The sequence below is a fragment of the Pinus tabuliformis genome, chromosome 5_2, assembly GCF_031772625.1.
Source record: "Pinus tabuliformis cultivar Carrire ecotype Pingquan chromosome 5_2, CPIR1, whole genome shotgun sequence".
NCBI lineage: Eukaryota > Viridiplantae > Streptophyta > Pinopsida > Pinales > Pinaceae > Pinus > Pinus tabuliformis.
Genome location: NC_142306.1, coordinates 242,130,474 through 242,202,562, shown reverse-complemented (window position 1 = coordinate 242,202,562; position 72,089 = coordinate 242,130,474). Strand labels below are relative to the sequence as shown.

General features: G+C 39.4%; 1 non-coding gene across 1 annotated transcript; it reads right to left on the bottom strand.

The window, feature by feature from the left end:
• Positions 1 to 59,098: 59,098 nt before the first annotated feature.
• On the bottom strand, positions 59,099 to 59,201 carry LOC149158439 (U6 spliceosomal RNA). Its single transcript, XR_016262052.1, has one exon. It is a non-coding gene; the product is annotated as a U6 spliceosomal RNA (small nuclear RNA).
• Positions 59,202 to 72,089: the final 12,888 nt, after the last annotated feature.

Sequence of the window (72,089 nt, the reverse complement as noted above, 5' to 3'; positions counted from 1 at the left end):
AACCGAGAATTCATCAACCTATTCTAACTGTTTTATTAAAAAAACCAAAGAACAACGATGGAAGTTAAGAGAGAAATCGTGCACGGTGCTGAAACAAGGAGTTATTACTCAAGATCTAAATGCATGGACACTTCTACCAATGGAAATATGACTTTAAATCTTGCATGAACATGTAAAACTGCGTTTTTTGGTGGTTGGCACGGTCTACACTCCCAATCTCTAAACAGAGGTGGAAGTGAGTGTACGATCAACCTTTTCTTGGAATTCTGATGAATTCTAATCCTCCTACTCTAATCTAAGCTGCTGAAAGCACTTTATCCATAAGACTAACCTACTCAATCACATCAAGAAATTTGAATCAGCAGTCTGTGTTTTCTGAATGCATGTCAAGGCAAAGAAATGAAATGTTGAAAGGAAAGACAAGTAACAATACAAAGAAAGGAGCCATATCGCTCTCAGGTTGGGCCCAAACTTGAGAGCTATAGCTCCTCTAAGAACTCAGGATTGAACTCAAATCTGCCTACCTTTTATTAAAAGATCATAATCATAAGTCTAACAACATGCCAAAAATGGCTTACAAAGAGCAAAACAGAGCTATAGCTCGTGATTCAAAATCTGCAACAAAGGTTCAAAAAGTTCCCATCGAAGGCTACAGCCTCAATATTTATACATTATGAGGGCCAAGCTGGCCTCCTAAATGAGTGGGGCTTGGCTGTCCAACTAAAAGTAAACTGTTGTTCCTGTAGAATCTGTTGGCTGCCTTCTAGCTCGGTGGTGATAGCTGTTGGAGCTCGGAGTTGGGGTGGAGATCACGAGGAAGGTCATTCAAGGCTGTGGACAACCTTCCTATAAACCCACAATGCCACCTTGGTTGTCTCCTTGCCTCCATCTGCGTGGATTTTGCTCCATTTAATGTCAAAAAAACCTGAAATAAACATGTATTAGCCACATAGGCATAATGACTGCCCTCCTTCCTACAAATAACATGAATATACTAAGAAATGATGCATAACTGATAAAAAATGAAGGGTTGAGCAAGGTAAGTAGGCCAAATGAGCCCAAAATGTTACCAAAATTTGGGGCTCATCATCACCCCCCTGCTAAAATATTTGCTCATCCTTGAGCAACTAGTCCATCTCTTCATCCTTCATTGCCTTTACTGCTACCCTTACATCCCAAGTCTCTATAGTAGTGTCCTCCTTGCTGATATGAAACCCAGCCCTTCTGTTTACCTCTTCCCATTGTTCATTATCATCTGTCTTTGTGTTGCCTTCCATCAATCCTAGTAGTAGTGGTGGGCTTAGCTTAAGGCCAATCCAGCTGGCCTGGAGGTTTTGCATGGTTTTCTTATAGAGGGCCACCCGTACCAGAGCTTCCTTCATCCGAGTTGGGGTATGGTACTCTCGGATTTTCAGACTGTGGGCCAATGTATTCCATCTGTGGGTGCATGCTTGGACAGCGTTGTCTCCTAACAGTCTCTCCATGACCTCAAAATGAGTTATGGCTTGGGCATGTATATCCATATATCTTAATGAAGCTTGAGGATCAGTGGACAAATGTTGGTGTGCCGAGATTAGTGCAACTGGATCCCCTGGTTCTGGTCTGATGAGCAATGGATCGTTCAGCTCTCGGTTCATGACCGCTTTGGCCTCTGCTGCTCTTTTGTCCTCATGGTTCAGCCATGAGGCAAATGCCATTAATTTCATATCTCCCAAGGCCGTATTGGGATCCCATGAAACTACATTAGGCAGGGCCAGATTATGGAGGTAGAACTCCGCTAATTTGGCCTTATCCTCTGATGAACTAGTACTGCATACTTCAGTGAATTGCTGCGGGTCTTGGAGCTGAGAGATACCTCTTTGCGCCAAGGTATTGATTTGAAATTGCAGCCATTGGTCTTTCAAGTACAGGCCATAGGATTTGGCTGGGTGTTTGCATTGGATAGCATCCATGGCCCAGCTGGCCATGCAGGCCAATTGTGCCTCTTTCTGCTGCAGCTGTTCTCTGAGAGCTTGCACCTCAATTTATGCTTGCTGTTCTGCTTCCTGTAGATGTGTAGTTGGCTCCTCAAGACCGGTGTTCAGTTCCTTTTTGCCTTGCTGTTCTGTTGCGGTGTCCTTGGAGGATGTACCTGTCCCTGCCCTCAGCTCCTATAGCTGCAATCTCAGCTTTTGGTTTTCTTCCTCTAGGAACACTCGTTGGAAATTTGCCACGTGTTTAGCCATGGACAATTCACTTCTGGCCTCCTTGAGCTGCTCCTACAAGGGACCTATGTCCGCCACACCCTTTGACTTGGCTATTTTCATCCACGTGTGTGTACGGACTCTTTCTTCCTCCAATGCAAAAAATAGTGGCACAGTAAATTTCTGAGGTATAATTTTGCCAGCCTCTAAAAAGTTGTAATATGAACTCAGACTTGGCTGAGGGCTGGGCTCTGGTATATGCTCTTTCTCCACTTCCTTTGGTGGTTCTACTTCGCCCTTCCTCGATGGTGATAAGGGTGCTTCTCCTTCCATTCTCTTAGTTTCTTTAAGCCTGGCTAAGGTTTCCTGTAGAGCATCTTCAGTATCCTGTAGCCGAGCTTTTGTAGTCAATTGGTCTAACCTTTCTTGCCACGTAGTTTTCTTCGGGCTCCCCCTCTCATAGGTGACTGATATCCTCGAGGGGGACCTTTCCTTGGGCGAAGTAGGGGCATCTTCAATAATGATTGGGCTGCTGGATGGAGGCTGTGGCTTGCCCGTCTTTATTCTCACACTTCTCCTAGCTTTAAAATATAGAGGGGTCTCCCTCTTTCTCTTCTCCTTTGGCTTAGGAGGTGTGCTGAGGGCAGCCAGCACAGCTGCTGCCTCCCTTACAAGGATGTCAGCTTTCTTCTCCTTGGGTTTCACTTTTTCAGGGCTTCCTGTAGAAGACCCTGTTTTAGTTAATTTCGGGCTTCCTGTAGAAGACCCTTTTTCAGTTAATTTCGGGCTTCCTGTAGAAGACCCTTTTTCAGTTAATTTCAGGCTTCCTGTAGAAGCCGGTTTCGGTTTTCCTGTAGAAACAGGTATCACCGCTTTGGTTTGTTTTGCTACATGAGTTTTACTTTTTGACTTGGTTGCGGTTGCTGTCGAGGCACTTTTGCTGATGTGGACCTTCTCAGCCTTGTCCACTCTGCTTTGCAATCTTTTCTCTCTTGCCGTCAAAATGGGTGTGTCATCTTTCTCTTTGGCACCCTTTTTCTCTTGTTTCTTCTCTTGCTTTTTCTTCTGCTCCGTGGTCGGGGTCTTCTGGCCTTTTTCTTTCTTCGCTGCGGGCACTGACTCTTTCTCCTCACTGCTAGATGAACCGAGCTCTTCGGTCAGCATCTTTATATCACCATCCTTGGTCAAATTTCTGAAGGCTTCCCATGAGAGAGGAACCTTGTATGTGTGGAGCGCATCCTCCATGAGGAGTTTGATGAGTCCATGGTGGGCTACCTGGTCTGTTGTGCCTTCTTTCAACTTCGTGGCACACTCAATCAGAGACTGTAGTAGAAAGTAGGGGAGACTGAGTTTGTTTTCTATAGGTAGATCCACCTGGTGCCTTAATTCGGTGAGTAACCGAAAATGATACCCATATACAATGCTAAAACGGCCTTCGCAGGTGATGTACTTCATAATCTGCAGGCTAACTTCATTCCACGGTGGCAGTAAACTGGTTCTACGAACCCCATTTTTATCTTCTAAGAATTCCTCCTCTGGTGGAAAGAATTCTTTCTTAGCTTGTTGGCCCAATTTCCTTTCTTCTTTATCCCATGGTAATCCCATTGGGAGCTCAGTAACTCGGCTGATGAATTGTGGGGTGAGTCGGAGACTCAAACCCCTGAAGTTAACGGTGGCCAATGTTTTGGATTTCGGCCTCAGAGCTTGCAAAAACTCTGCCACCTCGTCGTCATAGCCCTGCAATTTGTGACAGAAGGATATCCATTGCGCTCACGTGAAGAGCTCCACCACCTCAGGATTTTCTCTTAACTTTGTTGAATCGGTTGGTTCCTTCTGATGAACCCACCCGGCATGGTGAAACACTGTTGTGTTAGCTGGAGGTGGCGAATGCGGAAGAAATTTGGCCTACTGGGACAGAGCGTAGAATTACGCCTCTGTCATGCATATAATTCACAAAGCTTATCTCCCGAGGACCTTAACACAGCTTAATTACACTGACATCCTGTAGGACGACAATTCATGCAACGGCAGACAATATTTGCAAAAATTTTCTACGACCAGACTGTAGACGTCGATTCTGCCACCCTCAAAACCAATTGCATGGGGAGTTCAGGCTTACCTTTTTAATCCACCACCTTTTGACGTGAGGAACCCGATTTCCTGTAGAAACAGCTTTCGTGTAGGAGCAGCGCGCAAATTCTGGAGGATACTACAGTGGGTCTGTGCTCTTGGTGTTGCTTCACAGGTGTTCGAATGGCCAAAGACTTGGAGTGTCGAGCTGCAGAGGGATCCGGATGATCACTCGAGTCTCAAACGGTGAATGATAAATGCATGGGGTGGAAATCTAGCCAATTAGATTTGAATTCGGCAGAATCCGTGGCACGGGGTGAGTTGTCCCTGCTGGACCGTTGGACGACGTCACTCCATCATTCGTCTGCGAGTTCCCTTACTGCCGCATCATTCTCCGCAGATCCGCCGCCGTCACTTCTGTTAAAACTTGTTTTTCCCAACAGGATTGCTCTCACGTGTGCACTGCACGTTTCTTTTGCCACGACCACCACCCAAACGTCCGACTAGACCACCAACTGGTCGACGTGGCTAGTCGAATGGCCATACAACCGCTCAACCCATTCACTTCACACTTGCAAACATTTTCAAAGTAAAATTCATGCAATTCGACGGAAGAAAGGGTCGAGGCACTTTCCTGTGTGGCCGCAACACGATTTTTCAGTTCTTGGATGACGATGAGTGGATTTATTTGCTGCTGGTGGATTTGCACAGGCCCGGAGGTTCATATTCACAGGCCGCTGACGATGAATTTGATGCTTCGGCTGCATGCGCCCGCGTTTTCATTGCATGTGTCAAGCGCTGTGAATGGTGTACACTCTAGCAGGCTTAACTGTTACGGGACTCCTGCAGGATGTCCTGTAGCAGTTTTTCCTCCTCAGGTGCATGCTGCACGACAAAGGCAGTGGCCTCATGATCACGCTCACAGAGCTCATGGATGGCTGGGATGGATATGGTATGACATCTCAGCGTTTTTTCATCTTAAAAATTGCTTTCTCTTGATAACTCAATGATCTGCTTTGATGGTGCAGGTAACTTCATTGCATGTCGACAGGGGTGGTAGAAAGAGGTGACAACAGTGTGTAAGGGTGACAATAGTAGCTTGCATGCGTCCAAATCGATCCTTGGTTGTTGGATCTCCTCATGCAATGAATTCTGGGCCGTCCCGAACTTCTACAGGAAGTTTCCTGTAAAAATATAGAACTTCCTGTAGAAAGTCTGCACCTTCCTGTAGAAAGTCTGCATCTTCCTGTAGAAGACTTAAGCTGTGATGAAATCGTGCCCATACCTTGGAGAAGATGAGTATTCTTGGAGGAGGTGCTGGTGAGGTCTCCTGGCAGCACGATAAGGATCCTTGGCTTTGAGTTGATAGACCTCCTCTCCTTCATAGAACACCTGCAACCTGCATGCATTTCCATATTATAAACTTGTTGTCCCTGTCTTTTTTGCATATTGTTTTTTTTTTTTTTTTTTTTTTGAAAGATACCAGGGGCGCCTAAATGAGGCTTTCACCCTTGCCATCTGCCTTAAGTGCCTCAGAGAGGTTTTCACTCAAGGATCTTTTTTCCAAATCTCTTTTTTTTTTTTTTGAAAGACAATAGGGGCGCCTCAATGAGGTTTTCACCCCGACCACCTGCCTTGGGAGCCTCAGAAAGGTTTTCACCCAAGGATCTTTATTATTATTATTATTATTATTATTATTATTATTATTATTGTTATTTTTAGATCTTTCAGGGTATGCCCAAAGCAGAGGCAGAACCCTTCTCCATGACAAACTCTGATTTCTCCATAGTTTTGATGAACTCTTGTCTTGAGAGAGGTTTCCTGTAGATCTTCAATCGATGCGCATTGACAAGCATGGGGATGGCTTCCTCATCAATGGTCCGAATAAGAACAAATCCATTGTCATGAAATTTTTCCACTGCATATGGTCCTAGCCATCTGGTTCTCAGCTTCCCCTTGAAATCTTTGTGCCTGGAGTCATACAACAGTGCCCAATCTCCTGGCTGGAATTGCTTGTCATGGAGGTGTTGGTCATGCCACACCTTTCTCTGAAATTGAACCACTTCTGAGTGAAGGAGGGCCTGCATCCGGTGCTCGTCCAGTCCATTCAGCTGCAATAACCTTTCTTGTTGTGCATGGCTGAGATCTAGGTCTAGATAAGCTGCCATCCTCAAAGTGTTGTATTCAAATTCAATGGACAGCAAAGCTTTCTTCCCATAGACCAGCTCATAAGGTGTGAAGCCGGTGGTGGTCTTCCAGGTGGTGTTGTAAGCCCATGTGGCCTCAACCAGGCGATCTGCCCAATCTTTCCTACTGCTGCTCACCACCTTAGTCAAAATCCCTTCCAATGCTCTGTTGGTGACTTCCACTTGCCCATTTGCCTGTGGATGATAGGGGGTGGAAGTCCTATGCTTGATTTTGTGATGAGCTAGTAGGTCTTCAATTAAGTTGGATGTGAACTGGCTCCCTTGATCGGTGACTAGCTCTCTTGGGTAGCCAAATTTGTAGAATATGTTCTCCCTTAAGAACTCAGCCACCTTTTCTTCTGTTGCTGCCTTGATTGCTTTAGTCTCTGCCCACTATGTCAGGTAGTCAGTGCACACAATGATGTAAGACCTTTGCCTCGAAGGAGGGTTGATTGGACCCACAAAATCCATACCCCACTTCTCAAATGGCTCAAGAGTCAGTTGAGGTTGGAGAGGCATCTCATCCCTTTGAGTCGGTTTCCCCATTCTTTGGCATCAGTCACATTGGCTGATATACCTTCTGACATCTTGATGAAGTGTGGGCCGATAGTAGCCTGCCTGCAGGATTTTGAAGGCAGTCCTCTTTGCTGCAAAATGTCCTCCACAAGGCCCATCATGACAGGTGAGGAGGATATCAAAGACTTCCTCCTCCCTTACACAACGCCTTAAGATCTGATCAGGGCCAAGCTTGAACAGATTGCCCCCGATCAAAGTAAATGAGGCACTTTTTCTGATGATTCTGCTCTTCTCTTTTGAAGATAGGTGCAGAGGGAACTGTGCCGAAACAAGGTAGTTTGCTATATCAGCAAACCATGGAGAGAGTACTGAGATAGCAAACAGATGTTCATCAGGCATCTGGTCATCCACTGTTCCATCCTCATCTGCAGACAAATCCAATCTAGATAAAAGGTCAGCAACAACATTTTCTTTACCTGGTTTGTCAACAATGGTCAAATCAAACTGCTGCAGCAAAAGTAACCATCTAATAATACGGGCATTCACATCTGCTTTATTCATTAAATATCTAATTGCAGCATGATTCGTATGTACAAAGGTTTGATAGCCAGTAATATAATGTCGGAACTTGTTCAGTGCATGGACCACAGCCAAGAATTCTTTCTCGGTTACAGTGTAATTCAGTTCAGCTTTGGACAAGTTTTTGCTAACAAAGTAAATGGCATATGGAAGTTTTTGTTCAACTTGTCCTAAAGCTGCCCCTATGGCTTTCTTCGAGGCATCAATGTGGATGTGGAAAGGTAGGGCCCAGTTTGGACCTCTCAAGATTGGGGCTGACACCAACTTTTCCTTTAATTCATTCAAAGCCCTCTGACAATCATCAGTCCATTTAAACTCCACATCTTTTGCCAACAGGCCAAACAATGGCGAGGCTAGCTTGCTGAAGTCATTAATGAATCTCCTGTAATACCCTGCTAATCCTAAGAAACTCCGAACATCCCTTACCTTTTGGGGAGGTGGAACCTTCTTGATGAGAGCAATTTTGTTAGGATCCACTTGTAACCCTTGGCAAGAAATGGTATGGCCTAGCACGGTCCCTTCAGTCATCAGGAATTCACATTTTTAGGACTAAGGGACAGGCTCATCTCAATGCATTTGGTTAGGAATTTTCCCAGATTGGACAATGCTTCCTGGAAGTTGGACCCATAAGGAGTGAAGTCATCCATATAGATTTCCACCGCATCATGGACCAGCTCCGAGAAGATGCTCAAGACAACTCTTTGGAAGGTAGCAGGAGCATTGCATAGCCCAAAGGGAAGAACTCGGTAGGAAAAGGTACCCCAAGGACAAGTGAAGGTGGTCTTATCTTGGTCTTCCGGGCTGATTTGGATTTGGTTGTACCCACTAAACCCATCCAGGAAAGAGAAGAACTTCTTTCCTGCCATTCCATCCAACACTTGATCTATGAAAGGTAGAGGGAAATGGTCTTTCTTGGTAGCTTTGTTCAGTTTTCGGTAGTCCACACAGATTCTCCACTTTCCATTTTTCTTGGGAACCAACACCAGAGGAGACACCCATTCACTATCTGAGATGGGGTAAATGAATCCGGCATCCAACAATTTTTGCAATTCTTCCTTGAAAATTTCCTTAAGGGTTGGATTCATTCTCCTCTGAGGTTGCCTAACCGGTTTACAATCCTCTTTGATGTATATGTGATGGGTACAGACCGAAGGATGGACTCCTTTCATCTCCTTATAGCTCCAAGCAAAAGCATCTAGATGACTGGCCAACAGGCTACACAGCTCCTTTTCCTGGGAAGGAGATAGGGAGGAGCTGATCTTTAACGTTCTCTCAGGGCCAAACTCCACATTCTTGACTCTGGGAGTGACAGGGTTGGTGGCACAAAGGTCCACTAAGGTGCTGGCTTGGGCATCCTCCACCAATTTCTCTAAGGATAGTGCACTGGAAGGTGGATTCTGGATCAAGGTCTCAATCAAGTCATCCTCGGTTGGGGGGTCTCTTCTAGTGGTGTCTAGGGTGCACAAAGGTGCTGAGTACACCTCATCCTCTTCTCCTTCCTCCAACCACAGTGGTAAGTCATGCTCTAAGGAGGGTTGGGCAGGAGGGTATAGGACTAGCTGCTTGGACATAGGACCATTTTTGATGGTCATGTTTCCTGCACGGCAACTTATGTAAGCATCTGCAGTGGCTAACCAAGGCCTTCCCAAAATAAGAGGATATCCAGTAAGCTTTGCCTTGGGTTGCAGAACCAAGAAATCTGCAGGGTATTCCCAAGAGTCGACAGAGACCAAGACATCCTCCACAATCCCTTCGGGAGTCACGGTGGAGCGATCTGCTAGTTGCAGGACTGTCGAGGTCTTCCTCAAGGAACCCTGAAGATTGAGTTTGAGCATGGTATCCCTAGTCATCACATTAATGGCAGCTCCCAGATCAATCAAGGTGTGAGGTATGATGGTGTCATTGATGTGGACATCTACTACAGGACTTCCAGGATCTAGGTACTTTGGGCAGATGACTTGTCCTAACATAAGGTCAGACAGTTGTCCTAAGACATTGATAGTTGAAGCATCTCTCTTTCGCCTGTCTGGGTGTTTGAAACACTTTTCCTTAACCAGTTTTTTGTATATTGGCACATCCTTGATGGCTTGGAGAAGTGGTATTTTCACACACAATTGCTTGAGCTCTCCCAGAAGCTCATCCTCCTCTGGGTTGGGTTGTGTGGTGGCTATTTGTCTCTCAGGAAAGGGTGGAATAACCTTTGGTTCACTTTCCTGTTTGTCCTCCTCGTCCTCTGGGGGGGGAGGTTGGCGATCCGGAAGAGTCTTTCCAGATCGAAGATTGATCTCCTGGATCTCCACATCATAGGTAGGGCATGATGTTTCCCTAGTGTATACCTGCTAGGCCTGTCTATTGTTGGGGTTCGGGTTCGGTTGAGCAGGAATTTGAGGTTTCCTTGGAGGAGCAGGAGGTAATGGTTGAGGTTGAACTGGTGGTGGAGGCAAAATGGCGGGAGGAGTGTTGTACTGGGGCCTCCACCTCGACTGAGGTGCATTCCACGGAGGCTGTGGCTGGGCATGTGAGTGATATGAATGAGTAGTGGGCTGAGTAGGGTACTGAGGTGGATAAGACCATGGAGGAGGCATAGACCAGGAAGGATGAGCAGGGGGACCCCAGGAAGGCATAGGAGTCGATTGGTTGGGGCTGTAATAAGCTTGGGGTGCCCCTTGCATCCCCTGCTAGTAAGGTCTAGGTCCTTGTGGCCTCCTTTGGTTGAGGAAATAGAGAGGTTCAGTGGGGGTTTCTGTCCCTTGGTACATGGGTTTAAGCCCAGGTAAGGTTGGACATTGATTTGTGGGATGGTCCTCCTCACAAACGAAGCACACTTCAACTGAATGCAATGTGCATTCGTTCTTAGGGTGTCTCCTTGTACATTTAGGGCAGAAGATAGCCAAGGCCCTCTCAGCTTCTTCCTTTTTCTGCTGGATCCTGAATGTGTCAAGTTGCATGGCAATGATCTGTCTCACCTCACTCTTAAGATCTTCTAATTGATTTGCAAACTCATGCTTGGAGAAAGGAATACCAGCTGAGAGGAGGTTTCCTCTACCTCGTTTCCGGGCTGCCCTAGAGTGGTTTCTAAACACAGTCTTGATGTCCTCATAAGGCAGTTGGTAAATATCTCCCCCAACTAACATGTGAAGGGTATCTAAGAGGTCTTCAGGGACTCCTCGGAGCAGGACCAACTTGAGGGATTCAGGGTCAAGTGTGCACCTGGCCCGTTTATAGCTAAGTTGGAACCTCTCCTCATAATCCTCTAAGGACTCATCATTTCCCATGGTCATCCGAAAGATTTCTCCCTTGGTTTCCTTGGACCTACAGTAGTCCCGGTACTTGGTATTGAAAGCTTACTACATCTGAGCCCAAGTGGTGATACTATTCCCAGGTAAGCCCATGAACCAGTATAATGCTGCATCCTTAAGAGTTGAAGGGAAGAGTTTCAGCTTCTGCTCATCTTCAATATAGTCATAGGTTCGACAAAGGACATCAAACTCAAACAGGAAGGTATCAGGATCTTCAGTAGTCAGTCCATGGAAGTGAGGTAGAGCAGAAGGGGCTAATGTTCTTCATTTTCATGTCTCCATTGGTTTCTCGGATGGGGAAGGAACCTTCTATTCTCTCATCTTCTCCTCTATTGTCAGCCATAGCTTCAGATGGGATGGTCTCTAATTCTTCTTCTGCTATAGGATCTTTGTATATCTCAGGAGGTTCACCTATAGGTTCTTCTGGATCACTGTCACCGAAGAAGAGAGAAGGGTGACTCAGTGATGTGGTGGGGGTGTTGGGTAAGAATTTGCCTGTTTTATCTCGATTCCTACAAGGCATGAAATGGAAAGACTTTTTTTGATTTCTTTTGATTTTTCTTTGGTACCTGCAAAACTGAAACAGATTGATCTACAAATAACTATCTTGCTGAAATAAAAATGCAGAATTGAAATGAAAGCGGGAAAGAACTAATCTACTTTGCTCAAATGGAATTGCAGGAATGGAAATGCTAGTCTACGCTTGCAGAATTGAAATGCTAATCTATGCTTTCAAAATTGAAATTGCGGAATTGAAATGCTAATCTATGAAAGCAGGAAATGTCTATGCTACTTTTGCAGAATGGAAATGAAATAAACTACTTGGCAGAAGGCGAGAGTAGGAAAATAGAAGAAAAGCAACAATTACTAATACTCTGACGCTTCCCCGGAAACGGCGCCAAAAATATGGTGGGCTCCAGTATTGTAGCAATGATGCTATAACTCCTGGAGCCTCCTTCTCTAATTTTATCAACCCGGTAGTTCGTAACAAACTTGGAAGCGACGGTGCTGTATGCACAAGTACTAGCTCTTGTCGCAGTTGTCACTTGGTCAGCTGGCACAAGTCCGCTAGGGCTCAAGCCAACTTCTATATGTTCTCAGAAGAAGCTTTTTAAGTGATGAACGAAAGCTATCTCAAAGGAAATTAACCTACTTTGCAAGAATGAACTGAAAGCCAACCAAACATGGAAACCCTAGTAAACCCTAATCTGACCAGCTTAATCCTTACGATGCAATAGTGGGAATGCAACTTCTAAAAATGATGCCATTACTTCTAGTGAGATGAGATGCATGAGTTTAAACTACTTTCATCTGAAGAGAACATGTTTTTGTATTTTTGCTCAAGTGGTTGGAGTTATTATGACTGTGCTTCTTACTGGGTCTTGAGTGTGCAGGGGTAGTTCAAGGGGAGGAAGGCTTGGGAAAGGTCAGGAGGACTCTGAGAGGCTCCAGGGGATCCCTAACATCATTCCATAGAAGTTCACAACGTTCAGGTGCCTGGCAACCGTGTTTGCAAGCTTCTACAGGATGTCTGCGGGGGATCCTACAGGAAGCTCGGGATTTCTACAGGAAGTCTGCTAACTTCTACAAGATGTTCTGCAGTCGGAGTTTTGGGTGATGGAGGAGTGAATGAGCTGTATGGGTGGATAGGGAGGATGAGAGGGGAGCTTGTGATGGCTTATGGACAGAGAGATGAGATGGAGAGAGGGTGTGTAAAGCTGGTTGGTCAATAGAAGGGTAGAGGCAATGGAAGGCCGAAAAGATAAAACAACGTGGATAATAGAAGAGTTGGTGGGCAAAGGATCTATTTGGGAGGTAAAGAGATGGCTTAGGCACAGCTGAGAAGGATAAGGAAGTGATAAAGTGGTGTTTCGCAGTGTAAATGAAACAAATCACCTCTGTCTTGCACAAAACTGAGAATTCATCAACCTATTCTAACTGTTTTATTAAAAAAGCCAAAGAACAGCGATGGAAGTTAAGAGAGAAATCGTGCATGGTGCTGAAACAAGGAGTTATTGCTCAAGATCTAAATGCATGGACACTTATACCAACGAAAATATGACTTTAAAGCTTGCATGAACATGTAAAACTGCGTTTTTTGGTGGTTGGCACAGTCTACACTCCCAATCTCTAAACAGAGGTGGAAGTGAGTGTACGATCAACCTTTTCTTGGAATTCTGATGAATTATAATCCTCCTACTCTAATCTAAGCTGTTGAAAGCACTTTATCCATAAGGCTAACCTACTCAATCACATCAAGAAATTTGAATCAGCAGACTGTGTTTTCCGAATGCATGTCAAGGCAAAGAAATGAAATGCTGAAAGGAAAGACAAGTAACAATACAAAGAAAGGAGGCCTATCGCTCTCAGGTTGGGCCCAAACCTGAGAGCTATAGCTCCTCTAAGAACTCAGGATTGAACTCAAATCTGCTTGCCTTTTATTAAAAGATCATAATCATAAGTCTAACAACATGCCAAAAATGGCTTACAAAGAGCAAAACAGAGCTATAGCTCGTGATTCAAAATCTGCAACAAAGGTTAAAAAAGTTCCCACCGAAGGCTACAGCCTCAATATTTATACATTATGAGGGCCAATATGGCCTCCTAAATTAGTGGGGCTTGGTTGTCCAACTAAAAGTAAACTGTTGTTCCTGTAGAATCCGTTGGCTGCCTTCTAGCTCGGTGGTGATAGCTGTTGGAGCTCGGAGTTGGGGTGGAGATCATGAGGAAGGTCATTCAAGGCTGTGGACAACCTTCCTATAAACCCGCAATGCCACCTTGGCTGTCTCCTTGCCTCCATCTGCGTGGCTTTTGCTCCATTTAATGTCAAAAAAACCTGAAATAAACATGTATTAGCCACATAGGCATAATGACTGCCCTCCTTCCTACAAATAACATGAATATACTAAGAAATGATGCATAACTGATAAAAAATGAAGGGTTGAGCAAGGTAAGTAGGCCAAATGAGCCCAAAATGTTACCAAAATTTGGGGCTCATCAAAGAGTATAGAAAGATCTTCTCCTCCCCCACAGGGTTACCTCTTCACTGTCAGTTAAAGCATTCAATCGACCTGACCCTCAACACACCCCTACCCAATCATGAGGAAATCAAATGACAGATTCAAGAGCTACTCCAAAAAGGTCACATCTGACTAAGTTCCTCATGTTTTGGAATTCCAATTGTACTTGTGTAGAAGAAAGATGGGACTTGGTGACTTTGCATTGATTATCAGTCCTTGAAAAAAACCATAGTTAGGAATCAATACTCGATTCCTTGGATTGACGACCTTCTTGAACAACTCAAGGGGGCCAAGTATTTCAATAATATTGATTTGAAGTTTGGATATCACCAAGTCTCCACAAGGCCAACTTATGTGTGGAAGTTTTCTTTCAAGTCCATGGAGGGTCATTTTGAATGGTTAGTCATGCCTTTTGGTATGAAAAATTCCCCACCAACTTTCATGAGGATGATGGATGATATATTATGACATTTCACCCACTCTTTTGTGGTTGTATATCTAGATGATATCCTCATCTTCAATAAGTGTTGGAAAGAACACTTGTGCCATATTTAGTAGGTCCTCCACACTCTATGACAACAAAATCTATGTGCTAACTTGGAAAAACACACTTTTGGCATAGACAAGGTCCAATACCTTGGCTACATTATTGATGAGCAAGGAGTGCATGTGGATCTAGAGAAGATCCAAGTCATTCAAGATTGGCTCGCCCCGATAAATCTAATAGAGCTTCGCAACTTCTTGGGCCTTACTAACTTCTACTGAACGTTCATGTTAGGGTTTTTTATATTGCTTGGCCCTTAAGTCAATTAACCAAGGGTGGAGCAAAAGTAAAGTTGTTATGGTTTGAATCATAACAAAAGTCATTCGATGAGCTGAAACACCGCCTTTGCTTCGCTACAGTTGTCATCCTGGCAGACATGGACATACCATTTGAGATCAAGATAGATGTCTCTAACTATGCTATTGGTGTAGTACTCATTCAAAAAGGGCATTCAATGGCCTATCATAGTGAGTCACTCTCTGATATTGTCTAGAGATACCCAACCTCTGATAAGGAGATGTATTTTATCATGCAAACCTACCGGAAACGGAAACAATATATTCTAGGGAAGGAGACAATCATCCACACTAATCACATGCCTCTTCAATTTATGCAGAAACAGGGGAAGTTATAGAATGATTGCCATAAAAAATGGTCCACATACTGTAATGATTTTATTTGAATTTCAAATACAAGAAGGGTAGCACCAATCATGTTTAGCTTTTCCATTGGTTTAATTTTTCATTATTAAGTTTCACTATCAATAGTTTAACCTTCACCAGTTTTGAGGTTGATTCATTGTAATCTTATATTTCCTTCTCTTTTTTTTAATGCTTTTTTTCAATTTCATAGTTAAAAAAAATGTTTTTAATTACATTTTTTATATAATCAATATATATAAATTGTTTTAAATTAAATTTAAATATCAACTTTTTTATCATAATTTATTTTTAGGTGTAGCATAAGAAGTAATAATTCCTTTTGAAAAGACATCTTGAAAGATATTTTTCTTTTTCCAATTTAATATCAATTAATTGCTTCTTTTTTAAGCAAGTCATGAACTTCATATTAGAAAAAAATGATATACAAAATTTACAAAGCCATAGTAATGTCGATGAGAGCAAGTCTGGGACCAACTTCCCATCATGGAAAAAATGAAAGGTCCTTGAGTGAAAACATGATTCAAAGAGAACTCAATCTCTAGATAGAGCTAGAGAAAGAAACAAACATAACTCGTGACCAAAATAAAAAAAAAATTCCTCTGAGGATTTGCGTGAGAGTTGAGCATAGAAACCATTAAGAAAGACAGTTTAAACAAGTTTCTTGCCTCTGGAGGTTGAAAAACCATCCGACGCGTTTCTAGTTTTCACATGAGTTGTTTCCTCTTCCAACTTCTCCTCAACGATGATACAACCATATGGACTTGAAGCTTGTTTTGTCAATTCCTACTCTGCATCCCTACTCACTTGAATATGCAATTGCACATCATCTATATGGAAAGAAGGGGAGGGAGAGGCAGATGATGTTAGGTCCCTATACTACTAGTGTAGCCCCTTACTGTTATTAGTGAAAACCCCTTATGGTATTGTTGTGCCCATATAGTCCCCATGTTTTTATTATTGTGCCCCATAGAAGCCCACTATTTCTATTGTTGTGCCCCTATAATATTATTGTTATGTAGGCTCTGATTATATTGGGACCACTTAGACTCCTATATATAGAAAGGAGGTATTGTCATTTGTATCATCCAAGAATTGTTCATTTGTGTAATGTAAAGGAGGTTTCCCCCTTGAAGAGGCTGATTTTCAAGTTGTTGATCTATCTTTTGTATCTTTTTTTGAGTTGGTTTCATAACATTTCGTATCAGAGCTTTGGATTCTAGGGTTTCGTTGCTCCAAACCAATCATCGTGGAATGTTAGCTATAACTTTTTCTCTTCGATGTTTCAAAAGCTAAAAACAAAACGCATTTGAGTCAAGATCATTTTGATCCTTGGGTACAAATTTCAGATATTGTTTCGCTATATTTTTGGAGATACAATCGAAGACATTTGGGGTTTCTGCAGGCTCCCGAATTACATCCCAAATAGGTGACCTTGTGAAAATCATCATAACATTCTCTCTGAGCATCATATTGGAATACGTTACAAAAAGAGGACGAACTGTAATTTTCTTTGTATTGCTTTCAGGTCTGAAGGTCGAAATAGTGACACGTGGAACTTCATACAAGTTTGCTCTACTAGAAATATATATCTATATCTATCTATATATATATATATATATATATATATATATATATATATATATATATATATATATATATATAATTAGGTCAACTTGGGAGATTGGGCATAACTCTTTCTTGGAGAATCCAATTTCGATCAGACTGGTGGCATTGGAAAGAGGACACAAAGGGATACTTTAGGTCACAATTTCAAATCTTGAAGATCCAAAAATTCAGAGATACAATAGATTCAAGATCGAGCTGCTAAAAGAAAGAAAAAGAATGACTCGAATCAAGAAAATAGAGACACCTAGTAAGCAAAATTGGATGGATGATTTGAAGAATGCAATAGAAACTAAGATATAAATAGTTGTATATGTGCCATGGAAGCTAATGTCGATGGTAGGGAAGCATATTTGAAGAAAGGCATGGAATATTTGAAGAAAGACATGGAAGGTTTGAAGGAAGGTGGGACAAAGATACTATAAGAAAAGCCTCCTAATGATGAAAATGTAGTAGAGGAAACTCATGATGAGAAAAAAAATAAATTTTAATCATGATTTCATAGAATCTAACATTGAATTCAAGACCCACCATATTCCAAAGATCAATATGAGGAAGTTTGATGGAAATGATCCCATAACATGGATACTACACATGGAGAATTTTTTTTTATCTACATGATGTGAAACTGTTACAAAAGGGCGGATTTCATATTTATATTTAGAACCGAATCAGTTTTTATGGTATAAAGGGATTTTTTTCTCATAAACCACTTGTCACCTAGTCAAATTTCACAGAGGAAATGATATCACATTATGAGGATACAAAGAGCAACACCTTCTTTAGCCAATTGATAAATCTCAAACAAAAGGGTTCAATGGCAGAGCATATTAAGGACTTACCAAAATTGAATGTAAGGGTAAATGATATTCCAAAGAAGCATAGGATTGATGTCTTCATAGGGACTTTAAAGGATAACATTCAACATGAGGTTCGTCTTTGGGAACCTGATTCATTGGAGAAGGCATTCAGGTTGGCAATAAAAATTGAAAGAAAAATTATGGCAACAAGAAATCCTACCACTCACAATTATAAAGATGGAAGTGTTGTTTCTCCTAGCCTTCCACAACCTACAAGGTTGACACCATAAAAATTGGAAGAAAAAGGAGAAATGACCTTTGTTACAGTTGTGATAGAAAATACACTAAAGGTCATAAGTATGTTGAGAAGAAATTATTTTACATTGATTGTGAAGAGGAGGAAGAAAAGGATAAATAAACGTCAAAAGAAGAGGATATACACCAGGAACCAACCCCAGAGAAAGAAGAAATGAATCCAACCATATTTTTCAATGCACTGGCAGGAAGTACCACTCCTCAAACGCTCAAGATAGAAGGACATATCAAGAAGAAAAAGGATAACCTCACTTTCGCGCAAAATCGAATGAAACAACAGGAAGATCAACATCACAGTGAAAGAAGTTTTGACATAGGTGGCTGGGTACTTTTATGACTACAACCATACAAAAAAATGTCCCTCAAGCAAGCTAAGAAGGATAATAAATTATCACAAAAGTAATATAGTCCTTATAAAGTGCTGTAAAAGATTGGTACTATGGCATACAAATTGGAGCTTCCTGCATCTTCTCAAGTTCCCCTAGTTTTCCATGTTACATGTTTAAAGAAGGTTATAGGTGACAAGGTCCCAATTCAAACAATATTATCGGAACTTGAAATGGAAGGAAAAATCATATTTGAACCTAAATTAGTCATGGAAACAAGAACTTGACAGCTACAAAATCGATCAATTTCAGAGTATCTCATCAAGTGGAAGAACTTACCCGTTGAAGATTTTACATGGGAGGGCGCGAATTCTATACATAAGCATCCAAAACTACTCAAGCATTGAGGACAAAACTTTTTGAAGGAGAGGGGCATGTTAGGTCCCTATACTACTAGTGTAGCCCCTTATTGTTAGTTTTGCAACCCCCTTATGGTATTGTTGTGCCCATGTAGTCCCCATGTTGTTATTATTGTGCCCCATAGAAGCCCATTATTGTTATTTTTGTGCCCCTATAATATTATTTCTATGTAGGCTCTGATTATATTGGGACCACATAGACTCCTATATATAGAAAGGAGGTATTGTCATTTGTATCATCCAAGAATTGTTCATTTGTGTAATTTAAAGGAGGTTTCCCCCTCAAAGAGGCTGATTTTTAAGTTGTTGATCTATCTTTTCTATCTTTTCGTGAGCTGGTTTCACAATAGACAAGATGGAGGGGGAGCCAATTCTGTCTTTGGATATGGAAGAGGAAGGGGAGAGTGTGAAAATAAGGAAGGAGATTCCAAAATAACAGGATAGTTGACGTAGATATTGGAGGAGGAAATTAACCTGGTAATTGGCTTCAACATCCTTCCTCATGGTTACCTCTTTGGCTTGCTAGTTATTCCATAAGTGTCTAGCTAGTATATTTATGAGGGTGGCCCAATGTCTATTGCAAGGCCCCTACTTTTGTCAACTTCCAAAGAAACCACATTACATCGTATGCTCATTGGAATGTTTGGGTCAAAGAGAATGGAGTTATTTTCAGAACCTACAACAAAAGGGGGATGCCCATAACTACTTCCACGGCCTCCATTCCTGATACGTCCGTGCTCCTAAACCATAGTTGTAGGTTGGAGAATGAGGAAGGGGAATTTAGAATCGCAAGGGGAATGACAATGATTCTCTAGGAGGGAGACAAGAGTGTAGTTGGGTGAGTGACAAAGGTGCATAAAACAAAGTCAAGCAAGAAAGAGTCAGATAACCAGATGGTTCACTAACGCCAAGGAAAGGGCTTGCAAAGTAAATGAGTCATGAGGGTCGAGTACAGTGAGATCGCATAGAGGATATGGAGCAATGGATCGGGATTCATCGGGATCGATGCATTTTCATGCCAAGAGGGAGAATTAAAGGCGTAAAATCACCACTTGTGGTCTATATGCATTGAGGTTATTAATACAATAAGACAACCATTGAGGAATTCCACCCGCATCCAGGGGATTAAGGTCTTGTGGGGAATACTTTTGCATTTGTATGTCCAGGATCGGAATGGGGGGGAGTGGAGACTAGTCCTGGAAGTAGGTGTGATCTTATGCTCCTCTGTTAGCTAAGAAATCGAACAAAGAGTTGGCTATGCATCTGAGTTGGTAAAAACTAATTACATCTTCTTGGGATATTATGGATGGAAGTTCCTGGAGCACTTGGTGGGACAAGTGCCATTGAGGATTTTGAGGACGTCTTGGATGATGATTTTGGATTTCCCTCCAACTATCAATAGGGAGAGATGACTGGTTTTTTCCATGTGAAGGCCCTGGATCAGGGCTTCAAGCATTGTTGAATTGTTGATTTCCTACCCAATATATCCCTTGTAGAGCTTGATGACCTCTAAAGTTTAATTATGAATGACTCCACCATTTCTAGCCTCCCCTAGGATACCCTTAGAAGAACCATCAAAGTTGAGTTTGAAATGGTTTCATGGAGCGTGATGCAATATTTTTTATGAGGGAGATGAAGTGCGAGTGTGAGTGGACACTAAATTCCTTTGGTTGAATTTGAAATTCCACCAGGATGGAATTACATGTTCTTTGGCATTTCCTTGGAAATATTTGTCATCCCAGCTGGTGAGGGACAAATTTTCATCTAAGTGTGGTAAATACTGAATTCTCTCTAATGAATTTTGTTTTTCATTGAAAATCATTTGGTTCCTTTCTTTCCATACTTCCCAGATCATGAAACTAAGAGCTAGAGCACAAAGACGATTGATGATATTGCTCTGGAAAGGATTACTGGCCTATTTTTTTATGGACTAGATGATGTTGTTTGTCTTTGTGGTTAGGTGTTAGAAACCTATGACCATTTTTCTCCACAGATTGTTTTCCATTAGACAAGCATAAAATAAGTGATCTATAGTTTCCTATTCAGAATTGCGCATGTAGCATTTGGAGGGGCCTTGGAAGCCTTTTTTGAGGAGGTCATCCCATGTGAGGGTGCGTTGATGTATAAGGATCTAGATGAAGGTTGATATTTTAGGCCATAGTTTCAATGACCATAGATCTTTCTAGAAGGGTTCTAGTTTTATGGGTTGATTCTAGATTTGAAGATAGTAAGCTTCCTTGATTGTTAATCTATCTTGGTTATGATAGCCCCATCGAAGGATGTCTAGTCCATCCTTTTTGCTAATTTTTCTTTGAAGGGGATCCTCTTTAATTTATTTTCTTATCTTCTTTTTGTCTTCTTCCCAACATAGGATACATTGCTTCCATTGGTGGATTTTTGAATCAACTAATTCCTACTAGAAATGATGGACCTAGCTACAATTAGTGACATGGGAGTGTTCTTGGCTAAGGGGTGTCTTGAGAGTGCTACTCAATAATGGAAGTTGCTACTAGGATTTTGTCCAAAAGCAAGTGGTTCCTCCATCGTGTATCTCCCAAAAGATATGCTTTTGGATTATTTCTTTGTTAAGGCTTTCCAAATTCCATATGAGGGAGCCCTTTGTTGGGTGGTGAGTCGAATGAGGTCCTTTTTGGCTTTGTGCTTGGCATATTTTATGTGCCAGAGTTTGGAGCATGGTTCATGTTATCACTTAAGAAAAATTTCAAATTCTGAACATCAGTTTTTTCAAAAGAGTGGTGTCAGTCTTGGTCTGGTTTTTCCATGTTGTTTTAGAGTCTAAGATTTTGAATAAGAGTCTTGTTGGTATGTCAAAAGGGGTCAATTCTCTGTTCTTGTATATTATTGGTCTCATATCTCACATTAACATCATATGTCGAAACCTGTTTCAAAGTTCTTATGCGCTACGAAATTGTCTAGGAGTTTTCGTAGCGCAAAATCCAGTCTAGGTGTTTTCATAGCGCAAAACCCAGATTTGCACTGGATGTGCTACAAAATCGGGGATTCATGCAGATCCGTAGAAAATCTCATCCAGCTGTCAAATCCATGAAAATCAGTTATCCTTACATCATTAGTGGTCAATCCATACACTTTGCCTATCACATTCAACTGCTTATCCTCATCATTAGGGTCATTAAATGTCTTGGTACACTCAGGTTACAAATTTCAAAAAGAGGCCAAATATTCACAGTCATAATTATGTTTGGGTTCATGCATGAGGAGAAACTTGGCAAGCATTCAGTTTGAATTCCTTGAAGATCAAGCGAGGCAACTTTCAAGCAAGGCAGTTTTCAAGCGAGGCAGTGATCGAAGATTGAGACAGTGCCAGTTTTTCAAATTTTCATTCTGCTGGAATTTCATGGAGGGGTCTGCAGAAAGAAAGGATCATAGGTCAGGCAGATGTCTGAGGAATGAACCTGAGGGTTTAGATATCATCCTAAAGAATGATGAAGTCGAACAAGCCTTCAAATAGGTTGGCTGTTGGAGGTTTTGCGAAAAACTTCAAGGAGGCCATATGCAAGTCACCAGGGAATTTGCTTTAAATTTCACAGGACTGAATTCGAAAGTTGGGGTGCTTGAATTTCCAATCTCTCCAGAGGTTATATCTACAGTCACTGAGATTCCAAGGGGATAGGAAATATGGTTTAAAAATTTCAAGTTTGATATGACCCCCTGCAAAGAATTTCTGAAACCGGAGTTCATGGATTCAGACTTAAACAAGTCAGTGCCCAGAAGTTTTGTCAAAGATTCATACGCTAATCTACTTACCTGCATACAGAGGTACTTCACCTGCGAAGGAAGGTATCATAAGGTGTATTCCTACCACTTCAAGCTTCTGCTTCATTTCACTGGGAAGATATCTCTTGATTTGCCTTTTTACTTGTTTCGTAGCCTAGGAAAAATGTGTGACAAGCTTCAGTTAAAGAAGGAAGCATGTGAGACCTCGTTGTTTCATCATGGCTTAGTCAAATTTATCATTTTGCATGAGCTCCAGAAAGTAGATAGGGAATGGTCCGTGTTCATTTTTATGTCTGGCTGCAAGAATGAAACTGGTCTCAGCCCTCAGGCTACGAAGAGTTCTCCACCAGCAGCTAGTCATCGTGCAGAAACAAGATCCATTAGATTTGTAAAATTGAAGGCTAGGAAACATGTAAAGGAGCCCACCATACCACTGGTAATCCAAGACACACCCCAGCAGTCACAGAAAGAGAAAACTCAGATCAAAGAGGGTGTACATGAACCATCTACAGGTGAAGCAGTGCAAAGAAGAATAACTGGGAGCTAGTTAGCTAAAGAAAAAGGCAAGACAATGGTTACTGAGGAAAGCCCAGTTTCAAAGGGAAGTCTGATTGACTTGCTTCAAGCCATTGACATTGAGGAGTCTCCTTTGGTCCAAGCAAACTTGATAGAAACAGGTAAAAGCAAAACCAGAAAGGCCAAAACCTTTAAAAAGCTCAAATTTGATGATCAAATTTCTGAATTTGTTTTCAAGCCAAGAAGACCTGTGACAAGGCATTCAAAGGAGATACAAGAGACGCTGCCAGAAGCCAGTGAAATAGGGGAGGTAACAAAATCTCATGAAGGACCTGTGACTTCATCAGAAACATCATCAGAGCTGCATAAAAATGATAAAGGTAAGGCAATTATCTCGCAAGAGGAATATAGTGTTGAGGAATTGAAAAAGAAGTTGAAGTTAGAAAATCTTGAAATTTCTAAACTGAAGAAAAACTCAAGGAAACATGCAATCAAGGAAGCTCATTTTAATAAAATTCAGGCTCTGTGGGAAGACAAAACAATTTCAATACCCGAGGTGGTCAACTGTCATGCTCAATACTACACTTGGTCAGTCCCTGCAATAAAGGAAGAAAAAATCATCAGAAAAGTTAATACAAGACTGAGAGCTAGGATCAGAATTATGAAGAGGCAAATTGAGGATTTGAAGATACAACTAAGCCAACGGGAAGGATTTCCTTAGCTAAGGAAAATCACTCAGCAAGTAAGGCTAAGTCCTAAATTTTGATGATTTACCTTTTTGAAGTTTTCTTTGAAGAATGGTGCCTCTACACTCAGTTTTGAACAGCTTTAGGGCAGATGAAAAGGACATTTCAAGAAAAAGAGAGCTCAAGATAGTCAAATTTTGGCATTAAACTATGTTTTTGAAATTACACAGCAATTTCGTAGCGCACTACAAAACTGCTATAGGTGATGCCTAATACACAGCAGTTTCGTAGCACGCTACGAAACTGTTGTAGCCGCATGTTATAATTCGGTTGACCAATTTTGAGTGACAAAGGGGAGATCTTTTTGAAAGGGAATTTTTGAAAATGATCATTTATAAAGTGCAAGCATCCAGCAAGGGCAAAACAAGCCAAGGAAAGATAGATATGAACCATAAGTTATTTGTTATAAAAATGATCACAGCTAGTATGGTTCATGATATTTCAAGCAGCATTAAAGAGGTTTTGTCTTCACACATGTTTACGGGGAAGGTCAATAATGCATGAAAAACATGGCAGTCCAATACATTTTTGTGTAATTAAAGAAGAACAACAGGGATAATTGATTTCAAAGATCCTTGTGGAGACCAAAAGCAGAAAAACAGGGGTAGTTTCCTAGTTTCCAGGAGCAATAAAGGGATGAGGCATCAAGGGCCAGCAAGGAATTTCAAACCTCCACCAAAGCTAAACTGAAGAAGGCCATTTGTCAGAGAACGAGTTTGGATTGTAATAAATTCTACTACCAAAATGATGAGGAGTTATACTCCTAATTGTTTTAGGTATCTAGGACTGCTAGTTAGCTGTCATTTGCATTTAATAGTTAGTTTTAAGCATCAATAGGTGTCATAATAGGAAGAATTCGGATTCCCCTCATGCTGGAGGAAAAATATTAGCTATGTAAAGAGCTCTATATATAGGAGAAAATCGAATGTACAAGGGTTGAAGATTTTTTTAGAGAAACTCTCATATTGAGCTTTGTGTAATACTCTATTTTCAGTAATACAAGACTTGGTTTTACTTCTTAGGCATCAGAAAGAATTCAATCTCAGAATTTTTTGTGTTGTCCTCCTTTTATTATCTACAGTGGTATGAATGAGTGATTACTTAGAAATCACTGATTGTGCTCTAACTTCCTTCATGCATTTATAAACTGTGTGGCTCTATATTTTTCTGATATATTCTCTATATGTTGAATTCTTATGCCCTGACTTCTATGTAAAGCTAGCATTATTGACAATACTAAAGCATGTTTGACTCCATAAGCCCAATGGATATTTTCTAAATTGTGTTTCAACCTTCTACAATTTTTCATTTGTTTCATAGAGTTAGCCATCTTATTCATTATCAAAATCTTTAATTTTGTGAGAGAGCCCTCTCAGGTTGGGGAGGCTAAGCCTCAGCCTAAAGTAGGTTTGAAATAGTTGTTCAAAGTCTACCTGATCAGAAACCTGTTAGGGCTAGGTTTTGTGATAACAATTCATATCATTATTTTAGCCATCCCCACCATATTTTGGCCCCCATGATGTTGTTGGCAACCTCTGGATCTCATATCCTAAGCCCTTTTTATGTTTTGTAAGGCATATGATGTCCCATTTGACTAGGGGTCATTTATACTTTAGATCATCTCCTCCCCATAAGAAGGATATTTGAAGGGATCTGATGGATTTAGAACCCATTTTGGAGAGACAATAAGTTGGCATGGCTTGCAAAACCAATTTGATAAGAACCAGCCTGCTAGAAATGTTGAGGGGTCGAAAGGTCCAACAGTTGAGATTATGAGTGAGATTGTTAAGGAGATCTATCAAAGAGGAGTGTTTAGTGATTGAGTTTGCGAGTGAGACCCCAAGGTACTTGGAGGGAAGAGAGGAAAAAGAGAACCCCATAATGTACTTGATGTTTCTTTCGGTTATAGGAGGAGTATTGAAGAAGAAAATTTAGATTTCTCCAGGTTAACAAAGGTGTCCAAAGTAGCTAAGAAGAGGTACTGAATGGATTTGAATTCCCCAACTTCCTTGAAAGAGGGGTGATTAAGAAGGAGGGTGTCATCCATAAATTACTTGTGGGAGAGAGAAGATTTGTCAGGGATGGAAAGAACCTTTTAGGGAACTTTTTTGATGGGTGGATTTGATGGTGCAACCTAAGCCTTCCATCATAAGGATAAAGAAAAAGGGGGAGAGAGGATCTCCTTGTATAATGATGCGAGAAGGCTTGAAGGTTTCTAAGAGTGATCCATTGACTAAAATAGAGAAGAAAGTAGATGAAACTAGGGACAGGACCCATTAGGTCCAATGGAATATGAAGTCAAATGCTAAGAGGGTTGTCTCAATGTAGGCCCAATGGAGTTTATCAAAAGATTTGGACATGTCCAATTTGAGAAGCATAGCAGGGATTTTGAGGGTTTTAAGAGAATGGATAACTTCATGAGCAAGGATAATACCATCAAGAATCTGACACCCTTCAACATATCCAGTGTGTTCAAGAGAGATGAGGAAATGGAGGATGGGTTTGAGCCAATTGGTGATGAATTTGGAGATAATTTTGTAGATTGTATTGCAAAAAGATATTGGTTGATAATTACCTATAATTGCTACATTGTCTTCCTTTGGAACTAGGTCTAGGAAGCTTGCATTGAAGGTGGGAATAATTCATTTAATAGACCTACAATATTCAATTATTCCAAGAACCTATTTCTAAATAAAGTGCCAACATTTCTTGAAGAATATGATGATGAAGCCATCTGGTCTCGGAGCCTTTCCATATGCCATCTTATGAAGAGCTTAATGTAATTATGCTTCCTCTATGGTTTGAATGAGGGACTTACTTTTATCCTCAGTGATGAGTCTAGGGATGTTGTATTTTATTTGGTCAATGACATCTTTGCATTCTCGCTAAGGGTTTTGTAGGAGGTTGGAGAAGTGTTGAACATGTTTTGACTCAATCTTCTCTAATTTCTCTAGAATTTCCCTTATCTTTTTGTGAAGAAAGGCTGTGGTTGAAATTTTATTAATTTCATCTATTGGAAATTATTCTTCTAACTCAAAAATTAATTTTGCAATTTATTTGCTACGACAAATAATGAATAAAATCATAGCTTCAATTTTCACCATAAAAATATTGTGGAAAATAAAATACTAGAAACTAAGAAATTCTAGCACACACAATAATTTTGACAGTTAATTTTGGACAATTTTCCCTAGAAAAACCCAACTTGGGAAAACCCGTGCATCAAATGAGGGTTTTATTATTAATATTCAAAAACAATTATGAGTACAATAATTTAGATGCCCAATTGGCAATCTAATATAAGGAAAATACTAGCAAAAATATCTTGAGAAATTTCTCTCACCCCACAATTATTTTCTGCCCCTAAAATTGCTTCCCCAACTTTTACGCTAAGCTCCTTGTGTCACCCTCCGCGCATAGCTTACAGTGGCCCTCTATATATTTTGGTCTTCCTTCCCTTAACTCTTATGGAAATTGTAAATCTTCCTCTTGGAATGCTACTACCCTCCTCTTACACCTTCTACTCATCCTCTAGATCTATCTTCTTTGTTGAGTTGTTGCTCTTGAGAAAATCAAACTGCTTGGGCATCTTAGTATCTATGCTGGATGATTTCTCCATCACCACATCAACCTCCTCTTACAATCCTTTGTTGGAGCACCAACGACCAATATTAAAACTTAATCAATGGAAAGGATCATCTCTGGATTGATCCATGCGAGTTTCTAAATGATTCTCACCTTATCTCAATTAATACTTATTAATTAACCATATTCCTTTAGTTTATACTTAGGAAATATATAAAAATCAGTTAATAATCTAATTGAGACACTTCCAGGTGGAATTACTAGAAACGCATCTTTTGGAGATCTCATGTATTCTAGCCTCTCCACAAAATGTTATGGCTAGAACACATCTGATGCTATAAAAACTAACACTCCCTCTTAGAGAGGAATGTGTTATAGTGCTACTGCGCACCCTATAGTAGCATCATGTCTCTGTATCTTATCCTATCACGATGTTGATGTCTGGCCATGTTTCCCACTAACCACTGTGCAACTCTGATATCTGTTGCATCTATGCTGCTACTGACACTGCTAAACTGCTGCCAACACTGCATCTCACTGCAACTCCACCTCATATGTTGTTGTTGAAACTAAGAAGCATCCAAAATATCATGTCCATACTACTAAAACGGGTTCTTCACCATACCCATATTTTCTGTAAAAAAGATGAGCTTAGCTCTTCCTGGAGCTTTCGTGAGTATATCTGCAACCTGCTCTTCTGTGGGAACATATTGTAGCTGGACTGCTCCACATTGTACAAAATCTCTAATGAAGTGACACCGAATAACGATGTGCTTCGACTTGTTATGAAAAAATAGATTTTAATAGAGCTTTATGCAACTCTGATTATCACAATAGACAATGGTCACCTTCATCCTTTGCTTGAACAAGCTTACTAGCAGCTTCCGAAGCCATATAGCTTTGCACGTAATTGTGCTAGTTTCCATTTACTGTGCTTCTACAGAGCTTAGTGCTATTGACTTTTGCTTCCTTCTACACCAAGGCACCATCCCTAATACAACACTGAAGCAGTACCCAAACGTACTTTTCATGTCCCCTGAACTGCTTACCCAATCTGTATCTATATACCCACAAAGTCTGACTTCATCTCCTCAAATATATTTCAGCCCATACTCGACTGTGTTGTGAATATACCTCATAATATGCATCTTTTCTACCCAATGTACCCTTTTCAGTTCTACCATGAACTAACTAAGGGTATTGACTGCGAAGCAGATGTCTAGCCTAGTGTTGACCAGATACATGAGAGACCTAATGAACTTTCTATACAAGGTGGGGTCGACATCCTTGTCATCTGATGAAATCTATCTTCTTCCAGTTGGTAATCATGGGCATAGACATGGGTTTGCAATCTTTCATTTTGAACCTCTTCAAAATATCTGTAGTGTATCTTCCTTTCCCAAGGAACATCTCCCCATCCTTCTGTCACACTTCCAATCTTAGGAAATAGTTCATCAACCCAAATTCCTTCATGTCAATTTATGTTGCAAGGTTCATCTTACAGTCCTCTATGAAACTTGATGATCCTATCAAAAAGAGATCATCCACATACAAAACTAGAATGAGAGGCTCACCCTCTACCATCAAATAGTAAATTTTGGGATCTGTGTCACTCTTGACAAATCCCATCTGCTACAAGTAGGTGTCAATTCTACCATACCATGCCCTAGGAGCCTGCTTGAGTCTATATAGATATTTCTTCCATTTTCACACATGTGTGCACTTCTCATGAGTCTCAAATCCCTCTAGTTCTCTTGACGTCCATCTACTGAATCTTCAATCCCATCTGAGTTGCTAGAGATATAACCGACTGGATAGAAGTGTATCTGGTAACTAGGGTGAAGGTCTCCTCACAAGCTACCCCTTATTTTTGTGTATACCCATTTTCATGAACCCAGCCTTGTACTTTTCCACACTTCCATCTGTCACATATTTGATCTTACAGATCCACCTCGAACCTACAACTGATCTATCTTCTAGCCTTGGCACCACCTCCCAAACATCATTCATCATGATAGAGATATATTCTTCTACCATGCAATCTAACCACACCTGATGTTGTGTGGCCTCCTAAAAGATGGAAGGTTCTTCTACATAAGCCACCAATGCTTGGTACCTATTAGTTTTTCTGCATTGTCTCTTGCTCGTGTTAGGAGTTCCAATAAACTCCCCTGCATCTCTTAATTTCTGACAAACCTCTATGCTGGCTCAAACACTAGTCATGGGAGGTTCTTCAAGTTCCTCCTCATCATGTCTCTATTTCTCCATATGCTGAGAACTTATCAGATTTATTGTACCTAAGGAAATATTGGTGTTGGTTGTAGTACTTTACCATTATGACTTTCTTCCTACCTGTCCCATTGTCTGCCCCTATTGTTGGACTCAAGGAGGTTTTGTTCACTGATTCCGATCACTTGCAGGCATCTCAAAAGATCTCCTGAAAGCTCGATCCTCCATGAAATTCACGTCTCACTTTACTACAATCTTCCTATTGCTAGGAATGTAGATTATAAATGCCTTTGAGGTTTCACTCTACCCAACAAAGAACCCCTTCTCTGCAGTCTGATCCAGTTTGGTTTGTTTATCATCTAACATGTGGCAATAAGAAATGCTGCCAAAAATTATGAAGTGGCTAACTTTTGGCTTCTTCCCTATGAAGACTCCTTCTGGAATTTTCTTCCCTAGTGCTCTATGAGGAATCAAGTTTTGAATATGCATTGTTGTGTTACATTCTTCTTCCCATATAAATCTAGGTAGATCCTGGTCATATGACATGCCCTTTGCAGCTCCAACAATGGCTTTGTTTTTCCGCTCCGCTACACCATTTTCCTGTGGATTTTATGGAGTTTTCCATTCTCTCTTAATGCCTTCCTTTGCACATAAATCTATGAACTATTTATCAATAAATTATCCACCATTACCTGAGTGAAGCAACTTGATCTTCTTCCATGTCGCATTCTGCATGAGAGCTTTAAACTTTCTGAAATGATCGAAGACCTCATCCTTGGTCTTCAAGAAGTAGATCCAGGTTTTCCTGGAATGATCATCAATAAAGGTGACAAAATATTTGGCACCACAAAGAGCTCTAGTTGATATCAAGCCACAAATATCTAAGTGTATAAGTCCTAACATGCCATCAACTTTTTTTTCACTTCTTGGAAATGTTGCCTTAGCATACTTCCCAAGCACACATCCTCTGCACCCATCATCGTGCTCGGTGCCAAGTTTTGGAATCCCTGTTACCATTTCTTTGAGCATCCTGAGTGCGCCACCGTGTAGATGTCCCATTCTCCTGTGCCATAACTCATCCATCTCCTTCCCACTACTATTGCTTATTAGTGCCACTAGAGAATCGATTTGTAACCGGTATAATATGTTACTTCAAACTCCAATTGTCTTACATGTTTCCATCTCGAGTGTTTGACATATACTTTCTACCCTACGAAGTGAATATAATACCACTTATCCTATAACTGGGATATTGAAATTAGGTTCATACCCAACCCTAGCACATGTAATACATCTGTAGCATTGGTGGTTGCTCCTGACTCCCCCTAAAAATCTATGGTACCTCTCCCTACTAGAGTACATTTCATTATGTTTCCCATAGTAATTTGGAAGTCCATCTGCTCCTATTTGTAGCTAGAAATATATTCTCTAACCCCTGCCATGTGAATAAATTCTCCATTGTCTATATACCAGACTCCCTGTGAAGCTGATCCTACTAAGCAAGAAAATTTGTCCTCTAATCTGGAAGACAAATCTGAAGTCTCTTGAATGTTACTTTTCTCCATGGCTATAGTGTGTTATTCCTCTTTTCCACCGTGACACTAGCTCTCCTCTAGCGAACTATTGCAAAAACCTTCTACGTCCAGCTAGATATTTTCTCAACAAGAAAATTTGAGTTGCTCCCCTCCCTTTGGAGTCACTTGTTTAGGAAAAAATATATTTTTCTTCTCCTTTATAAAAAAATTGGTCTTCTTCAAGTAATTTTACCTTCTGAGAAAAGGATTGCGCTACCCCTTAAGAATTTCGACCTGTTTCCCACACTTAGTAGCGAAATTCCTTATTTTCTCTTCTGAGCTCTCTGGCTAATCAATGAAGCTCTGATACCATGTGAAATTTTATCTATTGCAGCTACTGGAAATTATTCTTCTAACGCAAAAATTAATTATGCAATTTATTTGCTACAACAAATAATGAATAAAATCACAACTGCAACTTTCACCATAAAAATATTGTGGAAAATAAAATACTAGAATTTGAGAAATTATAGCAGACACACAATAACTTTGACACAGTTAATATTGGACAATTGTCCCCAAAAAAACCCAACTTGGAAAAACTGGTGCAGCAAATGAGGGTTTTATTATTAATATTCAGCAGCAATTCATAGTACAATAATTTAGATGCCCAACTGGAAATCTAATTTGAGGAAAATACTAGCAAAAATATCGTGAGAATTTTCTCTCACCCCATAACTATTTTCTTCCCCTGAAATTGCTTCCCCATCTTCTGCGCTGAGCTCCATGCGTCACCCTTTACGCAGAACTTACGCTGGCCCTCTAGGGATTTCGGTCTTCCTTCCATTTCCTTTTTTGAGAACTAGAAATCTTCCTCCCATAATGCTACTACCCTCCTATTCCACTTGCTACTCACCCTCTGGCTCCATCTTCTCTGTTGAGTTGTTTCTTCCGATAAAATCAAACTACCTGGGCAACTAAATATCTGTGTTAGATGATTTCTCTATTACCACATCAAACTCCTCGTATAATCCTCTGTTGGAGCACCAAAGACCAAGATTAAAACTTAATCAATGGCTAGGATCATATTTGGATCGATCCGCGTGATTTTCTAGATGATTCTCACCTTATCTTAGGAAATACTTAAAAACTGGTTAATAATCTAATTAAGACACTACTAGGTGGAATTTCCAGAAATTATTTATGGGTTTTGGATATCTCATGTATTCTAGCCTCTCCACAAAATATCGTAGCTAGAACAGATTCGATGCTACAAAAACTAACAGTTGGATCTAAGTTGGATGGTTGATTTGTGGAAGAAAGAGGTGTTCCTTTCCCCATCCTTTAACCAGTTGACCCTTTATTTTTGTATCCAATACAACTATTCTTATTTGTAATGAGCTTTGAGCTTCTTGGTTAGTGTTTCTTCCTTGTCCTTTTACTTTGTAGTGCGACTGTGAAGGATGATTTCCAGCAAGAGGATTTCCATTTCCTTCTCCAAGGCATGCATTGTCTATAATATGTTACCAAATTCGTCTTGGTTGAATTTTTTGAGAAGGAGCTTGATTTTTTTTTAACTTTTGTTGGAAGACATAAATCTTTGAGCCTATAAAGCGAGCCATACTATGCCACCATTCTTCTATTTTTCTTATGAGGTTAGCATCAGAAAGCCAAAATTGCTCAAATCGGAAGGGGAATTTGACTGGCTTACCAAAATTTCTAAATGAGATGGAAATGGGTAGTGATCTAATCCCACTGATGGTAGGACTTAAATTGAGAGTTCATGGCCTCCAGTGAGAAGAGATTTAGAAACTAGGAAGCGATCTTCATGAGAGGAGGTTTGGGCATCTTTGCCCCTTTTGTTGTTCCACATGAAGAGACCATTGGTAATTTTCATATCTATCGGGTTTAGATCTTTAATGAAGTTATTGAGATACTCTAATTCAAGGTACATATGGTGTCGACCCCCTTTCTTTTCATGGAGGGAGGTGATGATGTTGAAATCCCCACCAATGATCCACTTGTGTGCATCTACCAGGTTCCTAAGAGAGTATAGGTGTCCCAACATGTCCTATTTTTTGTCTAGAGCTTGAGGTCTGTAGACTAGAACATTTTATTTATTGAATGAACAAGATTATCAGGATATCATGTCGAATCTTCCAATGAAGGATACATTGCTTTAATGGGCTATTCATACAATTAACATTCCAGAGTATTATCTTCATGATTAAACTAAAGGTTGAGAAGAGTATATCTCTGAGATTTGTGTGTATTGACCATATTCAACTAATTTCATGCCAGGATGTCCAATTTTTGTAGTTTAGATTTTCAACCTCTCTTCTTAAAATCCTTGCTTCTTTCTTCCCATATTTTGTTATTATGGTTTGAACCGTTAATTTCATGGTTGCTTTAGCTTTTTGGAGGGTCATTTTCAGGAGTTTGATTTGTGTGGTTAGGATCATGTTGATGGAATTCATGCAATAGGCATCCTCCATACCCATCATATCTAGTCCTTCCATGTCTTTGAAATCTTCATCTTCACCCATTCATGCATCCTCTTCTAGCTAAATATTGATTTTCTCCTGCATAGTACACGGATATGCCTTCATTTGAAATTTTCCTTTGTCTTCATGGTTCTATTATTCGAACTTGTATGTATGACTTTTTAGGGTAGGTTATTGTAAATATTGTTGGGGTTCCTCAAGTAGATCTCCTAGGATCTCAAAGTTGTTGTTAGCTTTTTTACTGCTTGGAATATGAGGAGGAGTTGACTTTATTATTGTGATGTTTCTTGTTTGTAATTTTGGTTAAGACCTCCACATTCACCATCGTATTGTCCTTGGGATCTGGTTTCTACTCATTCAAGGGATAATCTCTGAAGAGATGGTCATGTTAGTGTCATTTTTGACATCGGAAGGGAACTTTGTTCATAGTCGAGGGTCTGGAACTTGACTTTGTCTTCTCAAGTGTTATGGCTTCTCGGAGGGGCATTGCTATGTTCATGTAGACACAAATTATAGCATATGACGTAAAGAAACCCTTCTTATTTTTCTCTAAGAGGATGACAAATTTACCTAGCTTATTCTTGATTTCTTGAAGAGTCTCTTAATCCCAGTATTCATACAACAACGAGGACAAACGGATCCAGACAATGGCCCAGGAGTATTCCTCCTTGTCTAGGTCAAATCTTGTCATTCCTTTGCACATGTATAAGCTTTTTAAGTTGAAGAAGTAGGGGCCTCCTTCCATTATATCCTTCAAATCCTCCTGTCTTGAAAAAATTATGGTGAAGAAGCCTTTGGAGCCTAGCTTGACATCATAGTGGGTCTTGGGCTTCCAGCATTGGGCTCTCCAATACATAAGGTCGTTTTTCATTGGCCAAATCTCAATAAATTTGCAGATGAGGGCATGGTCCTCCATATGCTGGATGTTTCGTTCAACCTGACTAGAGGAATGTACAGACATGGGATCACTATCGATTTTTCTTTGCAAGTATTGATTTGTCTTTGAGTTGGGATTTCAGAATGTTCTTGTTTCGTGCTGCCAATAATAAAAAAAGGGGCGTTGTCAGTTATATTGGTGTTATTCAGATCCAAGTCTGCAGAAGAGGCTGACTTAAATGATTAGCAGTGGTTTTCTTGGGTAGATGCGTCAGATTTGTGAAGTGGGTTGGAGGGGCCGAGGCCCCCGCCAAGCAACAATGGGGATGCAACAACCCAACGAATGAGGTGAGGTGGCGATTCAAAGTAGGGTAGGGGATTAGGGGTGTCAAGAAGAAATGCAGAGATGTAGAGCCGAACATTCGAGTAGAACCCAATATCAATTCATTGTTATATAATGAATTAGAATACTATTATTATAAGAGCCTCCCATCTCTTATTGTGGACAAATCAGGAAGGAACCCCATGGGGCGACATCTTTAAGGCTCATGCCATTTTGAAACAAATTTGGAGGTTATTTCCCATGACAAAGGCCAGGATGACCTTAGGAGGGTCATAAGGAAACATCAATAGTTGTCAAAGGCGAAGGATGGGGGACAATCAAAACATAATTACCAGGAAAAATGGGTTTCTGTTTATAGAAATTTTCATTATTATTATTATTTGGGTTAGATTTGAATTTGATTTTAAATGGGTGGTCTTTAATAATTGTACATTTTAGATTTTTTCAGTTGGAGTCCAAATATATAACAGCTAATGAGATTGTTATTTTTGGTGGCTTAAAATTCATTTTTACTATATAAATGGATTCAACACCTTAACAAATCTCTCAAGCATTTAAATTGTGCAAACTATATAATTAAATTTTTAATTTTAAGAATAAGTAAAATTAGTCAAAGAATATACTCAAAAAAAAAATTAAAATTTAGAAGAGTTAAATTACCACATTAAATTCAGTTACTACACAACTACATATGAGAATATGCTCAACATTTGAAATCAATAAAAAAGGTTTAAAACATTTTTGAATATATAAAATTATATTTTAATGAAAATTTTATAAATTTATTTATATATAAAATGGAGATAAATTTGTGCACACATTTCTTATAATAGTTTTAATAAAAACTAATAGTTAAATCAGATTTATCTTAACTCCGAATCAACCAAATTCCAAGAGGGATCAAATCTCTTAAGGTGCAATTTTTTTTTTAAGTGAAAAGAAATTTGATCCTTTTCAAAGTTTGGTAAATCCATAATTAAAATAGATATAATTTATATTTGATAAAAATATTTAAAATAAATTTAATTATGTCGTAAGGTGTTCCCTCTGAGAACAACTCCCCTCCCATGCCACCTGTACAATAATGTGCCCTTGATTTTTGTGTTAGAAGATAGAAATAGCATTGACCATCTAATTGAAAACCTATATTAATTCAGTTACAATTCATAATGCTACTGTCTATCACCATTGTTTACTGCAAACCAAGAAGCATATCCTGCTTCGATCTTTACTGCTTCATTTCGACTTACTTCTAACAAAGACCAATTATTCTTTTTCGCTCGACCATAGAAAGCCATTATTCTATTTTCTCCAATTGCAAGGTTTGTTTCTACGATTAATAATGGATGCAATATGCAAATTGGGGTTTGGAATAGAGGCGAACAAATTGTCAAATATTAATGCTAGACCTGAGGCATCTTTTGCAAAATATTTCGAAACTGCGAATACTATGTTTTTCGGGCATCATTTTGACCTTGTTTGGAAGATAAAAAGACACTTCAATATAGGATCCATGGTCACCATCAAGGAAAGAATTAAAGTTGTGGATGATTTTGTCTACAATGTCATTCAGAGCAAAAGGCACGAAATTTATCTCTGAAATAACCATGTCTGTGAAAAGTATATACAGGGAAAACTCGATCTATTGTCTTGCTTTATGGAAGCAACTGACAAAAATCCAAATAAATACTCTAAAAAATATCTCTAAGACAATGTTATGAATTTGATAATAGCTGGGCGAGACACAAGTGTGATTACTCTTTCTTGGTTTTTTCATTTGCTTTTCCATAATCTAGACATCGAAGAAAGGCTTCTCCAAGAAATCAACGATGTGGTCAAAGCCAAGAATGAATGTGCGTCCCTGGAAGAATCTATAAGTATGTTTGTTGAAAGCCTAACACATACAATGTTAGACAAGATGCACTATCTTCATTCCGCTTTGAAAGATACTTTGTGCCTATATCCTCCTATTGCTGTGGTAAGTTATTTTCCATGAATTTTTTTGTGGATTTTATTTTTTAGGAATATTTAGGAATTCGGGAATTTAATTGGTAAGCTTACCATAAAATTTAGATTCCATGCTGCAAAAGTTTATTTTTTATTTTTTTTTAAACCCGTTATTTTTGTGCTAATTTTTAATGATAAAATCATAACAATTTGCAGGATGAAAAGAATGCAGTTTCATATGATACCCTACCAGACGGATACAAAATCAAGAAAGGTCATATAGTGTGCTATGTACCTTATTCTATGGGCAGGATGAAATTCCTCTGGGGCCCTGATGCCGACTGTTTTAGGCCTAAGAGATGGCTTGATAAGAATGGAGTATTCTAGTCTCAATCACCATAAAAGTTTACCACATTTCAAGTAAGAGAACTAAGCATTGTAGTTAATCTTTTTAGTTGAATGCATGTCTTTTAAAAACTATGTCTAGAAATATCTAATATGTTGTTTTGGAGTTTGTTCTTGGTTAAATCTTGATTTTTGTTATTTAGATTAGATTTTTTATATATAGATTTAATATTATGAAGAAAAATAATAATAATAATAATAATAAATAAATAAATAAATAAAATAAAATAAAATAAAACAAAAATAGAAGTTGAAGGGGTTCGATCGGGATCGAGACGATGGCGGGCTCACGAGAGATTAGGGTTTCAGTAGGGCATTTCTGCGCCGCCGCTGCCCTCAAAGACCAGCGCTACTTTGGATTGGCTTGGGGCCTGGCCGATGGGCTCGCTGAAATTGACTTTACCCTCTGGTTTTGGCCCGGATCTTCTACGGGAAAGGGGTATGATGACTCGAAACAGAGCAAACAGAGTTTGGAGAACTTCCTTCCATTTTCGGCCCAGGATGTTTCTCTCAGGATGGATCTGGGTACTTTATTTCACTGCTTTCGGCGTTTTGCCTCAAATCTGCCTGATCCCAACCAGTATTGGGCTGTCGCTTTCTCCCCAGCGAGGGTTTCGTCCTGGAAAGGAAGTACCGCCTATGTTTATAGGAAAAAGAACCGGCAGTTTGTTCCCCTACCCCCTCTTGGAAAGCTGTGGGGCCGATCTGTCACATTCTGGCAGTCCTCAAACAGATTGTTCGAAGATCAAGCATGGGGTCATCTGTCACGGGGTATAACCAGACATGCAGAGGACGAAATAACTCGACAACACCCAGATCTGCAAGACCACTCTGATTCTGAATCTATACTCGGGCTTAAAGACAAGGGCGAATTGTACTGGCTGGAAAAGGATGCGCAGACGAGGATTGAACAAAATATTCCGCTACTTCCTCCCGGCTGGCTAGATCCAGCAAAACGAGAACCCCACAAGATCGATCTACTCAGTTTGGATGTAGATCTGGTCCAGATCTTCATTAAAACAACTGAGGGTAAACACCACTGCATGCAGCTCAGTAAGGGATCGAGCATTCATGGGTTAAAAAAGGAAATCCAGGGATATCTTGGAACCCCAGCACAATACCAAAATCTTATATACGCAGGATACAGTTTGCAGGACAAACAAACTCTCCAGCAATATGGCATTACTAAAGATTCAACCATTATTTTAAATCTCCGTCTGCGTGGCGGGAGCACTGGAACCAGCTCGAAGAATACAGGTTCCTTTCGGGATGCTGTGAAAGGGAAAGAAAAAATGAAAAATAAAGAAGCACCACCATCAGAGGCGCCTGGACCCTACATTGTTGAACAAAAGCCAGAATCACCAATGCTACAAGTCTCTATACCAGAGGTAACTAGTTTACATTCTGATTTATGTAAAAATGCAATTATTTGCAGATTTAATGGCTTCTGGCCAAAATCAGATGCCCTGCACCAATGGATCTATACAACATGGACATCAAGCTGTGAAATTTACCTTTGTCCCAAAGGGTACTTCATAGTCAGATTTAATACAGAACAAGAACGAGACAACATTATTAATCAGGGGCCTTGGTTCTGGGGCAGTGCTGGCCTCTTCCTTACCCCCTGGTTTCCGGATTTCGACGCTAATACAATGAAAGTCTCAATGATGCCTGTATGGGTGAGGCTACATGGTCTCCCGCTACACTTTTGGCATCACAAAGTATTAGCTGCCATTGGGGATTCCCTGGGGAAATTCCTAAAAATGGTTGAAGGCAGAGCTATTGGGGGAATATTTACATTTGCCAGAATATGTGTAGAAGTGGACCTGAGTCAGGGGTTACCCGACTACATCAAGTTGAACTTCAATAACACTCAATGGATACAACAGCTCGACTATGAGAACACAGTGTTCCGGTGCAGGGGATGCATGCAAACATGGCACCTTCAATATGACCGCCCTTTTTCTCGAAAGGACATCAGGGAAACCAAGAAACAACAGAAAAAGCCCAAAGGCTGGCAGCAAACCGAACCAGTGGAAGAAGAAGACACAATCGTGGAGCCTACAGAGAATCAGACAGAACCTGATACTCAAATGAGACAGACATTTATTCAGGAGGAGGGCGCTCCAGCTACACACCCGGGGCCTCACATTTCGGATCTGCAACGAGAGCCACAAATGGAAATAAGTGGCATCAAAAGAACCCATGGATCAAAGGGCTCGGAATCTGACAAAGAACTCCAACTAATTCCAATGGAAAATCAACTAGCTATTATTTCACCCACTCCCAACTCTGGTGGTTGGTGTCGGGTGGAGAAGAAGAAGGGCAGAAAAGTCTAGTCTTAAGGTTTCTCTTTTCCTTTTCATCCATATCTTGTAGTTTCCTGTCACAACAGGAACAGTCAATGCAAATTTGTGTTTTTTATTTACTCTGTTAGCTGCCTGGCAATACAGGATCAGCCATTTTGAATATGCCTCAGGCATCTACAAAATGTAATTTTATCAATTTGAATAAAATTACGACTTTTTCCTTAAGGGAAAAAAAATAAATAAATAAATAAATAAATAAAATAAAAAATAAATAAAATTAAAAAAAATCATAAAGTATTTTAATAGTATAGAGTTTCCAACTTAAATGTGTGATTCGAACAAATCTCTGCCAAAATTTAGACAAATTAGACAATAAAATATACGAAAAAACTCCAAACTCATGTATAAGAAACAAACCATGACTAACCAATGTGGTTAGTTTGTAGGCTCGCCCTCGCATATGTCTTGGCAAAGAGTTTGCATACATGAAAATGACCATTGTTGTTGTTGTTCTCATTTGCTTCTTCAAATTTGACAGTATCCAAGGTGAACAAGTGAAATATGGTCCTACATTTACACTCTTGATGACTAGGGATGGGCTAAATCTTTGGATCAAGCCAAGATGTGACATTAGCTGACCATTGAATGCATAGTGTTCCAACCAACTACACACTTTCAATTAAAGTTTCAAATGGCAACAATTATCTGTCATTGACGGTGGACTAATATGAATAAAATTTTTTTATCATTAAGTTGAATAAAATTATGTTTTCATTAAAGTGAATAAAATTATACTATTATTAATATTATAATATCCTAGTATTATAAAGAGAAATTTCATATTGAAAAGTAATTATATTTAATATAATTTTTTTTAATTGAAAGGACGAACGAAATTATAGATATTTAGGTTTTTATTTTTTTCACATTTATTATACATTGAAAATCAGGATCAATTTACATTGAATATGTCTATTTGTTTATAGGACAATCTGCTGCCCCTTGAGGATTCAATTGACGAGTTGGACAGCTACATGTACCAAGCTGTAAGTACATGTTAATACCAACAATATTATTGTTGTTTTTACTTTGCATCTTTCTTTGAATGATAGTTATAAGTGGGATTTGATTTTGGTGAGGTATCATTTGAGATGCCCATGCCTTTGATATCCATTCAAGTAACAAAACTCATGGGATTACTTATAATATATTTCCCACGCATTGTAGACACAAAGGGTGCATATGTTGATTATTTATAATATATTTCCTATCCATGGTAGACACAAAAGGTGCAAAATGTTGAACACCAAAGTTGAGACAAGTTTTATTTATAGATATTTTTTTTAATATGAATGAGAATTTATGGAGAATTGGTAATTTTTTTTCTCGGTAAAGACTAAATCTATTAAGTAAAATATTGTACAATCTGGAAAGGCAAAAGACCGTCGGACCGGAAATGATGGAATCATCAACCTCGGTCCCGGAAGAAAGATACAATCAAAGAGCTACAGGAAAAACAAAAGACCGACAGACCGGAAATGATGGGATCATCAACCTCAGTCTCGGAGGAAGATACAAGCTCAGCTACAACAACAGATTCGCTAGAAAAAACAAACTGTCAGGCTGTTACCCCAGCGGGGCAATGACTGCTCCACAATGTTTTTTCCCTTTCTTTTTGTTGACTTTTGTCCAGCCATCCTGGGGAGGATGGGCTAGAACAACTTGAAGACTGGAATTCTCTATCATCGGGGAATCCTTCTCTGAATCCGAGGAAGAAGTCTCATGGGGACGTTTCTGGGAGATTGCTGAGACCTGGGAGATCCCCATGTTGACCGGTGGCGGTTCCATCGGCTGCTGCGCCTGATCTGGTTCTGACTCTCTTTCCTCCTTCTTCATACAAGGGGAGCTGGAGCTTCCAGCTGGCTGCTGAGGACAAGGAGCCCAACGCTTGGGCTTAGATTGAGCGAAGAGGCCCTTTTTCGCTCTTGCTGACAGTGATGGGCAGGAGTGATGCAGATGCCCTGTTAGGTGACAATGACGGCATCTGAAGGCGGTGTTTTCGTATTCTAAAAACTGGGTCCAGATAAAGTCCTTGATCTTGAGATTGATGTACTCTGGCAATCCCTTGCTTAAATCAAGCTCCACACAGACTCTGGCATATGTATAAAGCCCCTGCCTCTCTCTCTTATAGTCTCCCGTGAGAAAGCTACCCAAGGTATTGCCGATTTGCCTGTATACTTCTGTACGCCATAGGTGAACCGGGAGGTTTGGAAGTCTGATCCAGACCGGTGCTTTGGTGATAACTGCTGTGGCTGGGTCAAAGTCTGGAAACCATGGAGTGAGGAAGAGGCCAGCTTCTCCCATGAACCAAGGTCCTTCGTCGAGGGCATTGTAGCAATGCTCGAGGTCGTCAAACAACACTATGAAATATCCTTTTGCACAGAAGTAAACCTTGCAACGGTCAGTCCAGTTATCTTTGATCCAGTCATACAGATCCTGTGAGCACGGCCAGAGCCCATTGAATCTGCAGATGATGGCCCTTTCAGCAAATTTCTGGGTTTCGTCTTCAAGATCAGGATAAGAGATCTCAACTGAGGGGACTTCCTCCACTTTGTCAACCAAGAAAGGCTTGGGTGAATACTGCATTGGTGGATCTGTCTTTTCAGACTGTTTGGCATGGACGGCATCTTTGTACGAAAAATCCTTAGCTGAAGAAGGCTCTCCCACAGCTCCTCCTCGAAGCCGAAGGGTTAAGATAATAGATGCATCTTTCACAATGCCATAAGAAGAAATAGGGAAGAGATCCTCAAGATGTTTACCTTCGTAGAGAAGCCTTTGAGCTGCAGACAGGATCCCCAGTTTGATGTTCAATGCATGCTTGAGATTCCGCACTAGATCCGTCTGGCAGACCCATTGAAGCATAGTTTTGCCAGAAATAAGCCTGATTTGAATCTGGAAGGAAGAGGAAGTTTCTGAAAGCCTTTTTCCCCAATCGATCTGTGGAGAGGAAAGGCAAATACCTTGATTAATTTTTGGATCCCGCAGTTGTCTAGGTGGCAGGGGCTGCATGCATCTGATAGACGCCAACCCTTCCTTTCTGGTAACTCTGGACAGAGGACAGGCCAAGGGATCTGAACGATCTATCTTGTTCGTTGCTCCAACCATCGAAAGGGGCCTGCAAAGGCGCGTCGTGGAGATAGGGGGCCTGGTCCAGGCTTTCCGGGAGCCTTCGGCTAAGAGGATTGCAGATTCTTTTAGATCTGCAGCACCCGTGATGATGGCTTGGGAATCTTGTATGCCTGCATTTGAGTGAAAGCCCTTTGATCCTTGCCCAGATCTCTCCGTCCCCATCGCATCCGGAACAATCTGAAACTCTGCGGCGGCATGAGGCATGGAGGCATCATTGCTGAGGTTCAAGTCGGTGAACATGGCTAAATCATGCTGCTGATCTGCTTCTGAGAGATAACCCTTAAGTCTTAGCTTAGAACTCTCCAACCCCTTCTCACTCAGAGCATGCCGAGAGCCGACGGCAGCCGAGGGCACGGAGACGGAGGATCTAGGGTTCGCCATCGCTCCAGTAAATCTCTTAAAATCAATGTTCCTTTTCGAATCGGTTAGATGACTTGTTACTCTCGAGAATTGGTAATTTTGAAAGATATGTTAGAATTAATAATTCTGAAAGATTTGCCACTCTTACACTAGATACAATTATTTCATAAATGCCACAAATGTGCCAATTACATGTCTTTGAAAACTTAAACTCACATAGCTAAATAAATTGTTCACGAAACCAATCATACTAAAATCCTTTAACTAGTTCATAAAAAAATTTGAGCAAAACTTAAGACATTATTTATGCTTGAATATGATCATAAGTACATTATTTACACTTGAATATGATCATAATGTACTTGCAACAATATTTGTTGAGTCAATGGAGACAACACCTCTAGGTTTGAGTATGAACAATCACATCTACATATTTTTTTATTTTTATTTTTATTGGTTTACATTGACTAAGACTATTATCCATGTATATCAAGTTTAATATCATAAGCATGCAAGATTATGTAGGCTTTGCACTTTGCAGCCATGGTGAAAGCATTTATGTTGTATCAATCGAAGAATAAACCATAATTTGGGACTTGATGCCATTTATTTTAGAGTATGTAGCACTTGAAAGAAATGATTTTAGCAAACTATAGTGAAGCAGGGAAATTGAATGGTTTAAAGTGTATGCATTATCACAAAATATAGTAACGATGAAATAGAAATTTGACATATGAATAGAGACACATTAGAATTTGGATAAAATCCATGTTACAATGGGTGAGTAATCATAATATACTTAGAGTCAATCCAACACAGCCCTAAAATAACTAGAGTTTAATAGTCAAACTTTGGAAAACGTGAAAAACTTGGTGAGAGCTAAGAATGATGTCAAAGAAAAGAAATATACATCATTTTGATCATCTAAGGTCGATTTTTTCCAAGAGAGGGTTCTCAAGAAAGATAAAGGCATTTACATGCTAGAATTTCATATTTACTTATTGAATGCCATTAATTTACATGCCTTTATGTTCATTTTGATGTCTATGAGGTAGGCTTAATCCAGAAATGTTTTCTTAGACTTTTTATAAAAGTTGACGTATTTTTGGGGTTATTTTATTTGTTTAGTTTTATGCCTAGCTTTTTCAGAGTGTTTCCTAGACTCAAGTTATATTCTTTATATTCGTTTTGCTTAGTCATTTTCAAGTACAAATTGTGTTACAATGGATAAAATAAGCCTTATTATTTTTTATTATCTACACAAAGAACACAAGTGACCAAATTCATATCAACTGTTGAAATATAAATCACTTTCTTTTAAGAAACACATAAATAGAATCAAAAAATAGTAGATCAAACAACCTTTAATAGGTCAAGAACTCACAAAGAAAATAACATATCAAATTAACATTTTTTTTTTTACAACATCCATATAAAACCCTTATCAATATGGAAGTAGGATTTGTACAAAAGCTAAGTTCATTATAGTACAATCTTACAATTCTTCACATTGGCAAGAAGAGTACCTAAAGAAAAGATAACATAAAATAACATATTCTCAAGAGAAAAAATATCCATGCATCTTTAACTTCAACATAGGCCTCATGATTTGTAAAGCTCATGGAAGCATTATTTTAGTATTTCAATGTAGCATGGCCCTTGCCTTTTGTTGATATTTTTTTGTCTTTCAATAGTTGTCAAAGAAGCATTAATTAGTGTTATATGCTCATAGAAGCATTATTGCAATATTTTGTTGTAGCATGGTCAATTCCTTTTGTTGATATTTTTTGTCTTTCAATAGTTGTCAAAAAAGCATTAATTAGTGCTATATGTTATTGCCTTACAACGTTTCCTTTGCAATATTTGATACAATTACTACTAATATTTTATTAACAAAAATTCTAATTTACTTGAAATAGTGAGATAGAAACAACTATATTTTTTATATATATAATGTGAAAAAATATATATAACATGAAAAAAGAGAGTTTAAATTCTTAAAAAAATATGTAAAAATATAAAAATATAAACTTGCATGATTGTGTGCTCAACAAATTCTTTGGCTTTGATCTCAATTTATTTGACCAATTTTTTTGGCTTCTTATTAGGATGTATGTGTGATGTGTGAACAGTTTTAAGTTCAACATATAGTTCCTTTACATGCACACAACTTGAGTGGACCTAATTACAATTCCTTTACATAAAAATTGCCATTACCTTGCAAAAAGACATACTCTATGTCTCTCTTCCACCATCACGCCACACTTTATACCAAACGACTTTCCTATCAACCACCACATCGTACACCTACCGAACCCCCGTGAGGTGATTGGTGCATCTCCATTCGCTTTCCGCGGGGTTTTTTCGAGTAACATTCCTCACGACATGGGATCATGGCTAGGTCATGGTTATATAAATTTAATGATTTTTAATCAAGTTGTTGTCTAAGGAAAGTGTTTGTTAATTAATATTGGGGTTTTGTTCAGGTCTGAAATTTTAGTTAACCTGGTTAAAGTAATTTGTGTGTGCTTGTATACCTTTAAAAATATAGATATAATACGTGTGATTTGATCTCAAATTTCTTCTAAGATAACCTATTTATCATTTTTTTCGAAATTAAATAATATAATTAATATATTGTTTATTAGATTTAGTTAAATATAATTTAAATAATTAAAACGTAAGTTTTATGTTAGTTAGTATAGTTTATTTTATAGATGAAATTATTTATTTCACAATTATTTTTCTGATTAATTTTAAATAAAATCTGGCACAATTTTTTTTTAAACTTGATTTTAAGTTGTTTAATTTGTAAAATTCGAGTGTCTCAAGGATTTTTCAAGGTGTTGAATCTGTTATACATTCAAAAATTTATTTTAAATAACAAAAAATGACATTCTTTTTTGAAACTATATCACTGAATGGTGAAAATGGTTACCCCCTCTCTAGCCTAGTGGAGATGTTGTAATGTCTTGTATTGTTATGTTATGTAAACATTTTGACTCAAGAAATTGGATCCCTCTGAGCGCTTGGTAGATCCAGAGTTAAGATGGATCTAAGCTAATATATTTTTGCATTGGGAGACACTCTCCAACCCAGTATGGAAGAGATGTAATATTTTGACTCGTCAAATTACATAAAAATAAAATAAAATAAATAATTATTAAAATAAAATTTACCTTTAGTGGTTTTTGGGCTAGCCTAGATCCATCTTAACTCAATATTCTCCCAAGTTTGGCACTAAAAAAAGAGGTTTGCGCCTTGAGAGATTTGTTCCCTCTCGTTGCTTAATACATCCAAAGATAAAACGGATATAGGCTAGTCTTATTTAATTTCAAAATTTTAATGAAATATTTACTTGTTGTAAATACCTTCATGGATTCTGACATTTTAATCCATCAAGTTAACAATTACTGATATATTATATCAAATTAACATATCATTAAATATAATATCAGGTTTATTAGCAATTAGTGTGTTTCATTTCAGCTTTAATCTAAATCATTCTATATATATATATAGTAAGTTAATGTGTATTACCTCAAAATCGCAAATTACATCATTCCATCAATCACAGATCAACACAATTCAAGACAATACACTTACTAAATTCCTAGTCTCAAATACTAGGATTAATCATGGGTTTTTCTTTTTTTCCTTTTCTACTGCTGACATCAATCCATTTCGAGGAGTTATCATGAACAGATGTAGTGGACACCATGACTACATTTCTTTGAGACAATTCCATTACTCGAGGTTTATAATATCTTTTATTTCCTTATCACTATCTGAGTGATCTGATTCCTAGAAACATTTGTACCCACTCATTGACAAAGCTAAGAGTATGGTGGAGTCTCTTTCATTTCCAGTCAAGGGGTGGACCATGGACCATCTCATTTAAGGGATGAGATGATGCAACATGTGGTTGAACTAAGTTTGAAGGATTCAATTTGGTGGTAGGAGTCTTGTATTGTTGCATGTTTTCTTGCTTGTGAGCCGAAGAATTATGAGATCCTCTTATATCTTTTCGGTATTGCCATCCATGGCTCTTTTGCTTGGCATCTGAGATGGAAGAGGGCCCTTGAGAAGAAGGATAGGCATTTTGAAGGTGATCGGGATGTTGATAGATCTTGCAACAAAAATCAATGTTCTCATAGTCCACCGACTACAAAAGAAAATTGTTGTCCCACTCAAGAAGGATTTTATCCAGCAATGGCTTGTTGAGGTCTATTTCAACACACATGCGGGAAAAGGTTATAATACCCCTCTCAAGCTTGTCTAAGTATATCTTAATAAAATGGTCGAGAAAGTTACCCACGTCAACTAGAATATTTAGATGTAGCAAATGAAGAGGGAAATTTGGGAGTCTTACCCAAATCGGAGTGTACAGAGTTGTCATAGAAAGAGGGCTAGAACCAAGAACCCATGACTTACAAAAAATATCAGATCGGCCCCAAAACCAAGGTCCTTGATAAAAAAACCTTACGATAATCTTGAAGGTATTTAAAATACACCATAAAGAAACCCTTCAAACAAAAAGAAAATATCTATTCAGGGACTAAGTTTTATGCATCCATTCCAGAAGCATCAATGGCCATAACCCATTAAGACATAAAATGATGGCATGTCATAAATAATACATAAAAGAAGCGAAAGGATTGTGGATGATCCACTTTGACAGTTGGAGTTTTTTCTGCTTGATACACTATGAAGGTTGGTCGTGAGAACTCTTTGAGAGTCGAATGTGAGAGCCCTTGTCTGAGGGAATTCTTAAAGGATTTCCACTAAGAGGCAAAGGACTCACCCCAACCTTTGGCTCCATAGTTTAATCTTGAAACTAGGCAGATTGAATCATCCTTGGCTATGTTGTAATCTTTAAGTGTATTCCCTTCTTGAAGTTGCCTACCTTTGTATAAGAGCCACTCAAAAACGAAGGGGATTCCTATCTGATATTGAATTCTGGTAGTGAGCGTAAAGACTATATTGATGGCTTTCACTTGTAGATAGAAAGAACCCCCTAAAATTGGCCTCACAAAGACCGAAAAGTTCAATAGATCTAGAAAAATGGCCTCATCTTGGATGCAAGAAGAGCCCTATTGCAAAAGAAGTTCCCCCTTTTTACCAAATTTGCATCAAAAGATACAAAATGAGGGGGTTTCCAACAAATGGCATAGTCCTGCAATGGAACATTTCTCAATAAAAAGGCAAAAATTGAAGGCGTTAGGGTTTCCAACATGAAGCTCTCAAACAATCAGTTATAAAAGTATAAGACTATATGAGCTTGAACTCCATACAAATAAACCAAAACAATAATAGAAGAACAAGATAAAAAGACCAAGTATGTTTTTTTTGGGTTGAATATGAGAGTTTTAAACCTTGAATCTAATAGTTCAAATCATAATTCATAACACTAGGGTCGCCAATTAAACTCCCCCTAGGAAATACCAATCACTCAAATTAATTTTTATAATTTTCTCCCTCAAAAAACCTGTAATTTTGTTAAGGGCTGAAACCCGTCAAAAAAATACAACAAATGAGCACAAAGGCCTTCCAGCAATAAATCCCCAAAGGGATCAAAATATATCATGGGTTGAACCCAAAATAAGGGCCCACAACCCCAACTAGGCCTCAACAGAACCCTCAAACTGTACCACGCCACAAACGAGCCCAACACGCAGGTGGCATCGATGGAAGATACTAGAGGAAGATGTCGGCTAGGCCGTAGCCAGAAACACGAACCCCAGAGTCAAAGAAACAGACCATGCCATATTAGTAGAAAACCCCAACCAGAGGATGCCTATGGGAATAGGTGATGACAATGGAGTAATGAAGAAGACAACGGATGTACCCAGGCGAGCAACCATGACCAACATGACAAAACCTGAACATGAGAATCGTGTCAATGAGAGCAGCTCCAACAAATTGAGGTAGCACTAGCAATAAAAAACCCCAACACCAAGAACAACACCTGCAAGTGGTCATGGTGAAGCATGAACCAGTTGAAAAAAGAGAGAAGAAAACATGAAATACGAGGCGAAGGCGGATAGGGTTTTAGCCACCAGGTCCCCCGCTCCTTCATGAAGTGAAATTCAATTTTAAATATTATATCTATATCTATATATCTATATATATATATATATATATATATATATATATATATATATATATATATATATATATAGATACAAATTAACAATATAAATTATGTGATGACTATTAAATTTAGTTATTCAATTTTTTTTTTAGTAAGATATGATGACCATGATTAGCTTCCACTAAGACTTATATGGTATCCTCGACCTTACGAAGGTAAGAGATTAATTATAATTTTTTAGCATTTTATTTCTATGCTAAAAAAAGTAAGATAAACTCTCTCATATCACCATAGTTTTTCTAAGATAAAAGGTCAAGAAGGTTGGTAGTGCGACAAATATTTTGAAAATTAGATCGAATGTGAGTATAAGATGGACAATCTAAGAGAAAAAAAAATTCATCTTCAACCCTCTAGCATTGCACATGTGACAAACTATTTTTTTTTTTTTACAGAAACAGATAGAGTGATATATTAATTTTTGGCCAAAATGCCTCAAAATTGATTACAAAATGCTAACCAAAGTCCAGAAAATTCCTTGGCTAGGACTGATGTGTCTTTTTCTTTGCTACACCAGAGATTTTTACAAGCTATTTTTTGGGCAACCGCCTCTATCTTTCCCACTTTAAAAATGCAGACAAACTGCTCCAAAAAAAGATAGTAAAACATATTCACCAGATAGTTAAGGAATGGGATCCCAGCCTTCTTCTCCATCTCTGAGGATGACTCCGAGGGGAAGGAGAACAGCTTTATTACCTTTAGCATCAACATCTTTGTTGTTGTCTCTCTTGACATGATAGAAATTCAAGCTCTGGAAGGAATTTCATAGGGTTCTTATTCTGTTGATCAATCTGGACAATCTTAGATCTGAAGGGGAAGAGCTATCTACAATGATTTTTATGATAGACTAAGAGTCTCCCATCACAATTGCATCGTTGATACCGAGATATTTAAGTTGCTTCAGACCTTGGAGAAGGGCCAGGGATTCAGCTTGGATGCTAGTATTGAATCCCACTCCCCAGGCATATCTAAGAATAGTTCTGCCATCAGATTTTTTAACAACTCCACTAGCTCCGGAACTGCTCGGATTACCTTTAGCTTCCTCATCAAAGAAGAGAATTGTATGCACCTTCTTTGTGCAAAGAGCCAAGAAATCTGATGCATTAAGTCTAATTTTCCATTCTTTGAGAGGAAAGGGAGCCCTGGAAATTTCAATGAATCAGAGGTCCAAGATATCACTCCAAGCAGCATCATGGTCTCTCGGGCCTGCCCCGTCCAGCTGATCTCTGACACATTCCTTTAATTGTCTTTTGATTTTAACCCAGACAATCTTGTGATCTCTCTTCTTATCTTTGAAAATCCTCTGATTTCTTTCCAACCAGGTGTGCCAACAAATTAGTTTAGGAAGAATGCACCAGGCAGCTTTGATATGTACATTCTGTGGAGAGCCTCCAGGATACGAATGCAACCAGTTCGAAAACAGATCGGGAATGCTATTGGGGAGGACGAAATCCAAACTCCATGGGCCTAAGGCCTCATTCCAAAGATCTGCCACGAATTTACATTTGAGCATCAGGTGTGCAGTAGTTTCTACATTTTCTCCACACAACGAGCAACGAGAGGGGCCTAGATAGCCTCTTTTCTGTAATCTATCATCAGTCAAGATTCTCTGATGACATAGGAGCCAACAGAAGTAGTCGATTTTAGGAAGCGAAGACTGGGACCAAATCCCTTTCCATGGTTTCAGATCTAGAGGAACGTGGGGATGTGATAAGATCTGCCTGTAACCCTGAGAGACTGAATAACACCCAAGGATCGGACCCCAGCCATGGGTATCCAATTTCCTGTTGTTCAAAGGAGCCTTGCCATTTAAGAAGTCTAAGAAGATTGAAAAACCGTTGGACAGAATCTGGGGCACCTCAATTTTTAATCCAGCTATGCCAGTCTCCATTCTCCCAATTAGAAATATCCCACGGAGTAATGTAACCTACTATGTACATCCAGTCTTTCAACAAAGTCAGGGAACAATCATCAGCTAGAGGATCGCAGCCCATTATACGATCCTCCAATATTATAATTTGCTTGCCATTACCAGGGATCCAATGTGCATGTTGGCTAATTAAGAAGGAAGATTTTGCACAGAGCTTTTGAATTAGCAAGCCAAAGTTTGCTATGGGATGGTCCAGACACCTTTTTCTCTGCCCACGAAAGAATTTTTCCACAAGGCGAGTTGAGCCCACCCCGGATTTGGGGCGATTATCCTCCAGATCAGCTTTGCTCCCAACGCAATGTTCTGCGTGAAAATATTCTTAGAATTCAATCCACCTTCCAACCTGGGCATGGAGATTTTAGCCCAGCTTATTAAAGGGATTTTCTTTTCATTTTCTTTCCTGCCCTTCCAAAAGAATTTTCTTATATGATCGTCCATTTTCTTCATAATTCCAACTGGAGCCAGCATCACAGCAAACTGATAGATGGGGAGGTTGTTTAGGACTGCTTTTATAAGCACTGACTTGCTTGCCAGATTAAGCTAGTTAATGTTGAAAATGCAACAAGATGATGGAGCTTAGTGAAAAGGAGTTGCCTTCACTAAGTGGGCCTGCATGCTATTTTTGGCGCAAAGTCTATTTTTAGACTATGTCTATTTTTAAACATATGGATCATGGTCTATGAGTTGCAGGATGCTATTTGTGGATGATTGGTCATGTTGGTAAAAATAGATGGACTTCTATTTTTAGACATATAGGCGGTTTCTGTTTTTAGACTACCAGGCTAAAAATAGAACAGTCGAATATTATTGTCTCATAATAATATTTGGACTATAAACATTATCTTATCCTCTTGGAGCACTTCAGTTTGAGCTACAAATGTGGCACATGCAGCTATCAGAAGGAAATATGCTTTTCTTGTGGGTCAGTTGAGCTATTGCATGCAAGATTTCAGTTAGAACTCATGTGGTTGAGTTTGGTGGAGTTGATTGTGGAGTTGATGGAGTTGTGTTTAGATTGACTTAGTTGAACTAGTTGTATTTTAGTCTAACTAAAGAATACACTAGTGATGAGTGATGTGAATTAATTGTTAAATTAATTCACTAATTATTAACTCATAAAGCAACTAAATAATACATCGGTTAACTCAGTGCATGGACAGTTCAGTGGAGACAGGTGTTATAGGTTGAGATTGCTATCAGTTGTGACTATAGTTGTGCATGAGATCTTGCACAATCAGTGGGATTGAGTAATTCCAATGAGGATTGTGTGGTTCAGCCAAGGAATACGAGTTTTCTTCAGCCATTCATCATTATTCTCATGCACGATTGCGCAGTGGAGGTAGGCAAACAGTGGAGGAGATTTGAAGCTTCAGATCTGAGCTAGTTTGTGTGTAGCAGGTGGAGATAGTACTGAGTACTTGTGAGGAGTATTGTACTATGTATTGTTACATGTTCTCAATCATTATAATATATGGATAGTGTGGGGTTTTCAGCTGTATTCTTTCCCCGGGTTACATATTGTGTTAATGTGCGCATGCGATTGATGTTTCATTGTTTTTAATTCCGAAAAATTGATGATCAACGTAGAGGAGGTTAGGTATTATGCATGCATTTTGCAATAGTGTATAATTAGGATAATCTTTATGAATAAGTGTTTAATTATTCAAAATTTCTACATGGTATCAGAGTAGTTGATCATCAGATCTATTATTCAGAAAGTGTTTACATTTTATTTCTTCAGGCAGAGTCTGTAATCAGGCCAGGTAGCCTCTGGATTCATCCTTCCTTTGGAAGGTTAGATATCCGATAAAAGCCCATATAATCAATCTCTGTACGCGAAATACTTTGTTCTCATGAATTTTAGATCAGAGGTGGTTGAGTTTTGAGCTGGTGGAATTCGAATTTGTAGCAGTGTTTTCTTGGTGTCAAAGTTGAAATGTCTTTCAAGAGATTGTGATTGGAGTATTCTCTTGATGGCAGCTCGAATTATATTGCATGGAAAGACAAGATGGAGGTGGTGTTAGATGACAATGGGTTGAAGGATTTCATAGATGCTGAAGTCCCAAAACCTACTGATGCTGCTGAAGTTGTGGCTTGGCAAAAGAAGACAACAAAGTGTCGAAGGATTCTGTTGGAGGGCATGAAGGATCACATTATATCCAGCCTGCATGGAAAGGCTTCTCCATACTTGATCTGGAAAGCATTGATAGATCTATTCTAAAGCAAGAGTGACCAAAGGAAGTTGGCGCTCAAGGATAAACACAGAAACATTAAGTGTGAGAATGGAGACAGTATGCCTACGTATCTCATGAAGTTCACCCAATACCGGGATGAGCTGGGAAGTGTGGGGGTGGCTGTCGATGATGAGGACTTGGTGAGCTTGGATCTCCTTGGTCTTCCGAAGAGTTGGAATTCCTATTAGGACTCTGTCAATGGTCAGGAGAAATTTCCAGGATGGGAGAGACTTTGGTCAGATCTTGTGCAAGAGGAGATCAGATGGAGCACCAGAGACAATTCTTCATCCATGCATGATGAGGAAAATTGTGCCTTAGCGAGTAAGGTGAAGAAGGGGAAGGAGAAGGGTTCTCTTTCTGAATCTAGTTCTTCCAATGATGGGAACAAGGTTGAAAAGTCGAAGGTGAGATGCTTTCGTTGCCATGAGTTGGGCCATTATGCTACTAATTGCCCAAAGAAGAAATCCAAGAAGGGATTCGGGGAAGGATCTGAAGGTGAGGCACTTGCTTCACAGTTCGAGTTGGATTTCACACTCTTCGCATGCATGGTTTCATCCATGGTGGGAAGTGGTTGGTTTCTTGACAGTGGAGCTTCTTTCCACATGACCGATGACAAGAGTTTGTTCAATACTTTGGAGGAGAAAGATCTCCAGATAATCATAGCAATGGGTAATGATGAGAAGTATAGTGTCTTAGGTGTAGGCACAATTATTTTTCAGAGGGAGCATGGAGCTCGCCTTACCTTGACCGATGTCAAGTATGTACTAGGACTGAAGAGAAGCTTGGTGTCGATCGCGATGCTAGAAGACAAAGGGTGTGATGTAGTCTTCAGTAAGGGAAAGGTTTTCCTTAGACACATCATCACTAGACAGGTGAAGCAGATTGGTTCATCGGTCAAGAACCTATATTCTCTTGAGGTTCAAGATGCATGCAAAGCCTTGAGCAGTGAGGCAACTGATGGAGACTTGGTGGTTGAGAGGGAGTGTATATTACCTCTCAACATGCAAAGCCAGAAGAAGTCTCAGACAATTGTGGAGGAGCCATGATTGGTGTAACAACTTCAGGAGGTTGTGGGGCAGCCACAACAAGGGAAGCTTAGAGGAGATCGAGTAGAGACATCTACTCATGCAGAGACCTCCAGTAGGGGGAAACTTCGAGCTAGGTGGGCTGAGGGATCGCATGCAGCCATACCTCCAGGTAGGAGGTGGGGTGATGTGGATTGATCGTCCCAAGGAGGAGGGGCAGGATCCTTGAGGTACCCAACCTATTGGATGAGACCTTTCTATGGGAGCCCTGATGTGGAGTAGCAGGAACTGACTGATCGGCTAGAGACATATGTGGATGTAGCAATAGAGAGAACGACAGTGTATGGAATCCCAGGATAGTGCATAGCTAGCAGGCTATAGCAATGTGAGAGGCACAAGTGTTTTGCACAAGTGCTAGGTGGCACAGAGAATTATGCAATGGTACGAGATGCATGGAGATGTTGCAGTAGCGTAGATGTCAGAGAGGGAGCACTTGTCAGTAGCAAACAGAGCTTCAGCATCAGAGTATGTTCCTAGCCCAATAGAGTGGTCAGTTGGGAGTGTTTTTGTTCCAAGTGTTGTTGGAGCAAGTGGACCGGGAAAATGTGTTGCATGCAGAACATTCTAGAGTTGCAGGATAGGGATTGCAGATAATCCATATCTTGTTGAGAGGGAGTGTTGAAAATGCAACAAGATGATGGAGCTTAGTGAAAAGGAGTCGCCTTCACTAAGTGGGCCCGCAGGCTATTTTTGGCGCAAAGTCTATTTTTAGACATATGGATCATGGTATATGAGTTGCAGGATGCTATTTGTGGATGATTGGTCATGTTGGTAAACATAGATGGACTTCTATTTTTGGACATATAGACAATTTCTGTTTTTAGACTGCCAGGCTAAAAATAGAACAATCAAATATTATTATCTCATAATAATATTTGGACTATAAACATTATCTTATCCTGTTGGAGCACTTCAGTTTGAGCTACAGATGTGGAACATGCAGCTGTCAGAAGGAAATATGCTTTTCTTGTGGGTCAGTTGAGCTATTGCATGTAGGACTTCAGTTAGAACTCATGTGGTTGAGTTTGGTGGAGTTGATTGTGGAGTTGATGGAGTTGTGTTCAGTTTGACTTGGTCGAACTAGTTGTATTTTAGTCTAACTAAAGAATAAACTAGTGATGAGTGATGTGAATTAATTGTTAAATTAATTCACTAACTATTAACTCATAAAGCAACTAAAGAATACATCAGTTAACTCAGTGCATGGACAGTTCAGTGGAGACAGGTGTTAGAGGTTGAGATTACTATCAGTTGTGACTATAGTTGTGCATGAGATCTTGCATAATCAGTGGGATTGAGTAATGCCAATGAGGATTGCATGGTTCAACCAAGGAATATGAGTTTTCTTTAGCCATTCATCATTATTCTCATGCAGGATTGCGCAGTGGAGGCAGGCAAACAGTGGAGGAGATTTGAGGCTTCAGATCTGAGCTAGTTTGTGTGTAACAGGTCAAGATAGTATTGAGTACTTGTGAGGAGTATTGTACTATGTATTGTTACATGTTCTCAATCATTATAATATACAGATAGTGTGGGGTTTTCAGCTGTGTGCTTTCCCCGGGTTACATACTGTGTTAATGTGCACATGCGATTGATGTTTCATTGTTTTTAATTCCGCAAAATTGATGATCAACATAGAGGAGGTTATGTATTATGCATGCATTCTGAAATAGTGTATAACCGGGATAATCTCTGTGAATAAGTGATTAATTATTCAAAATTTCTACAGTTAAATCCCCAGGAGTGGATCTTAGATTCAAACTTTTCCAACAGGGGCAACCAATCTCTGCTGACAACACGTTTTTGGAAAATAGGGAGACCCAAATACTTGAAGGAAGACCATGATGAGGAGGCCAAAAGCAACAAGAGATGGCTTGCAGCGTGATGGCAGGGGTTTTCCAGCAGTAGATATGGCATTTGCCTTTATTGAGGCTACTTCCTGAGTCTTCACAATAGTCATCAACCACATCTTTAAATCTTTTAGCTGAGGACACAGAGGCAACACCCAGCAAGAGGGAATCATCCGCGAATAACGCATGATTTATATTATTAACTCCTCTCGCAATGTTCAGGCCCATTAATTCTTGATCCTGTTGCTTTTTGTTCAAAAGGAAGCTGAGGATAGAAGCTTGAAGGACAAAGAGCAGAGGGGATAGAGGACACCCTTGCCTCAATCCACGAGAAGCTTTGAAGAAATCAGTGGCCCTCCCATTCACCAGAGGGGCTATCCATGGCTCGTTGATACAAGCCTTAATCCAGTTGATAAATTTGGATCCAAACCCAAATTTGTGTAGGACATCCATCAGAAAACTATGTCTCACTCTATCAAAGGCATTTTCAAGATCTAACTTAACAACCATTCCTTTCTCTTTGCGAACCAAACTAGAGTGAATCGCCTCTTGGACCAGGATAAAGTTATCCACAATCTGTCTTCCCTGAATAAAACCTCCCTGGTTCGCAGGAATGATGTCTGGGAGAATGATTTTTAATCTGTTGGCAATAACTTTCGTAATCAGCTTATAGCCTATATTACAAAGGGAGATAGGACGAAACCTGTTGAAGGTGTTGGCACCTTTCTCCTTGGGAATGAGGGCCAGGAAGGCCGAATTAGTGCTTCCCCCAATTTTCTGACACTCTTGAGATTTCCGAATCATTCTGCATAAGTCTTTCTCCACAATCTGCCAACAGGACTGCAGGAATCTGGCAGTAAAACCGTCAGGACCCGGGGCCTTGTCCGGTTCCATAGCGAAGAGGGTGTTTTTTATTTCATTGTTAGAGATCTCAGCTTCCAGGAATTGATTCTTTCTGGCGGTAATCAGGGAGGGCACCTCATTCACAAGGATAGAAACATGTCCCAAGGCCTCTTCTTCACTATAGAGGTTTTTGAAATGAGTGAAGGCAACATTCTTTATGCTTCGGATTTCTCTATGCGTGGTGGTCTCTACTTTAATTTCTGAGATGGAGTTGAGGCATTTTCGGGCCTGAGCTTGCTTATGGAAGAAGGAAGAGTTTCTATCTCCCGCCTTGAGCCAGAGACTGCGGGATTTCAGTCTCCAATACTCTTCCTCTGCCAAGCTAGCCTTAAGGAGCATGTGCTAAAGATTAGCCTCCTTGTCAAGTATTTCTTTTGTGATCTCAACATTTTCTAAAACCAGATGATGCATCTCAAGTCATTCCTGAATCATTTTCCTTTCCACAACAGGATTTGGTAAGGTTTTTACCCAAGTTTTTAGAGCAGCTTTAACTCTCCTAAGTTTCTCCTCCCAAACAAAGAAGGCAGAGCCTTTGACTGGGAGCTTCCAGCTTTCTTTTATCAGAGGCAAGAATGATTGTTCCTTGACCCAATGAGAGCTGAATTTAAATGGAATGGGACCTTGGTCCAAATGTGCCAGCAGGTCAAGTTTAATGGGGCGATGATCGGAAACACTACAAGGGAGAATATGCATTCTAGACTCTAGACCAAGAAGAAGAAAAGAACTTTGAACAAGGAATCTGTCTAACCTTGCAGCGATATGTCCCGGGCCAATTCTTTTGTTTGTCCAAGTGTACTTCCCGGACGTAGGCTTAATATCTATCATGTCCCAGTCTTGAAGCAAATCCTCAACCCATTCCCGCGTCAGGTCCCTAACAGTGCTTCCTCCACGTTTTTCAGACAATGATAAGGTGAGATTTAGATCCCCTGCTATTATTATATTAGCCAAATCTTCAGAATCTGCCAGACTTCTAATGGAGTCCCAGCAGTGCTTTTTCTCTCCTGCACTGACAGGAGCATACACATTAAAGAGGGAGAGAGTCATATCTGTTTCTACGTGCTGTATCTTTGAGAACAACCAATGGGTGTTTTTGACTTCTTTGATCTTTATGAATTTGTTAGCATTCCAAATAGTGCCCAGTCCACCTGAAGCACCTCAAGCTGAGACTACTTGTCCTTCGCTTTTCTTCCACAATTTATTATCGATCTAGAGGAAGGCATAGTCCTCCATTTTAGTCTCTGAGATAAGGAGTAGATCGGGAGATTCTGATCTTATCAAAATTCTTATGGCTTCTTCTTTTATTCTGCTCCCCATACCCCTACAATTCCAGGAGACGATCTTCATCACTTGCTTTTTAGATGGTGAGCTCCCCTAGAGCTCTGGGACTGATTTCTGTTCTTCTTCGGAGTATTTTCCAAGAGTTTCTTGAGGGTTGGTTGACTTCCCTGAAGTTTGTCTTTGTAAGTCTCTTGCTCTCTTTTTTCCCGAGCAGATTTTCGGCCTCTCAATGATCTTCTGGCTGAGGTTTGCGAAGCCCCTATTTCGCCTTCTTCTTCTGATTCCTCCGAACCTTGCACTTCCTCTGTCTCTTCAATGAGGATCTCTTTTGATCTGTCTTCATTACTTTCCACATGCTTTGATCCCGAGGGGGACTCCTTGTGGGTCGATCCTTCCTTCTGCATCTCTAGTTCTTGGGTGCCTTCTATTGCTGAGCTTAACTGAGAAATTTTGTTTCCTTGCTCTTCCATGATAGGGGTTTGGTTTCTAGGGGCTGCCTGAGGGCCATTGCCATTTGTATTACCAGTCCAATGGCTTTATGGGAATTTTTGGATATTTTAACCTGAGTCCAACCTTCATCCTTGCCTTTCTCCACTTCACAGGGGGGCCGACTCAACGCGTCACGCCAACCCAATTTGCCGCGACACCCAATCAAATCGCCGCGCAGGAGTAGGACCAGAACAGGAAACACTGCCCACAAGAGGTCAGCGGAGCCCACCGAAGCAGCCAGGGGGCCGAGCCAATGGCATTAGTTGCAGAGGAGTTTCAGAGCAGTGGCTAGGTTTTTTTCTCAAAAAATTATCTTCCAACGAGATAAAGGAGTATAATATGTGTGTAACAAGTCTAAAAAATTTGGACCATTTCTCGATTTGTGTGTGTCATCCTTGCGCAGGGGCCATGCTAATCTTCTCTGTATCGTTCCAATTTTATCAGATGTCTCCGAAGAGACTTTGCACATGTGACAAACTCTTTCATCACATAGTGTTTTTGGAATTTACCAATGCTGAGTTTCACTATGAAGCTTATGAGGATTAGTTCTAATATTGGCGATGTTCATTTCTTCTTAACACTAGTTAACACAAACATATAATTTTGGTTTTCAAGATTGGGTTAGACCACCTCCTTATAATATCACAATTTCCTTTTTCCCTCCACCTCTTTATATTCCCACAATTTCTCCTTAAATTTGGAAGTAATATTTTTATATTATCCAAATTTTGCAAGATTATCTCCTCCTTTGTTCCCCAATGGTCTAGCCAAGACTAGGTATCCTTATGCCACCCTTGCTTGAGTTGAAGGTGGAAATTTTGGCTAGAGATAGAAGCAATTTTGAAAAAATCTTGGCATCCATGTTGTATAACTTCTTTTTATACATAATATACCTTGTCATACTCATGCTTTCACTAGGGAAATTATTGTTTTAATTGGGAGGATAGGGTAGGGAGTATTTCCTTTAATCTTGAGGTTGTAGGTTATGAACTACTTTTGGATTTGTTTCCAACTTGCGTTTGCGCTTTTCTCAATGTTATAATTCCAAGTGAACATATGATGGATGTCAATTCTAAGATATTTGTATGAAGGAATGTCCTCCAAGGAGTTGTCATAAATCAAAGTATCATAGGTGATATTTTGTATTTAATTATCATGACTTTATTTTTGTCGATATTTACAGTCATATCCATCTTGGAATAGAAATCATAGAATATTTTGAGTTGCTTGCCAAGATCATAATGGTTTCTTGCCAAAAGAACTATATTGCCACCATAAAAGAGCAGAGTTAGGACAATATTGTGAATAATGTTAGAGCTTGTTTTGGACAATGTTATTATTTGTTTGTTTTAAAATATTTATTGATACATAAATAAATATCATTTTTTTTAGATTTGAAAATATTAAAATTGGGAAGAAAATAAAAAGATATGGAATATTAAAATAATAATTTAATTTTTAAAAGTTAAAAATAAAAAAATAAAAAAATAAAAAATATTTTAAAGAATAATTAGTATTGATTTAAAATTAACAATATTTGTTTATTTTAAGGAATAAGGAATAAAATTAACATTATTAAATAATAATAAAATAAAAATATTTCTCTATTTCATATTGAAATTGTGTATTGGACAATTCTCAAAATATCATAAAATAAGATAATTTATTTGACAAAAAAATTGAAGACGAAAAATACTTTTTATTAAAATATCTTATCTATATCTAAATTAAATTATAATTCCAAAATATTTAACATAATATTGAATTTCCTACCTTCTAAAACATTAAAATTACATAATATAGTTTATAATGATAATCATTATTGATATAATTGAAAATATAAAATAACTTTTTAAAAATACCTTGCAAATACCCAAATTAATATATAAAATTTTAATTATAATATAAATATTTTTTATATTTAATTTATAAATTTATATATAATTTATATTTCTTTATTCAAATAAATAAATTTTAAAAAATACAGATTCTCAAATATTAAATTTACTCTTCTCACTTTCAAATTATAAAATAACACATAAACATAAAATAAATCGTCTTAAAATAATAATAAAAAGCATAAGATAATGAACGGTATAGGTATATATTATCTTAACAGTATAGGTATATATTTTTTTGTTCTCATTTTAGAGTATGATTTTAAATTGTGATTCTTTGTACATTTAAAGAAATAGGTTAATGGTTCGAGAGTTAAAAGCATTTGTTACAAGTAAAGGCCAGGCCAAGAAAAGCAGAAAAAATCAATATATTTTTTTTATAGATTACAAATGAAGTATTATAAGTGATGTGATTTATCTGACAATGCTATCATAAATGTGTGAATAGTAATTTCATTGAGATGTGTTTTTTAACCATAGTATAAAAGAAATGTTACAATGTTTTGTTGTTATGTAAACAAAAATAATAAAATAATAAAAATAAAAATAATTATATATTAAAATAAAAATAATGTATTGGGCTATGGTATACATGTGGAATATAGTTTATTTAAATGGGAAAAAAATTGTAAAAGGGGAAAGACCAACCTAGATCCATCTTAACTCTCGATCTACCCAGCATTGAGAGGGATCAAATCTCTTTTCATTATAAAAGAGGTTTTCACCTCAAGAGATTTGATCCGTCTCGATGTTTGGGAGATTCAAAGTTAAGATGGATCTAGGTTGGTTATTATTACCTTGTGTACTATGTTATTCAGAATACCAGAGGTATCCCTGCCTTCTGCCATCTCTTTGATCTCTGCTAAGCAATGCAGTAAGATGATCTCCGAGGCTGGGATTTTTCTTTTCTTTTTTATTCATTATTAAAGTACGAGGGAGACCATGGCCACATAAATGGGCCCCATGAAGGGTGCCATCGCGCAGCAGAAGTAGGTGGATAAGGTCATGGAAAATTACAGGGACATCTTCTGATCTGAAAATGGGGCTCTTAGGCTTCTTGTTAGACTTACATGAACCTCTCCCACTTCCAAAGCTTTAAATATTCCAAGTCTTATTGATTAACCGATGCGGAATTAATAAGTTCTTGACATTAAGGTGTATGTTGGTATTTGTTTAAATTGATTATATGCTTTAAAATCTGCTATTTGTGCTGATATGTAAATGTGCTTGAACTGATATATAAATGCATGTAACAGTAAATAATGCAGTAGTAAAAACAACACATAAGACAACAATTTAATTAGGAGTTCACCCAAAACTCTTGGGCTACGTCTCTGTGAGCTCTAGTCAACTCAACTAGGCTCTTTGGGATTGATCCGAATTGGATCCTAAAAACTCTCTAAGTTTTCATGACTGTTTCAAATTATGCTAAAAGATTCAAGTCCTAGAAAGATCGAAGCTAGCAGAAGGAATCCTCATAACAATTGCAGTTATGGCTAGAGTGGAGTAACGAGGACCCTCAGTCGAGCGCGCAGACCGTTGGCCCATGGTAAAGTGCAATGACACAAAACTGGCAAAACCAAAGGTCAAATCAAGAAAAGGTGGATTCTGATACACAATTAGCGCTAAGCACTAATCGCGTATCTCAGGGCATCCCCCTTAATGAAGGAAAGCCCCAAAGCACCCAGACCCGAAATCGCTATAAAATTTGGAAAAGTAACTTTTTTGGTTTCGTAGCGCGAGATTCCCCAAAATTGGCAGGATATCGGAAGGCTTTGAGGTGGTAAGAAGTTTTGACGGTGTCCTGCCTGATGCCACACATCGAGCGACACACATCCAGCAGAAGAGAGAGAAAACCCCCCGCATCGGATGGGTAAACATTGTGCGACTTGTCCGCTCGATATGAAGGACGACCATAGGATTTGGGGGACCCAGATTGACGACGGAGATATGTCCCAATGACTGAGCGGATTTGATAGGTCAAAAACAAAGATGATAGGGGATTTGAAGTCCAACGTGGATGATGAGTTAGCAAACGTTTTGTGTTCGCGGGTGATCTTGAAGCAAATAGATTTAACAGCCATTTGAATATGATTCAGGGAATCTGACACCCAATTCATTAGAAAAAAAGTGGCCACCTCCCTACAAGGCATTACCCAATGATGATGACACAGAGTAGAGGAATTCGAACAGACAGAGGAAAGGAAACCAGAAGGTCAGGAAGCGGAAACGAGCAATCAAATAACAGACTGGTTTTAAAGCCATGAACTGACAGAAGAAGAAAACAGAGGCAGATAGCAAAGATTCGCAGAAAGTTAATAGCAGAAAACAGAAAGTAGAAGCCAAGCTGACCTGAAGGTAGCATCGAGCCAGATAGAGCCAGAGAGAGTCAGAGAGTCTGTGTACTCCATTACAGGCTTGAGAGATTCAAGCAAACTCCTAGGCATAGGCTTGGCATACTACTGTGACCCTTAAAGGTCGAGTTCAGTAAGGAGATTATGTGCACTCCATTCCTACTGACTTCATTCTGTTTGGTGAGTCTCGAATCGAGCTCACTTTTGTAAAAAAACTCTGCTTGAAAACATAATAGAGAGGCCACCACACTAAGGTTGGACCAGGAGACGTAGCCTAGGAGCATTGGGTGAACTCCTTATTAAACTTGTTTTCTTTACATGTTTGACTGTTATGTTTTCTCTGATTGCCTTAGTGTCTATGTATTCTAGAAATCTTATCGATCCGTTTCATAAGTAACATAAGCACATCCATGCAAATGAGTCTGTAATACCTTTAATTCTTATCCTGGATAAATTCCAAATCAAGTGTTATCAGAGCTCTAGGTTACTAAGGTTAGACAAGTTTGTGCTGGATTTTGTTGTTGAATGCTAACTAGATCAAAGCTTAAATTAGGAGAAGGAGAATTGGCTGAAACTAACTTGGAAATTGGAAGATTCTATTCTAAGATGAAAATGTCAGAAGAAAATCCCTTGGAATCAGACCCACAGTTCATGGATATTTTTATGGCCCTAAGATCCATGGTGGAGGAAATGTATAGGGACTTTAAGAAACATAGAGATGAAGATTCATCCAGCTCCAAACAAGACAAAGGAGTAGAAGAATCTCTCCCCCATGACCACTCTAAAGGCAAAGGGAAAGAAGAAAAATTTCTCATGCCTCCTAATAGCCCTGAAAATAAAAAGAATACATCTTTGAGTAAATTAGATGTTAAATTTGATTTACCAATATATGATGGAGAGTTGAATGCAGGGAAACTGGATAATTGGATCAGACATATTGATGTTTATTGCAGAGTATAGAGCATTGACTCAGACAAGAGTAATATTTAGCTGGCCAGCCTATGCCTTGGAGGCACTACCTTGGTATGGTGGGAAGGCATGACACAAGTTGACATGAAGAAACAGGTAAGATTCTTTCTGTCTGGAGTGAATTCGTTTCTACAATTAAAAAGAAATTTTATCCACTAGCCTATATGCAGCAAGCCATGATGAGCTAGCAAACTCTTTGACATCTAAAGGGGCAAAGTGTACAAGGTTACACCCAAGAATTTAGGAAAAGAGCTTTGATTCTAGGAATTTATTTAGAATCACATGAGACTCTGTTGAAGTATATAGTTGGTCTACATAGCTACATGAGGCACACTATCCTCATGTTTAATCCCACTAGCATAGATGAGGTATCTGTTCAGGCTATGCATCTAGAAGCTAGAGGTAAGAATGGGAACCCAGAAGTTGGGGGATCATCCCAACCCATTGCAAGAAAAAATAAGGAGAAAAGAAAACAAAAATGGAAAGGGAGGAAGACAAACATTGTACAAAAAAGAAAGTCCTCATGCACTCACTGTAAGAAGGATGTGCATGATTATGAACACTACTGGATTCTGCATCTGGAGCTGAAACCTAAGAAGTTTGAGGGAAAGAAGAAGAAGACTGTTGTAGCTATTCAAAAGGATTTGGGGTCAGACTCAGGAGATGAAGCAACAATCGCAGCCACAGGTATAAAAGGTTGTCCGCTTTAGAGAATGCAGAAATCAAGAAGAAGGTATAGGAGTTGCTCGAGAAGGGTTTCATCAGACCTAGCACATCACCATGTGGGTCTCCAATTGTTTTGGTGAAAAATAAAGATGTCTTGTGGAGAATGTGCATTGATTACCAAGCACTTAATAAGATAACGATCTACTCCGAATCGGATCCGTGAAAATTATCAGAGTTCTATGACTGTTTCATATTATGTCGAACTTCAAAATCTTGTAAACAATGAGCTATTAGGAAAGACCTCTGGATAGTGGCAATTTGTAGCCAACACGGAACAACAAGGACCCTCGGTCAAAGTGCGCTGATTGTTGGCCCATGGAGACTGCGCAGTGGTGCAAACTAGCAAATAGGGAGTATAGATAAAAAAACAGAGGTCATTTCTGATACATTTATGAAAGCGATAATCGTGTATCATAGGATAAAAACCTCAGAGAAGGAAAAGCCCCAGCACGCAATCATGTGAAAAACAGGTAAAATCGTGCAGAAATACCTGAAACGTTATAAGGCGGCTCCTGTTGTCAAAACTGGCGGAATATCTGAGGCATTTCGGGTGGTAAGCAAGTTTGGCAGAGGACCAAGTGATGCCATACACTAAATGAAGCATGTCCGATGGATGAGAGAGAAAACCACTCTCATCATAGGGTAACGGTCGAGTAGCTCACCTGTGCGATAAAAGCGATGACTGTAGGATCTGGAGGCCCCAGATAAATGGCGAAGATTTCACCCGATGGGAGACTGGATTTGACAGAAGAATAGGCTGAGGCATATGAAATTTGGGGTCCGACATGATCGTTGAGCTGGCAGATGAATCATTTCACAGAATAACTGAAATAATGACCATTTGAGGAAAATTTGGCACCCAGTTCATAGGGAGACAAGTGGCCACCTCTTTCTGAAACATTACACAGTGGCGATGAAACAGAAGCAGGGAATTCCAGCGGACAGAGGTAGGCAATCTGGAGAGTCGGAAGAGGAAGCAAACAGTCAAGGGACAGATTAGCTTTAAGCCATGAACAGATAGAGAACAAAGAGGAGATAGACTAGAGAGTGAAGCAAGAAGCAAAGAACATAGAAGTCGACCTGACTTGCAGAGCTAAGGTAGCATCGAGAAGACAGAATAGAGAAGGCTTGAGAGGTTCAAGCAATCCCTGTGAGGATATCGGTCGGGAACTGAGTACCAAATTGGACTCATCACATTAAGACTAGTTGAGGTTGAGACTCGGTAAGAGGGAGTCTGTGTACTCTAGTGGCTTGGGAAATCCAAGTACCACCCTACTGAGCATCATCTATTACAGGAGACTTAAATTGAGCTCCTCATTGTAAAAACTCTGCTTAAAGACACAATAGAAAAGGCCACCACTGAAAGATGGACTAGGAGATGTAGCCTAGGAGGATTGGGTGAACTCATTAAATTGTTGTGTTTTTTTGTTGAATTTACTTGCTATGTTTCTTTTACTATTTTCAAATGCCTGTGTATTTCGCAATATTATTGATCCGTTGCTTAAAATAACATAGGCATATCCCTACGCATGAGTCTGTAATACCTAAATTAATTAACTAAGATCATTCATAAGTGATTTCAGATCAAGTGGTATCAGAGCTATAGGTTGTTAAGGTTAGACAAGCTTGTACTGGATTTAGCTGTTGAATGTTAACTAGATCAAAGCTCAAATTAGGAGAAGCAGAGATGGTGAAAACTAATCCTAAAATTGGAAGAGTCTATCCTCAGAAGACAATGTCGGAGGAAAGTTCTGTGGGGCCAGACCCTTAATTTATAGATAGTTTCCTGGTCATAAGGTCCATGGTAGAGGAAAAGTATAATTTTTTTAGAAAACATAAATATGAAGATTCATTAGGCTCCAAACAAGATAAAGGAGAAGAAGAGTCTCTCCTCCATGACCACTCAAAAGACAAGGGGAAAGAAGAAAGCTTTCTCACACCTCCTAATAGCCCTGAACATAAAAGAAGACATCTTTGATTAAACTAGATGTTTAATTTGATTTACCAATATATGATGGAGAGTTGAATGCAGAAAAGCTAGACAATTGGATTAGACAAATTGATGTTTATTTCAGAGTGCAGAGTATTGATCTAGAAAAGAGCAAGATTCAGCTAGCCAGCCTACGCCTTGGAGGCACTACCTTGGTTTGGTGGGAAGGCAGGACCCAAGCTGACATGAAGAGACATGGTAAGGCTCTTTTTGTCTGGAGTGAATTTCTTTTTGCAATAAAAAAGAAGTTCTATCCACTGGCCTACATGCAGCAAGCCATGATGAGCTAGCAAACTCTTTGATCATTGAAAGCGCAAAGTGTACAAGGTTACACCCAAGAATTTAGGAAGAAAGCTTTGATTCTAGGAATCTCATTAGACTCACTTGAGACTCTGTTGAAGTACATCAGTGGTCTACGCAACTACATGAGGCACACTATCCTCATGTTTAATCCCACTAGTATAGATGAGGTATTTGTTCAAGCTACACATCTAGAAGCTAGAGGAAAGAATGGGAACTCAGAAGTTGGGGGATCATCCCAACCCACTGCAAGCAAGAATAATGAGAAAAGAAAATAGAAATGGAAAGCAAGGAAGGGTAACACTGCACAGAAAAGCAAGTCTTCATGCACTCACTATAATAAGGATGGGCATGATGATGAACACTGTTGGATTCTGCATCCAGAGCTGAGACCTAAGAAGTTTGAGGGCAAGAAGAAGAAGACTGCTGCAACTATTCAGAAAACTTTGGGGTTGGACTCAGGAGATGAAACAACCATTGCAGCCATAAGTATAAAAGGTAAGAATTCTGAAGCATCTACTAGTAATTCTGCACAATCTACAATTGATGAAGAAAATGAGAGAAAAAGACATGAGCTTTTCCATATTCAAGTTATTTCCAAACATCAAAAGATTGATAATTTGTTTGATAGTGGCTCACAAGTAAATTTAATTTCTGAAACAATTGTAAATAAGTTGGGATTACTGACTACACCTCACAAGAAGCCATACCCATTAGGATGGTTAAGTGATAAAGCACAACTACAAGTGACTAGACAATGCAAACTCAAGTTTTCTTTTGGGTCAGCATTTGAAGATGAGGTTGAGTTAGACATAATTCCTTTGGATATATGTGGAATTGTCTTAGGAACTCCTTACTTGTACGATAGAAAAGCTATTTTCTATAGAGCTGAGAACAAGTATCTACTCATTAAATATGGAATCAAATACTTTGTAAGAGCTCATAAGCTCAAGAATAATTACACTCTCATAAACTCAGGGCAGATGAAACGAATTATAAATTCATGCAAACAATTTTTACTGATGGTTGTAAAGGAAAAGAAACCTGATAAAACCAATGTATTTGAGGGCTGTGATGCTAAGCAGCAAGCTGATTTAGAAAAAGTTTTTTCAAAGTATCATATCTTGTTTCAAAAACCTAAAGGTCTGCCACCAAAAAAGGAAATAGTGCATGATATTAATTTGCAGCAAGATGCTTCATTGCCTAACATTGGAATGTAAAGGTTATCCGCTTTAGAGAATGCAAAAATCAAGAAGCAAGTGCAGGAGTTGCTCGAGAAGGGGGTTCATCAAACCTTGCACATCACCATGTGGATCTCCAATTGTTTTGGTGATAAAGAAAGATGGCTCATGGAGAATGTGCATTGATTATCGAGCATTGAATAAGATAACAATCAAAAATCGTTATCCCCTTCCTCGCATAGATGATCTATTAGATCAATTGAAAGAATGATCCAGATCTTGGGGGGAGACCCCCAAGATCTAAAAGATTGAAATGGATCTTGGGGGGAGAGACCCCCAAGATCTGAAAACTTGCAATGGATCTTGGGTAGGGACCCCCAAGATCTGAAAATTTGAATTGCCAGAAGAAAAAGAGGAGAATGCCCAATAAACAAAACCACAAAGAAACTTTTATTTAAAATAGTAATGGAAAATACTAGCTAGGGCGATGGTAGCTTATCTTTGAGAAGAGATGTGGTGGCTACATGCCTCTGAACTCTAAAGGCTACATTGTGGCGGATAACCTGTCCTTTTACAAAATGTGACTTGTTACTTATAGTTTTTTTCAGTTAAAATACCATGGGTCAATTCCATGGGTGAATGAATACCATGGGTGGATTTTACAATACCACGGGCAGATGCCATTTACAATATCATGGGTAAATTCCATGGGTGAATGAATACCATGGATGGATTTTACAGTACCACGGGCAGATGCCATTTTCAATACCATGGGTAAATTCCATGGGTCAATGAATAATATGGGTGGATGAGTACCATGGGTTGATGCCATTTTCCATTTGGATCATTCCTCCCTCCCTAAGAAGCAATGGTCCCCATTGCGTAAAGTTCCCTCCTGCGAAGCCTTTGTTCAATATGAAGAGCCACTGAAGATAAGGGTTTGATGTGGTTAACCCAAAACCCTGATAAACGAAGATCCGAGGATAGAGATACCCTGTAATGCTTGTGATCAATTGTGATTCTGACAGTGTGCGACCTAGCAAATGGACTTCGATGACAAGGATTTTATGCGGTTGACCCATAACCATGATCTTGGTTGCTGATGAAGTAGCAGGTGTCTACATAGCCTGGGGTGGGAGGGCACGTCTCCAAATAACCCAAGCCGAATGCTGCTATGTTGAAACTGATGAATGTGAAGCAGGTGCCTACTAAAGTTGGGTGGGAGGGCATGTCTCCAATGGAAACCCACTCCGGATGCTGCTCCAGAATTAAAATGGACATAATTCGGCCAATATAACTCAAAATATTTATTATAACCTGTTTTTAGAAGCAGAAGGATCATTTTTCATTTTCCCATGAGTTGGAGATCCTTATCTTGTAGGAATTTACAGGGTAAGTTCCTTAGACAGAACACCAAAGGACACCGCTCACAACTAGATCACAGATCAATACACTAGTATCTTTGACATGGTTAAAACCCTCAAAGAGGGAAACAGTCCACGACCTGAGCCAACGCAGCCACTTCAGGCAATTTATTAATAAAAGAATGAAAATTTACATATGCTTCTCTCATGCACGGATTACCCTACAAATGACCCTCCATGCGCTTTAAATAGAAATAATGGACTAATCGGGTGTCAAGCCACGGATCAAGTGTCAGTAATACCGAGGAGAGAATGAACCGTCGGACCACTGCATATCGTGACCGTCGGATTGTAAGTTACAAAATGTACAACGGTAAAGAAACACACTTTACCTAACTCTATACCTAACTCTATACTAGACCAAGTTGTACTTAGCTATTTCCTATGTGTCGGAATATCCTAACATCCTCCCTTAAGAACAACTTGGGATAGGATTGAAGGATTTACAAATATGACACAATAGGAGAAGGAAGGAGGCACTAGAGCCTATCCCCCCTTAGTGAGAACTTCCTAGACTCCAACCATAAATCGAAGTTTAGTGAACTTCGCCTCTGTGAGAGCCTTTGTAAAGATGTTTGTAACTTGATCATCTGTAGAACAATATTGCACTTCAAGAGCATGGTCATGGATGAGCTTTCTGATGAAGTGCATGTGCAGTTCAATGTGTTTGCTGCGATGATGTTGGACTGGATCTTTGCATAGCTAAATGGCACTTTGATTATCACACCAAGGTGTAGTCGGATGTTGCTGCTGAAAGCCAAACTCTGACAGGATCTGACGAAGCCACAAGGCTTCCTTACTAACTTCTACGGCACCACGATACTCTGCTTCTGCTGATGAAAGAGAAATGGCAGCTTGTTTCTTACAAGCCCATGTAATAGGTCCTGAACCAAGAGTGAACACATAACCGACAATAGACTTCCGATCATTAGGGTCACCAGCCCAATCAGAATCAGTGAAACCAACCAATAGAGGAGCTGCTTCGGCACTGTAATGAATCCCATACTGAACTGTACCTCGAACATAACGACGTATTATTTTAGCTGCTTTCCAATGACTTTCACGTGGGTTTTGCATAAACCGAGCAACAAGACCAACATCAAAGGAAAGGTCAGGACAAGTATGAGTTAGATACAAGAGTTTTCCTACAAGTTGACGGTATAAGGTAGCATCAACTTCAGGAGAAGTACAAGTGACTGAAAGTTTGACTCCAGACTGAAAGGGAGAAGGGGTTGGCTTACAGTCTTCCATGTGAAAATGACGTAGAATATCACAAGCATACTTGGACTGGGAAAGGGAAATACCCTCCTTGGATTGCAAGACTTGAAGACTGAGAAAATAGTGTAAGTGTCCTAAGTCTGTCATTTCAAATTTCCTTTTAAGGCTAGACTTCACATGGTTTATAAGGTTGGGATCACTACCAGTAAGGATAAGATCATCAACATAAAGAACAAGGATGATAAGAGAGTTGCCCACTTTCTTGGTGTAGACAGTATTGTCAGAATGACACCTAGAAAAGCCAGATTCTAAAAGAAAGCTATCCATTTTGGCATACCAAGCCTGAGGAGCTTGCTTGAGACCATAAAGGGATTTCTTAAGTCGACATACAAGGCTGGAGTCTGTTTGTATGAAGCCAATTGGTTGTTCCATATAGATTTCTTCATGCAAGAAGGCAGATTTAACATCCATCTGATGGACTTCCCATTTGAAAGAGGCAGCAAGGGAAAGAACAAGGCGGATAGAGTTCATTTTGGCAATAGGGAAGAAGGTTTCAGTGTAGTCAATGCCTTCAACCTGTGAAAAACCCTTAGCAACAAGACGAGCTTTATGTTTATCAACTTTCCCATCTGGTCCATACTTGGTTCTGTAAACCCATTTGCATCTAACAAGTTTTCGTCCCTTTGGTAAAGGAACAAGATCCCATGTATCATTTGCCAACAATGAATGATATTCTTCCATAGCTGCTTCCCAATCTGGATGGCCTGAAGCTTCTGCAAAGGTGTCAGGATCATAATTTACTGGATCTTGAACCAGTAAAGAAGAGGCTCTCTCGAACTGAGAACGTGTATGTCGCTGATCTGTAGGATCACCGTCAAGATCACCTGCTGCATATCGAGTAGCACGAACCCATTTTGGAAGCTGAGGAGCTAAAGGAGGATCCTGATATGGTGGGGGAGGATTGTCATCCTCACTTTCATCATCTGAAGAAGAAATGTTTTCAAAAGTAGAAGAGATAGGGAGAGGTGGCACAACCGCCGGACTAGGCTCGCAGGCCGATATATTTTCATCAAATTTTACATCTCTTCTAATGATAACATTTTTGGACTTAAATGGAATAAGTCTATAGCCTTTGACATCTTCAGAATATCCAACAAAAGTACATTTTTCACTCTTAGGTTCTAAAGCTTTATGCTTTTCATCTGGAATATAGGCCCACGCTTCACTTCCAAAAACACGAAAGTGACTTACATCTGGTTTGATTGAGCTCCATGCTTCTTCTGGAGTG